Below are 71,771 nucleotides of genomic sequence, written 5' to 3'. Positions count from 1 at the left end.
CTATGTTAACACAAAAATAACTGTAGTCACTCGTCCCAAAGTCTCTCTCCACTGACACCTGTTACTTGCCCAATTTCACAAGTATAGGTAACCTTTAGATGGATATGGGCCAAACATGGCCAAATTAGACTATCGTAGTTGGAGCAGTTCCCTACTACAAGGCCTTCCATCGCTACCAGACGGGTAGTTGAGGCAGAGACTATAACAGCATTTTCAAGACATTTGGACAAGTACAGAGAGGAATGTTTTAACTGAATATCGGCCAAAGCAGGTAGATGGGATAAGTGTAGATGGGGCATCTTGCTTGGCATAAGCAAGTTGGGCTGAATGACTGGTTTCTATGCTGTATTACTCTGATTCTATGACCACTGGCTGGCGCCAACAATGACTGCCTCACCAGCAGCTGTGAGTCCTTTCACCCTTTTTGTTATTTTTAGTGTCTAAATGTATGTTTTAATGTTTCTTGGGTAGACAAAAATGCTGGAGAAACTCAGCGGGTGAGGTAGCATCTATTGAGCGAAGGAAATAGGCAATGTTTCAGGTTGAGACCTTTCTTCAGACTGATGTGAGGGTGGGGGGGGGGGGGTGAGAAGAAGAAAGGAAGAGGCGGAGACAGTGGGCTGAGGGAGAGCTGGGAAGGGGAGGAGAAAGCAGGGACTACCTGAAATTAGAGAAGTTAATGTTCATACCGCTGGGGTGTAAACTGCGCAAGCAAAATATGAGGTGCTGCCTCTTAGTATGTCTTATGTGAGGGGTGGTGGGGGGGGGGGGGGGGGGGAATAGGGTGAAACCGTTTTTCAGTCAGTTACCTGGACGGAGATGCATCTTTTCTCTGAGTTGCGTTCTTCTTCTTCTTCTTCTTCTTCTTCTTCTCTCCCCCCCCCCCCACAATAAACTATCGTGTATTGTGTTATTTTTATTGTATGGTAACTCAAATTTCACTGTACCAATTGGTGCATGTGACAATTCATTTATTTAATTCTTTATTTCGAACAGAATAAAAGAATAAAAAGCAAGTGTGAAACAGCATACAAAAAACAAAACAAGAATATTTATAAAGTGTCATAAACAATATCTATAAATAAATGAAATCGTATGTGTCCGAAATGGAGCAGGAAGAAGCCAAAGCTTATTAATTCCCACCCCTTATTCAACTGCTTATAATTATCTTATACAAATCTTAGACAATAAAGGTGAACATGAACTTGTTGAACATGAACTTGTTGAACAACTATGAGATGACAGAACAAAATGGGGCAAGAGGAGACAAGTTCACGTCATAGGAGTAGAATTAGGCCATTTGGCCCATCAAGTCCATTGCACCATTCAATCATGGCTGATTTATGCCTCCGAATCCCATTTTCCTGTCTTCTTGCTCTTGACACCCATTCTAATTAAAAAAATTATTTCTGCCCTAAAATATCCACTGACTTGACTTCCACAGCTCTCAGTGGCAATGAGTACCACGGGTTAACAACCGTCTGACTAAAGAAGTCCCTCCTCACCTAATTTCTAAACGAGCGCCCTTTAATGCTGAGGCTGTGACCTCTGGTCCTAGACTCTCCACCAGTGGATACATCCTTTCCACATGCACCCTATTCCCTTTCATTATGCTGTAAGTTCCAATGAGGTCCCCCCCTCAACCTTCTAAACTCATGCGAGTACAGTAGGTATGTTGCAAAGCCTACCTGAAGTGTCGCTGAAAATCTGCCGCTGCGGGTGTGCGCGATTTTGGTGCCGTTTAGAGGGGGGCGGGTTTAAAACGCGATTTTCTCTAGGCTGTTCAAATCGAAGATGTTCAGCCTAGTTAATTATTAACGAAAAATCGCTGAAAGACCCCGTCGCAAAAGCTATTATTAGTTTTAAAGGCCTTGTATAATAGTTATAGTAGTTTAAAAATCTATCTCTAAACCCGCGACCACCAGCAACCGCAGGGTCTCATAAAGCAAACCACAGAAGGTAAGTTGTATATTTTTACATTAAAAAGGGCTTCTAAAGATTCCTTTATACCAAGTTTAATATTGCGAGTAGCTCATTTTGGCCCCATTATATCCCGCAGTATTTTTCTCGGCATTTGGGGCACAAATCTACCGCAATGTGAACGTTCTAAACCAGCGCGTTCCACAGGGACACACTGGAAAGCTGATTTAAATGGGCATTTATTTACAGCAATTGAACACTAAATTCCTTCCATTTGGCCTATAAATTAATGTAAATGAGATTTAAAAATCATGTTTTATTGTGAATTATTTGTGAATATTATTTGGACATTTATGCTATTTAAAAATGTTAATCATTTATTAAGAAATGGATAGATGTTTAGATCTAGTAATTGAAGTCTGAAATGAGCTACAATTAGGTAACTAACTAATTATATGCTTTAATTTCAGGTCATCCAAGTAAGATTATTTTATATTTGTTTCAGAATGCTTCAATCTATGATAACTGAAAATTTCATTCAGTTCTCTTAATTTTTAAGAAAGTTATGGGCTTTTGACTGTTCACGATCACAGCTTTTTTGTTATGTCCATAGAAAATCAATAGGGAACAAGATGCTCATTTCCCAGTATGAAAATGGCTATAACTTTTTAAATACTTGAGATATGAAAGTGAATTAGGTGTCAAATTAAACTTATTTTTATGGTTTATCTGATGGGATAAATTGCAGACTTGATTTTTAAAATCTCAAAATTTTGTAACATTGCTAAGTACAGTGCTGTCAAACGCTCATCATATGATAACCCACTCATTCCTTGAATCATTCTTGCAAACATCCTTTCTATTCTATTCTATTCTATTCAAATTTATTGTCATTGTCTCAATTAGAGACAACGAAATGAATTTTCCTTACAGGCAGTATCATAAAAATAAATAAATAATAAATAATAAAACATTAAAAATAAAATTGAATTAAAAAAAGAAAAGCACAAACACAGAAAGTCCACGACACAACATAACTCAGTGGCACCAAGGTGAGGAAGGCACCATAGTCCAGCCAGCCTCCCCTCCAGAGCCAGCACTTCCTGAACCCTCAAGTCTACCACACCATTTAATATCGTCATGGATGATCTACCCTGGAACTTCTCTTCCATGCCAGTTCTCCGTTGCCGTTAATTCCTTTTTTAACTTCTTTAAGTTAAACAAAATCTCCGGCTGCTTCAAATACCCTCGCCTCCACAACCCGCTAGGGGAAGAAAGTTCCAGAGATACAACATTGCATGAAAAAATGTCATCCAGCCATTATCATTGTGCCTAATCCCGAGGAAACATATTTAAATCAATTGTGCACTTACAGTTCCTTGATGGTTCACTAAACAACTTAATTTAATTGGATGTGCAAAATGGAACCTGAAGTAAAATCAGATACCGTTAGAAATACTCAGCGGGACAGATGACGTCGAAGAAAGAGAAAGTGTCAACTTCTCGGATTGATACCATGTGCTAATTAGGGATAGATAAGTGCTGGATTTCCATTGGCTGAAATTTACAAACGTTTCTCTATTAGTCTTCTATAGAAAGCCAATCAGAAACAAAGGGGAAACTATTGACCAATGAAAAACGGCTCCATCTTCTGTCCATGACGAAGCTATAAAAGAACCTGCGACCGTTGTTTCGGAATCATTTGGTTTCTGTGGAGTAGAGCGAAGATGTCAGGAAGAGGTAAAACTGGTGGGAAAGTTCGCGCCAAAACAAAGACACGTTCTTCCCGAGCTGGTTTGCAATTCCCTGTTGGACGAATCCATCGACTGTTGCGAAAAGGTCACTATGCTGAGCGCATTGGTGCTGGCGCTCCGGTTTATTTAGCGGCGGTGCTCGAGTACCTGACAGCGGAGATTTTAGAACTGGCGGGAAACGCGGCCCGCGACAACAAGAAGTCCAGGATCATCCCCCGCCACCTGCAACTCGCCGTCCGCAACGACGAGGAGCTCAACAAGCTGTTGGGTGGGGTCACCATTGCCCAAGGTGGTGTTTTGCCCAACATCCAGGCTGTACTGCTGCCCAAGAAAACCGGCCATCAAAGCAAAGTTTATGTCTAAATGACATCAATATAACGTAACTGAACACAAAAGGCTCTTCTAAGAGCCACTAATCCTATCCCTAAAGAGTTACCCTGGTGTATTTATATTATTTTAATAGATATACCCATAATTTAGTTTATAGATGTAGCATGGAAACGGGCCTTTCGTCATACCGATTCCATGCCGACTATAGGTCAACCGTTATCCCACTCAACTCCATCTGCGCGCCGGCTGTGAGCGTTGTGCGGCCGGCCGCCGCTGCAACCTCGCTCCCTCCCTCCCTCCCTCCTGCCCTTCAACTCACGGCAGCGCCAGCGCCACCAATCCACGCTACACCGTGCCCGCCAGACAAATTGGGCGGCCGGGGGGGGAAGAGGGAAAGAAAAAAAGGGGGGGATGGAGGCAAAGAGGGACAAGGGGAGGGAATGTAGAAAGGGGATGAAGGAAGGAAAGGAGAAAGGGAGGAAAGAGGGTGGGAGGGGGGGATGGGAGGAGGGAGGGAGGAGGAAGGAAAGGTGTGTGTGCTTGTGTGTCTGTCTCCCTGTGTGTGTCTCCTTGTGTGTGTATGTGTGCCTCCCTGTGTGTGGCTCCTTGTGTGTGTCTTCCTGTGTGTGCGTCTGGGTGTGTGTGTCTGTCTCCCTCCCTGAGTGTGTGTGTGTCTTTCCGTGTGTGTGCCTGTCTCCCTCCCTGTGTGTGTGCCTGTCTCCCTCCCTGTGTGTGTGTGTCTGTCTCCCTGTGCGTGTGTGTGTGTGTCTTCCATTGTGTATGTGTCTCCCAGTGTGTCTGTTGTCACATCCTGGCCTTAGACAGGGCTGCCAACTCTCACGCTTTGAGCGTGAGTGTCATGCATTTCAGCAAATTCTCACGCTGATGACAGAATTCTCACGCTGTCTTCAGTCCCTGCACAGCTTGTCTTTTTGCGCCACATCACAGCGATCTGTGTGGTCTGTGGAAGAGCGTCAGTTGGCGGCTGTGAGTGGCGTCGCATCTCTTCTCTTCTCTTCTTTCTTGGTTGGATGTGCAGCCGCCGACAACATGAAGCAGCCGGAAATAGATCTAACCAGGTGAATTGGTTGTAAAACATGGGGGGGATCACAATGAGGCCAAACATCTAGGACAGGGTTCAGCAACCTACAGCACACGGGCCAAATCCGGCCCGTAACCAGAAAAACCATGGGGGTTTTTTTCAATTCGTTTTCGCGGGGTCGGGGCAGGCGAGCCAACCTGAGAACTGCAGCCAGTCCCTGGGACGCGAGCTGATCTGGGAACGGCAGCCAGTCCCTGGGCATGCAGAATGCCAACATATATCATTATGGACAATTTGGGCCGGCCAAGTACATGTTGTATAACTCTGACTCTATGCAGGTCTGAATGGGCTTAGAATGACCATTTAAGCAAAATTGCCCTCACTTTCCCCATTTTGATTCTTGAGATTAATATCCCTTTGCTCTGTTAATAGCGTTAAAGTACTTATGAGGTAGAGTCAGGAAAGGGAACATGTTATTTTGTTTTAGTTTGCTTTAATTAGTTAGTTGATTTTTTGTTGACTGACATAATTTCTGAAATGGTCTTAAAGTAATTTATCTGTTATAAAGCAGTAATAAGTGATTTTTGCCCAAACAATTGGAACTTGCATAAAATGTTTGCATTATTAGCAGGGCTGCCAACTCTCACGGATTGAGTGTGAGACTCACACATTTCACAAAATTCTCATGCTCTCACGCTGATCACAAAATTATATAATGCTTAACAAATAGTGTAGGAAGGAATTGCAGATGCTGTTTTAAACTGAAGATAGACACTAACAACTAGAAAAACTCAGCAGGGCAGGCAGCATCTCTGGAGAGAAAGAATGGGTGATGATTCGAGTCGAGACCTTCTGCCTGAAGAGGTTGAAAACCAGCCATAAAACATTTTTGATTGATTTATTTGTGCAGAACAGTGGTGGAAGTCCGACTTTTGCTTTGTTTCTCTGCGTTTTTCTCTATATATATATGCATAACAGCATGAAGATAATCTGATTTCCATACATGAATATAGTCATTCATGTGCTGCACCTGTTGATCAGAGCCTGACTCTATTTTGGAATGTAATTAGGAATGTAATTTAGCCTTACCATATTCATATCTAATCCAATTTAAAGCATAAATGTTGCATTCAAATGCAAGTTAAAAGACTCGCTACAGTATGCACCAGATTGCACAATTTCAAGCTGAAAAATGCAAAAGCTCCCTAACGTGGGAGGGGGGTGTTCCACCCACCCCCCTCCCACCCCCCACAGTCAAAAGCCCATAACTTTCTTAAAAATTAAGAGAACTGAATGACATTTTCAGTTATTATAGATTGAAACATTCTGAAACAAATATGAAAACAATCTTATTTGGATAACGGAAATTAAAGCATATAATTAGTTAGTTACCTAATTGTGGCTAATTACAAAATTCAATTACCAGATCTGAAGAAAAGGTTAACGTTTTTAAATAGACTAAGTGTCCAAATAACATTCACACAATAATTCACAATATAACATGATTTTTAAATTTCATTGTCATTAATTTATAGGCCAAATGGAAGGAATTGAGTGTTTAATTCCCGTAAATTAATGGGCATTTTAATCATCTTGCGAGTGAGATTTTGTGGAACGCGATCGTTTGGAGTGTAGCGGTTGTGGTGAATTTAAACCCCATATCGGCAGGAAAAACACTGCTGGTTAGTATATTTACATAATCACATTTTCGCCGATGAAATTTTGATTAAAGTAATCCTAAGAAGCAAGTTTGTATGTAACATAATCAACTTACCTTATGTTTTGTCCCCTACGTGAGATCCGTCCCGTTGACGGCGTTAGAAGTAGATTTTTATTTTACTCCAGGGATTAAATTGTCCCGCGGTTTATATTTGTTTTTCCGAGAACGGCAGTCGGAACGATTTTTCAGCATCAGGTAGTAGCCCGAGAAAATATATCTTGGACAGGCAGGAGAAAACGGCATTTAAATCCTGCCCCCCCCCCCCCCTCAAAGGCGCCAAAGTCGCGCACACGGCCAGTGACAGAACTGCAGCGCCGCTGAAGGTAAGATTTGTAACATACCTACATAGGAGGTTGAGAGGTGATTTTATGGAGCTGTACAAGATCACGGGGGAATATTCAGAATCAGAATCAGAATGCTTTATTGTCATTGCATGTGTCACATACAACGAGATTACTGTGTCTCTCCATTTAAAAGAACTTCAAACATTCACATACTCATACTTTTTACACTCCCTCCCTCCCCAAACCCACCCATGGATTCACATTTACATAAATTAACACTGTCTCCCACCCCCACTCCTTCCCCATAACCCGCTCCCGAGTCAGAGTTTAGTTCCAAGATTGCTGATGGGTAAAAGCTGTTCTTGAGTCTGGCAGTGCGTGACTTTAGCGACCTGTACCTTTTTCCTGAGGGCAGCAGTGTGAAAAGGTGGTGACAAGGATGTGTAATGTCTTTCACGATATTACAGGTCCTGCTGCGGCATCTGGACTGGTAAATGTCCTCCAGAGGGTGCTGGGGGAGTCCAATGATACCCTGGGCAGTTTTTATCACCCTCTGGAGAGCTGCTCTGTCAGCTGCTGAACAGTTCCCAAACCAGGCAGTTATGCAGTAAGTCAGTATGCTTTCTACCGATCAGCGGTAGAAATATTCCAGCAGTTTAGCAGACAGATGGGCCTTCCTCAGTGTTCTGAGGAAGTAAAGTCTCTGTTGCGCCTTTTTTACAACTACAGCAGAGTTCACAGACCATTTAAGATCCTCACTGATGTTGATCCCCAGAAATTTAAAACTAGGCACCCTCTCCACCTCCTCGCCCCCTATCTCCAGTGGCCTGAGCTCCGCTCTATGTCGCCTGAAATCAGTGATGATCTCCTTTGTCTTTTTAGTGTTCAGAGAGATTGTTGTGAGCACACCACACAGAAAGTCTGTGCACCTCCTCACTATAGGCGACCTCGTTCCCATTTGAGATGAGCCCCACCACGGTTGTATCGTCCGCAAATTTTATGATCCTATTTGCGGGGTGAAGGGTAGATGCACAGTATTTTACCCAGAATAGGACAATCAATAACCATGGGACAAATGTTTAAGGTGAGGGGGGATTGACTCAATATGTACCTGGGGGCAACTTTTTGACACAACGTAGTGGGTATTCAACTCACCAGAGAAGTAAGTAGAAGGAGATGCAAGAACAACATGATTGCAATCTGGAGCTTACTGACTGAGGTGTTGATGGAGGCAGAGATTCTCACAAAGATTATGAGACCATGATTAACAAGGAAGATATAAAAGCAGACTTCAAGTGGACAAGCTGAACAAGTGGACAGTAAGATAGCAGGTGCAGTGCAACATGGAAAAATGAGAGGAAAACACAAAACCAACTATTTTTCAATACAAACAAGGAATGCTGTTGCTAAAATGGATCTGGAAATCAAACAAAGATGTTGCAGCACACAGTTAAGATAGTCAATAGCATTGTAAGCAGTTTTAGTGCAGCAATAAAGATGTCTTCCTGCAGTGATATGGGACATTGGTGAGACCATATCTAATTATTGTATGTAAAGCTGGACTAAAAGGTTTCAAGGTCAAGGTTTCAAGGTCAGTTTATTGTGACATGTACCAATTAAGGTACAGTGAAATTTGAGCTGTACTAAGTATAAAGCAACAAGATACACAACCACATAAAAGTTAACATAAACATCCATCACAGTGGATTCCACATTCCTCACTGTGATGGAAGGCAATAAAGTTCAATTTTCTTCCTCCTGTTCTACTGCGGTCGGGGCAGTCAAACCATCCGCAGTCGGGGCGATCAAAGCCCCCGCAGCTGACGATGGAAGCCCTCGTCGTGGGCGATCGAAACCCCCACGTCGGGGCGGTTGAAACTCTCTCTGTGCCATGGAGCTCCCGAATCGGCCTCTTCTTGCCAGAGACCGCGGGCTTCACGATGTTAAAGCCCACAGGCCCTTAACATGAAACTTCTATTCCCGGCAAAAGAATCGCAAGCTCCGCGATGTTAAATTTGCACAGACTCCTGCAGCTTGGAACGCCCGTCGGTCTCCAGGAAAGGCCGCGCCATTCCACAACGTTAGGCCGCAGTGGGGACGGAGATACAATATGGAAAAAAATCACATCTCTGTCGAGGTAAGAGAATGAAAAAAAGTTACTCCCAGCCCCCCACATAAAAGAAACAAAGGAACACTAAAACATACTTTTTAACACATACTAAAAATACTCAAAAATAACTAAAAGAAGAAAGGACAGACTGTTGGCGAGGCAGCCACTGATGTTGCTATAAAGGGAGTGAAGCAAAGATTCACAAGACTGATTCCTGGGATGGGGGCGACTGCAAAATGTGGAGACTGAGTAGTCTCAGCCTCTATACAGGTTCACCACTGATTTTCTGGCAACTGATGGTCTGGAATCTTTTTTAATCCTGACAACATTATGAAAGTGCACTGTGGAGGAACGGATGTTTGTGAGACATGGCTGTGAATCACTTGTGGGATAAGAGCCAACCTGGGCTCACCAAAATCACTATTCAGTGCATCTTATGAATATGAAGTATTTCAACGAATATTAGATGATAGTGGCAGCAGACGCATGTGTCTGTGTAGAATCGAATGGTTGTTGCAGAATAATTGCACATGTTGGATAACTGACTTGCATTTCTATCATATTTTATGGTACAAAACTTGGGATAATGCAGTTTAGGTTTCACCGCCTTGCAGCTGGGTTGACCATCCATATTGCAGCTGTTAAAAGAGACTTTGGGTTATTTTTAGTCAAATCGTCAGACCCAAAGAAATTTGGGCACGCTCACTATGAATGCACCAGGCCAAATGGATGTCCTTGGGCATGGTGGTGACCCACTTGGCGTGGATGGTTCACAGGTTAGTGTCCTGTGTCACAGAGTTTGTGGTAAAAGGCAGCACAAACATCAGGGAAGCAGAGTTCTACATACAGCAAATTATCTTGCTATTGAGGGGGAGCAGCATAGGTTCACAAGGTTAATTCCCGGGATGCCGAGACTGTCATTTGTTGAGAGAATGGAGCGGCTGGGCTTGTATAGAAGGTTAAGAGGGGATCTTATTGAAACCTATAAGATTATTAAGGGTTGGGACACGCTAGAGGCAGGAAACATGTTCCCGATGTTGGTTTAGTCCAGAACCAGGGACCACAGTTTAAGAATAAGGGGTAAGCTATTTAGAACGGAGATGAGGAAACACATTTTCACACAAAGTTGTGAGTCTGTGGAATTCTCTGCCTCAGAGGGCTGTGGAGGCCAGTTCTCTGGATACTTTCAAGAGATAGATAGTTAGGGCTCTTGGGGTACTGATTGTGGATGATCAGCCATGGTCACATTGAATGTCAGTGCTGGCATGAAGGGCCTAATATCCTACTCCTGCACCTCTTGTCTATCTATGTCAATTTTCCTTCAAAATCAATTTCCATTCCAAGAACTTAAACAGACTTTGACCACTTATGAATAACTTGTTCTGTGTTTAATATCTTGAATGTACAGTGGGCTGTATGCTGATGATATTAGTAACCTGCCAAAGTGCATGCATCTGTCTCACTGATTGTCAGTTAAGTTTGGGAGACAAAATCTTTGGTTATGGAGTACAATGCGTGAAAAGGTTATGAAAGCAGATGTAATAATCATGTTCAAAATACATTGGAAAGCACGTTCATAAAATTGTACGGTTGTGGGTGGGTTGCATTATGTAAAGGTGAAACAAATATAAAAGAAAATATAAAACGTCAGATCAGACAGCTTCTCTGGAGAACATTGATTGGTGACGTTTCAGGTTCGGACCTTCTTGAAATTGATTCCAGAGATGTTCTCCAGAGTTGCTGCCTGTGGCGAGTGGTGGGGTCACGTTGGAGGTGGCGAAAATGGCGGAGGATGATTTGTTGTATTTGCCAGCTGGTGGGGTGAAAGGTGAGGACTAGGGGGACTCTGCCCTTGCTACGAGTGCGGGGATGGGGAGAGAGATCCCCGCACTCGCAACACCTCCAACGTGACCCCACCACTCGCCACATCTTCCCATCTCCCCCCATGTCTGCCTTCCGCAAAGACCGCTCCCTCCGCAACTCCCTTGTCAATTCTTCCCTTCCCTCCCGTACCACCCCCTCCCCGGGCACTTTCCGTTGCAACCGCAAGAAATGCAACACCTGTCCCTTTACCTCCCCCCTCGACTCCATTCAAGGACCCAAGCAGTCGTTCCAGGTGCGACAAAGGTTCACCTGTATCTCCTCCAACCTCATCTACTGCATCCGCTGCTCTAGATGCCAGCTGATTTACATCGGTGAGACTAAGCGGAGGTTGGGCGATCGTTTCGCCGAACACCTCCGCCCAGTCCGCAAGAACCTACCTGAACTCCCGGTGGCTCAGCACTTCAACTCCCCCTCCCATTCCCAATCCGACCTCTCTGTCCTGGGTCTCCTCCATTGCCAGAGTGAGTAACACCGGAAATTGGAGGAACAGCACCTCATATTCCGCCTGGGTAGCCTGCGGCTGGCGGGCATGAACATTGAATTCTCCCAATTTTGCTAGCCCTTGCTGTCTCCTCCCCTTCCTTAACCCTCGAGCTGTTTCCTCCCATCCCCCCGTCCTCGGGCTCCTTCTCCTCCCCTTTTTCCTTCCTTCTCCCCCCCCCCCACCCCCTATCAGTCTGAAGAAGGGTTTCGGCCCGAAACGTCACCTATTTCCTTCGCTCCATAGATGCTGCTGCACCCGCTGAGTTTCTCCAGCATTTTTGCGTACCTTCGATTTTCCAGCATCTGCAGTTCCTTCTTGAACATGATATATACCACAATGACATGCAGCAAAATTATAATACAGTATCTCAACTTTTTTTACACGTTGCAATGAATGCAATTTCCATTATTTCTTTCCACTGCCAAACAAAAATGTGGTTGGATTATTCAGCATATGATCAACCTCGGTGAGACCAAGCGCAGGCTTGGCGATCGCTTCGCACAACACCTCCACTCAGTTCGCAATAACCAACCAGATCTCCCGGTGGCTCATCACTTCAACTCCCCTTCCCATTCCGAATCTGACCTCTCTCTCCTGGGCCTCCACCATGGCCAGAGTGAGGCCCACTGCATATTGGAGGAGCAGCACCTCATATTTGCTTGGGTAGTTTACACCCCAGCGGTATGAACATTGGCTTCTCTAATTTCAGGTAGTCATTGCTTTCTCCCTCCTTCCCCTCCCATTCCCATCTCTCCCACAGCCTACTGTCTCCACCACTTCCTTTCTTATTCGTCCCCCCCCCCCTGACATCAATCTGAAGAAGGATCTCGACCCGAAACGTCGTTTATTCCTTCGCTCCATAGATGCTGCCTTACCCGCTGATTTTCTCCAGCTTTTTTGTCTACCAATGGGATCCCACCACTCGCCACATCTTCCCATCTCCCCCCATGTCTACCTTCCGCAAAGACCGTTCCCTCCATAACTCCCTTGTCAATTCTTCCCTTCCCTCCCGTACCACCCCCTCCCCGGGCACTTTCCCTTGCAACCGCAAGAAATGCAACACTTGGCCCTTTACTTCCCCCCTCAACTCCATTCAAGGACCCAAGCAGTCGTTCCAGGTGCGACAGAGGTTTTCCTGCATCTCCTCCAACCTCATCTTATGCATCCGCTGCTCTAGATGTCAGCAGATCTATATCGGTGAGACCAAGCGGAGGTTGGGCGATCGTTTCGCCGAACACCTTCGCTCGGTCCGCAATAACCAACCTGACCTCCCGGTGGCTCAGCACTTCAACTCCCCCTCCCACTCCGTATCCGACCTCTCTGTCCTGGGTCTCCTCCATGGCCAGAGCGAGCAACACCGGAAATTGGAGGAACAGCACCTCATATTCCGCTTAGGGAGTCTGCATCCTGGGGGCATGAACATTGAACTCTCACAATTTTGTTAGTCCTTGCTGTCTCCTCCCCTTCCTCAGCCCTCCTGCTGTCTCCTCCCATCACTCAGCAGTCTGGCTCCTCCTCCTTTTTCCTTTCTTCTCCCCGCCCCCACACCCCCGATCGGTCTGAAGAAGGGTTTCGGCCCGAAACGTTGCCTTTTTCCTTCGCTCCATAGATGCTGCTGCACCCGCTGAGTTTCTCCAGCTTTTTTGTGTACACACATATATTTATATAGTTTTACATTCATATATAAATATACACCGTTTGTTTTCTCGTTTATTGTTTACATAGTACTATGTCTACATATTCTGTTGTGCTGCTGCAAGTAAGGATTTCATTGTTCTAACTGGGACGTGAGAGAATAAAACACTCTTGACTTGACTTACTCCGCTAATGTGTGGGATAGAACTAGTGTAAGGATGATCGGTGATCGGCGTGGACTCGGTGGGCCGAAGGGCCTGTTTCCACGCTGTATCTTTAAATTAAACTAAAAACACTAAAACCAGAGGGAGTCTAAAGAAGGGTCTCTACCCGAAACGTCACCCAATTTCTTCTATCCAGAGTTGCTGGCTGCTCCATGGAGTTCCCCCGCACAATTAAAGCATGCAATAGTCTTCACCCTACCATAGTTACCCAACCAGACGAAACTAAATTTAAGGCACCTCTTTTTTCCCGAAGAACCCTTTTTTTGCTTAAGTTCAATTCAAGAGTCAAGAGAGTTATATATGTAAACATAATACAGAACAGGAGATAACATTTCAGTGTGTTTATATACCATAGACCATATATATATACACAATAAATAAACATATAAAATGCAATAGGCTGTTATTGTTCAGCTCTCCACCATCTCCAGTTTAAATTCCATTTAGAATATCTATGGAGGACCAGGAAACCATAAGCAAGAGTTACTCCAGGGAGTTACTCCAGCTCCAAGGTCAGGGACTGCGTTGGTTTTAAGCGGTCGCGGCGAGGCGGCGACCGGACAGCAATGGCAGCCAGATCTCCCACAATTCAAAGAGAGGGAGAAAGTGCCCAGCGCCGACCAGTTGCCGTGGCAGTGCGCATGCGCAGGGCGGCCGATAATGTGCTGGCCGTGGTTGTGCGCATGTGCAGGGGGGAGGATTTGCTGGGCGTAGCAGTGCGCATGTGCAAGACGGGCTGCCGTGCCGGCGGATGAGGAGCGAGCGGAGAGTGGAGACCCGGCGGCCCGGACACGGATACGTATGGCGGGCAGAGACGGAGATTGACAGACAGATAGAGAGGGGGCCCACCCAGAGTTGAACGGCAGGTGTCCTGCCTTGACCGGAGGTCGCCTAGATTTCGAGGCCCTAGGCTTCAGCCTATGAAGCCTAGTGGTAAATCCGGCTCTGCGAGGCCCCCCTAGATCTCGAGGCCCGAAGCTTAAGCTTGTTTAGTTTATACGTAAATCTGGCCCTGCCTGTGTGCGTGCTCCCCCCTGTCTCCCACTCGCATCTGCCCCTCTCTCGCTGTTACATCTCGCTCCCTGTTCCTTTGGGGGGGGGGGGAGGATAACAGTTGTACTCATAAATTATGAATAAAGATAAGGATTTATACAGTTTTTTTAGTTAGCGCTTTGTTGACAAATCCCATGATTCATTGCATTTTTTGGCATACAAACTCACTTATTTGGATATTAAATGACAGGATTCTTCCCCGCCACGTTCTCCTTCTCGTTCTCCTGCCAGTTGCAAAGACTGACCCACTGCCTGCTGTGATTGGGCATTTTGGTGCAACTGAACAAGGATTAATCAATTGGAATCAACGATTTCTCATCCTTCATTTGCATACTGCTGCCTCTATCAGTGAGGCGACGGGTGACACTTGCATAATATTTCATGCGGATATTATTTTGAGTTAGGCAGGCTTGAAGGCTTCTCGGCCCTTTGGCTAAGATCAAGTGTAGTATCTGTTCTTATCAGTCAGTAAAAGAGCTAAATAAAGAGCATCTGTTCTTGTTAGAACAGGGAAAGAGATCTGTTCTTATTAGAACAGTCCTGGCGGTCCTTTAAGGACAGGAGCTGCAGATTACGATTTAAAAAATCGTAGCAATGGCAGCTGCAATGGGAACTAGAGGACAGGGTATCCGCAATACCCTGAGGATTAGTGTCAAGGATCTCAGTGAGGGGATGCCCTTCAGTCGGGACACCTTTGTAAAAAAGGTATTGCTGGAAACCTGCAAGTTCGAGCCCAGGGATATCTACTGCCTCCAGGACTTCCCGGGTAACGGCTATTTCGATGTTACATTTGTGCTTCCGACAGGATGGCAAAAACTGCTAAAGGATTTCAAGGAGAAGGGGAATGAAGCTCCGCTGTCGTTGCTGAAGGTGCAGCCACTCTTCACCCTCCCAAACCAAAAGGAAAGGACGATCACGGTCCATATGTTTAACCCACATGTGCCCGTAGTGGATGTCCTCACCTTCCTTGCTCGCTACGTCGACGGAGCAGTGAACAGCGTGGACGTGAAGGATCTGCATGGGATTTGGACGAGCAAGCGGCAGGTCAAGGTAAAACTGAGGGTGGACAAGGAAGGAACTCTCCTCCACCCTCCATCAGTTTTCGCAATTGGAGGAAACCGAGGATATTTAATTTACATGGGGCAGCCCAGAGTTTGCAGAAAGTGTAATAAGCCTGGACATGTGATGGCCCAATGCAATGCAGTGGTCTGCAAAAACTGCAAAATGGAGGGCCACGAGACAAAGGACTGTCAAGCCAGCAAGAACTGTAACCTGTGTGGGGAGGGAGGCCACCTTTACAGGGCCTGCCCAAAAAGAGCATGCACATATGCACAGGCAACAAGAGGGGCGGCTTCCAGCACCCCCAGGGTAGGTGAGACACCCACTACCACTGCCAAATCCCCAGCAGAAAGGGGAAACAGGGATGAGGACAGCCCAACCACCTCAGCCACCTCAACCACCTCGAGCCCCCAAGTGCCAGGAGAACTCCAGCACCAAGCCCAGGAGGGAGAGTCGATGGAGGAGGGGGGAGAGCAAATTTGGACTACTGTAAAATCCAAAAAACACCAGAAGGGTCAGCACACGGAGCAGAGGCCAGAAAGGGATGGCAAGCCCAAAAAAACCACCAAAAAACGGTCTCTCTCCCTGACAGAAGGGAGAAACCTCTCCTCGTCGGAGGATGAGGCGAACGGGAAACCCCACAAGAAGAAAACCGGGCCGGAAAGGAGAAGGTGCAGGACGATTGTACACCTGCACCAGGAGACCGAGAGCAGTGCAGCGGTCGAGGGGCTCCAGCCCCAGGACATCGGGAGCAGTGCAGCGATCGAGGGGCTCTGGCCCCAGGACAACGGGAGCAGTGCAGCGGTCGAGGGGCTCCGGCCCCAGGACAACGGGAGCAGTGCAGCGATCGAGGAGCTCCAGCCCCAGGGCATCGGGAGCAGTGCAGCGGTCGAGGGGCTCCAGCCCCAGGGCATCGGGAGCAGTGCAGCGGTCGAGGGGCTCCAGCCCCAGGGCATCGGGAGCAGTGCAGGGGCCATTGGGCCCCAGCTCCGGGCAACCGGGAGCTTTGTAGCGGCCGATGGGCCCCAGCTCCGGGCAACCGGGAGTATCGTAGAGGCCGATGGGCCCCAGCTCCGGGCAACCGGGAGCAGTGCAGCGGCCATTGGGCCTCAGCTCCGAGTTTCCGGGAGCAGTAAGCCTGTCACTGAGCCCCAGCCACGAGAGACTGGGGAAGCGGCGCACCCAGAAGGGGGTAAAACGAGCAGCCCCCCCCCAACGACACCTCGGGTTACCACAGGGGAAACCCAACCCGTTGAGGAGGCCGGGTATCTGAGCCCAGGAAAGGTGAGGCAATTCACCGAAGCGGTGGGCATGAGGGAGCAGGAAAACGGACTCTAAAGGACAATGGAGCTCAAACTGGCATCCTTAAACGTGCGCAGTGTGAAGAGCACTGCGCGATGTGTTAATGCCTTGCAGTACCTGGCCAAGGTCAAGGCAGATGTGACTTTTCTACAGGAGTGCGGGTTGCCACACCTCCGCTGTTATCGGAGGTGGTCGCGATGGTGGCCCCACGGACTGTCTGTGTGGTCGGGGGGCAATGATTGTCGTGCTTCTGGCCTGGGGATCTTGCTGCGGGGAGGGAACTTCGCCATCACTGAGGTCAGGGAGGTGGTTGCGGGGCGTCTCCTCGTGGTGGATGTAATGTACCGTGGTTCTCCGCTCCGGCTGATTAATGTGTATGCCCCACCCGTGCGGAGCGAGCGGCAGGCCGTTCTCCAGCAGCTCCCAGTGCTGTTGGCCACGTCCCGGCAGCTCGTTCTGGCCGGTGACTTCAACTGCATCATTGATGCGGCTGGACGATCCGGCAGTGCCGACAACAGACTGGACAGCACGTCCAAGTTCCTGATGGAAACGGTAAAAGACGCAAAGCTGCACGACGCCTTCAGCGACCCTGCAGGCGGGTCCCAGCCGCGGTTCACCTGGTCGAGATCGGACGGTTTGGCCCGATCCCGGATAGACTTCGTCTTCACCACGAAGGCCGTCACGGTGAGACACACCGACCTCACGCCGGTGTTCTTCTCTGACCACTGCCTCCTTCAGGCTTCCTGTCACCTACAGGAGGACCGGAAGGCAGGCAGAGGGACGTGGAAGTTAAATGTGAAGCTGTTGACCCCAGAGAACGTTGAGGAGCTAAAGAGGGACTACGCACGTTGGAGAACGGTGAGGCCCCTCTTTGACTCCCCGACACTCTGGTGGGAAGCAACAAAGGAGAACATTAAGAGGTTCTTCATAGCCAAAGGGGTTCAGAGAGCAAGACAGAGTCAGAGGGAATTGTGCCAACTCCAGACAGAATTGCAACAACTGCTCCTTCTGCAGTCGAGGGGGGTGGATGTGAGGGAGGAACTTAGAGAGGTGAAGGACCGGCAAGCTCGGCTCTTTACCTCTGAATCCTCCAAGATCATCTTCCGATCCAGGGTCCGCCATGTGGAGCAGGATGAGACGTGCTCACGTTTCTTCTTCCATAAGGTTCACAGGGGGAGCTCTGTGATCAACAGCCTTAGGGAGGAGGACGGCTCGGTAGCATCCTCGCAGACAGACATGATGAGGGTCTGCAAATCCTTTTACTCGGAATTGTATGACCAAAAGGCCACAGACAGCACCGCCTCCCAGAACTTCCTGTCCTCTATCACGGAGGTCTTGGAGGACAGCAAGCAGGAGAGTCTGGACCAACCACTGACCCTAGAGGAGCTGACTGGCTCCATCCGCTCCTTTGACTCGAGTAAAACTCCCGGAAGCGATGGCTTACCGGCCGAGTTGTATTCGGCTCTGTGGGACTGGGTGGGCCCGGACCTGCTGGAAGTGTACAACGACATGCTTCTAGCCGGCAGCATGTCAGACTCCATGAGGAAGGGCAGCATCACCCTAATCTACAAGCAGAAGGGGGAGATGAAAGATATAAAGAATTGGAGACCCATAACATTGTTGAATGTAGACTACAAGATCCTGTCTAAGGCCATCGCCAACCGGGTCAAGTCTGCTCTGGGACGGGTGATCCACCCGGACCAAACCTGTGCTGTACCTGGCAGGAAAATCTCAGACAGCCTAGCGCTGCTGAGAGATACCATCGCCTACGTGCAGGACAGACGGGTGGATGCCTGCCTAGTCAGCTTGGACCAGGAGAAGGCCTTCGACAGGATATCGCACACGTACATGAGGGACGTGCTCTCCAAAATGGGTTTTGGGGAGGGAATCCGAAATTGGATCAAACTGCTCTACACCGACATCCATAGTGCAGTCCAAATCAATGGGTGGGAATCAGACAGTTTCCCTGTAAGGTCTGGAGTCAGGCAGGGTTGCCTTCTCTCTCCTGTCTTGTTTGTCTGCTGTATTGAACCTTTTGCCGAGTCCATCAGGAAGGATGCGAGCATAAGAGGAGTGACATTGCCAGGCAGTGGGGGCATTCAGGTCAAGACCTCCCTGTACATGGACGATGTCGCCGTCTTCTGCTCGGATCCAAGGTCGGTCCGCAGATTGATCAGCATCTGTGACCAGTTTGAGTCGGCCACGGGAGCCAGGGTGAACCGCAGGAAGAGCGAGGCCATGCTCTTTGGCAACTGGCCCGACCGATCTTCCATCCCCTTCACCATCAAGCCTGACTTCTTGAAGGTGCTGGGAATCTGGTTCGGGGGGGCTGAGTCGAGTAACAAGAATTGGCTGGAGCGGATAGCCAAGGTGGGGAGGAAGCTGGAGCTGTGGAAGCAACGCTCCCTCTCCATAACCGGGAAAAATTTGGTCATCAGGTGTGAGGTGCTCTCGGGTCTGCTGTACTTGGCACAAGTGTGGCCTGTCCCTCCCTCCTACGCCACGGGGATCACCCGGGCCGTCTTCCAGTTCATCTGGGGGTCGAGGATGGACCGGGTACGACGGGTCACCATGTACAAGTCGGCAGACAACGGGGGCAAAAGCGTGCCCAACGTCGCCCTCATCCTGATGGCCACCTTTGTGTGTGGCTGCATCAGGCAGAGTGTAGAGCCAAGGCACGTGGGCACTAAGTGCCACTACCTGCTGAGGTTCTACCTGTCCCCGGTGTTGCGAAGGATGGGCCTGGCGCAGATGCCACGCAATGTACCAGTCAGCTGGACATTGCCGCCCCATCTGACGTCTGTTGACAGGTTCTTCCGGACCAACACCTTTGACCACAAGTCCATCGGGCAGTGGTCAGCACGTAATGTCCTGCAGGCACTGCAGGGAAAGGACTCGATGGATCCGGTGGCGTGGTTCCCAGAGCAGACTGCCCAGCTTGTCTGGCAAAATGCCTCATCGCCAGAACTGACCAACAAGCACCAAGACCTGGCTTGGCTGGCGGTGAGGGGAGCCCTCTCGGTTAGATCCTTCCTGCACCGTCGGAACCTCACTACCAGCGCACGCTGCCCCCGGGACGGTTGCTATGGAGAGGAGACGGTTGCCCACCTCTTTGCAGAGTGTGGATTTGCAAAACGAGTCTGGAGAGGTATGAAAGGGTCCCTGGAACGATTTATCCCGAACAGCTCCGTCACAGAGGACTCTGTGATTTACGGACTGTTCCCAGGGACACATTCAGAGACTGACATCGAGTGCTGCTGGAGGGTCATCAACTCGGTGAAAGACGCTCTTTGGTCTGCCCGAGCGTTGCTCACCACCCAGCAGAGCGAGATGTCCGTCGGGGAATGTTGCCGACTGGCCAACTGCAGACTGCAGGAGTACGTGCTAAGGGACTCGCTGTAGCTTGGTGCAGCCAACGCCAAGGCTCGGTGGGGGAGGGCCACAGTCTAGGGTCCTTCCGCTGCTGGACATGGGGGGCACAGTATGGTGGAGACGCCCCTCAAATTAAATTAAGGGAAGGTATCCCACACCAGGGGGCCACATGAGTGGCACAGGTGGGGGACATCTCTTGTGGAACTTGAAATGTCAGATGGAAATTTTCGCACTGTGTACACATGGTATATATTTATTACTTGAACAGGGGCCACAGAGTGGCACTGGTGGGGGACTGTTTGGTGAAATTTGACAAATGTAAAAAAAAAAAATTGTACTGGGAAAAGTTTGTATAGTCTCCGAAAATGTCGGATGAATTTTGTTGGAACGGTTCAGAAATTGTATATATTTTCCAATTGAATAAAGTATATTTTGAAATAAAAAAAAATAAATAAATTAAAAAAAAGGCTTGAAGGCTTTGAAATGCACATCGCTGTTTCTATTTCCACAAGTGCTTCGGCAGCGACTTCCAAAGGCACCATTTCAAGACAGACCTCGAAGAAAACTGCCATGAACATGAGCAAGGAAGGCGACAAGAAACACAAGAAGAGCAGGAAGGAGAGTATCAGCGTCTACATCTACAAGGTGCTGAAACAGGTCCACCTTTAAGTCCTCCAAGGCCATAAGTGTCATCAACTCGTTCACCAGCGACAACTCGTTCATCGCTTCCGAAGCTACCTATAACCATATAACCATATAACAATTACAGCACGGAAACAGGCCATCTCGACCCTTCTAGTCCGTGCCGATTACATAATCTCCCCTAGTCCCATATACCTGCGCTCAGACCATAACCCTCCATTCCTTTCCCATCCATATAACTATCCAATTTATTTTTAAATGGTAAAAACGAACCTGCCTCCACCACCTTCACTGGAAGCTCATTCCACACAGCTACCACTCTCTGAGTAAAGAAGTTCCCCCTCATGTTACCCCTAAACTTCAGTCCCTTAATTCTCAAGTCATGTCCCCTTGTTTGAATCTTCCCTACTCTCAGTGGGAAAAGCTTTTCCACGTCAACTCTGTCTATCCCTCCCATCATTTTAAAAACCTCTATCAAGTCCCCCCTTAACCTTCTGCGCTCCAAAGAATAAAGCCCTAACTTGCTCAATCTTTCTCTGTAACTTAGTTGCTGAAACCCAGGCAACATTCTAGTAAATCTCCTCTGTACTCTCTCTATTTTGTTGACATCCTTCCTATAATTAGGCGACCAAAATTGTACACCATACTCCAGAATTGGCCTCACCAATGCCTTGTACAATTTTAACATTACATCCCAACTTCTATACTCAATGCTCTGATTTATAAAGGCCAGCACACCAAAAGCTTTCTTTACCACCCTATCTACATGAGATTCCACTTTCAGGGAACTGTGCACAGTTATTCCCAGATCCCTCTGTTCACCTACATTCTTCAATTCCCTACCATTTACCATGTACGTCCTATTTTGATTTGTCCTGCCAAGATGTAGCACCTCACACTTATCAGCATTAAACGCCATCTGCCATCTTTCAGCCCACTCTTCCAACTGGCATAAATCTCTCTGTAGACTTTGAAACTCTACTTCATTACCCGCAACCCCACCTATCTTAGTATCATCTGCATACTTACTAATCCAATTTACCACACCATCGTCCAGATCATTGATGTACATGACAAACAACAGTGGACCCAACACAGATCCCTGTGGCACCCCACTCGTCACTGGCCTCCAACTTGACAAACAACCATCCACCATTACTCTCTGGCATCTCCCATTCAGCCACTGTTGAATCCATCTTGCTACTCCACCATTAATACCCAACCATTGAACCTTCTTAACCAACCTTCCATGAGGAACCTTGTCAAAGGCCTTACTGAAGTCCATATACACAACATCCACTGCTTTACCCTCATCAATTTCCCGAGTAACATCTTCAAAAAATTCAAGAAGATTAGTTAAACATGACCTTCCAGGCACAAATCCATGTTGACTGTTCCTAATCAGACCCTGTTTATCCAGATGCTTATATATATTATCTCTAAGTATTCTTTCCATTAATTTGCCCACCACTGACGTCAAACTAACAGGTCTATAATTGCTAGGTTTACCCTTAGACCCCTTTTTAAACAATGGAACAACATGCGCAGTACGCCAATCCTCCGGCACTATTCCCGTTTCTACCTCTCTGGTGCATTACACCTCATGCCAGACCATCTCTTCCCGGAGATCCAGACTGTCGCCGTCCCCTGCTACCCGGGGTACTGGCGAAACACGCGGTCTCGGAAGGGACGAAACCAGTTAAAACATATACCAGTTCCAAGTGGAGGCCATCAAAAGCTGCCATTAAACGCCAAACTGTTCTTTTAAGAGCCACTCAAATGTTTTAAATTAACACTATAATTGATTAATAGCTTTGTTGGCGTCAAATTGTTGATAAATTGGCTATAATAAAAATCAAACCACTGAAAATTACAAAGCCTTGGAGACAGTCCAATCAGGCAGCATCCGAAAAGAAACAATCAACGCCAAGTCAAGACCCTTCCTCGGCTTATCAATTTGAAGTATCAAAAATACTATCAATAGAATCTAAATCTGTTTTATTGTCATATGTCCCAGATTGGACAATGAAATTCTTACTTGCTGCAGCACACCAGAATATGTGAATATGTAACCATAGTCCATAATGGGGCAAGAGAAAAAAAGAAAAAGTTTAATAAATAACTAATATAGTGCAATAATAATAGTATTTTGCAGTTCAGAACTCAGAGTTTATTTGTTGTTGTGTTTGATAGCCTGGTGACTGTAGGGAAGAAGCTGTTCCTGAACCTGGACGTTACAGTTTTCAGGCTCCTATGCCTTCTTTCTGATGGCAATGGTGAAATGAGTACATGGCCAGGATGGTGTGGGTCTTTGATGATTTTCGCTGCCTTTTTGTGGCAGCGCCTGCAATAGATCCCTTCAGCGGTGGGGAGGTCAAAGCGGTGATGGACAGGGCAGCGGTCACAACCTTTTATAGTCTTTTTCGCTCCTGGACGTTCAAGTTGCCGAACCAGACCATAATGCAACCAGTCAGAATGCTCTCCACAATGCACCTGTAGAAGTTTAGGAGAATCCTCTTTGACATGCCGAATCTCCGAGTCGCTGATGTGCCTTCTTTATAATTGCATCGGTGTTCTGGGTCCAGGAAAGATCTTCGGAAGTATGCACACCAAGGAATTTGAGATTTTTGACCCTCTCCACCATCGTCCCATTGATGTGAACAGGATTGTGGATCCTCATCCTTCCCCTACCAAAGTCCACAATCAATTCCTTGGCCTTACTGATGTTGAGAGCTAGGTTGTTGTGCTGGCACCATTTGGTCAGTCAGTCGATCTCACTTCTATACTCTGACTCGTCCCCATCTGTGATTCGTCCAACAACAGTGGTGTCGTCGGCGAACTTGATGATGAAGTTCGCACTATGTCCGACTCCGCAGTTATAGATGTAGAGTGAGTAAAGCAGGGGGCTGAGCACGCAGCCTTGAGGTGCTCCCATACTAATTGGTAAATTAGTCTTCCACAGGTTAAATAGTTGCACTTCCATTATTGAAGAAGTTCAACATTTGTTTGGTGTGAAATAATTGGGGCATAGGGCCTGTTTCCATGTTGTATGACTCTCTAACCTTAGGAGTCGCCATGGACCCAAAATGTGTCGGGGAGGGGTGAACATGCCTAAAATGGAAATCCTCATATTGGGTACGGAAGCAGTAGAGATTGAGACTAGGGCGTACCATCTTTGCAAGAGGAAGTAAGACATGTCCCCAACAACTCTCACCAACATCTACAAATGTGCCATAGAAAGCATTTTAACAGGAGAAGTGCGTGAGATGTCTTGACAAATCGAAGGTGCGCTGTTCATAGTTTTTGGTACAATTCATTTTTTTAAATTTACAATGGTCAACAATATTCATGTAAAGAAATATAACCTGTCAGAGGAGTAGCGATGGTGCATAGTTTCCTTCAAAATAAAGGTACACAAATCTAAATCTTGCTGAGGGGTGAAACAGGGTGCATTATAATCTGGTATCAGGTATTTGATCTGGTATGTTGTTGGTTTACATGCTTGATCAATGGTGTTTTATCATTAATGTCTTATTATTATTAATGTTTAGTGTTTTCTGAGTCATTCGTAACTGTCACTGTATGTCATGTTGTTACTTGTGGGCGGAGCACCAAGGCAAATTCCTTGTATGTGAATACTTGGCCAATAAACGTACTTACTTACTTGAAACTCCTCTAGTATCTTTGCTTGAAACCAGAGGGGAAATGGAATGTTCAGGGACGCGGCTTAGTGACGTTAGGAGCAGCGGATTGGGCAGCTCCACTCGGATTATGGGCGTGGCCCAATGGATTGTCTCTCCCCTGTCCGCCTTTCGTTTTTATAAACCGTGATCCTGCACAGAGCTGCCACTTCTGTAGCGGTGTCCATCAGTTGGAAGTGGAAATGGCCGAGATTGCACCCATCAAGGCGGATATTGCCGCCGCTATCCCTCCTGATCTCACCAGTGGTCCGGTTTTCTCGGCCCCTCCCGTCGCACTCGCTGCCACGAAGAAGAAGGCGGCCTATCGCCCGCAGAAGGCAGCAGCGGCCGCCGTGGCCGAGCAGATCCTGGAGGCTGTGGCCGCCACCAAGGAGCGTCAGGTTGCCAAGCTGGGCGCTGTAAAGAAAACCGTATCGGCTGCCGGCTACAGGACGGACAAGGTTGGCGCCTGGCCAAACAAGTCAGACAGCGCGTTGGCTAACAAGAGCGCTCCATCTGAGGACGGCACTGACACTTCCGCGGCCACTCTCCCGGAGCGGGTTAAGGAGCTGAGAGGGGCAGAGGGCGAACAGGGAGAAGGCAAAGGTCGGAACAAAAGGAACACCAAGAAAAAAGCGCCTGCGAGGAAAATGGGCCAGAGGAGAGCGGCACGTGTTAAGCCTATCGCCCAGGAAAAGATTAAAAAACCGGCGGCCAAGAGTCCCAGCAAGCGCACGGCGGACAAGAAAGGGTCCAAGGGACCTGCCTCCAGAGCTGGAGGGCGACAACGACGGGTTGCCAGAAAGAGGTAGACAAAACCCGAACAGCCAAACAAAGGCTCTTTTCAGAGCCACCCATACATCTTTATTAGGAGTTACTGGCAATAGGGTTATTTCTCCCAGATAAATCTTAATAGTCAGAGACATCGAGCTGTCAGACTTTGTCACGCCCCTCCTTTTTTTCAGCTTTCTCCTGAAGGCAACATCTGTCGAGCCCTTCTTCAGGCTGATCGCAATGGGTGGGAGGGGGGCTCCCACCCATTGCGATCAGTCTGAAGAAGGGCTCGACAGATGTTGCCTAACTCGCCGAATTCCTCCGGCACTGAGTTTTGCACAGAAACAGGCCCTTCATGATCAGAATCAGATTTTATTCGCCAAGTATGTTTTGCAACATAAGAGGAATTTCACTGGCCAGGTCAAGTCATACAATTAAAAGCAACAGACTCAAAGACACATTTTAACATGAATATCCACCACAGTGACTCATACACATTCCTCACTGTGATGGAAGGCGAAATAAAGTTCTTCTTACGTTCTTCCTTGGTCGGGGGCCTCGAGCCCCCGTTAACGGGATGATCTTGACTCCCGTAGCCGGTGGCGTTCGGGCCCCTCCGCGTCGAGGCGTTCAGCTCCCGCATCGGTGGGTTGTCAGCTCCCCCGCGCCGTGCGATCAAACCTCGCGTCGGGGCTGGTCGAGCATTCTGCGGCGTTGGAGCTCCCGACCAAAGATCGGGAGCCCATTTGCTCCCTACTAGCCTCTCCAGAGACTGCGAGCCCTTGATGGTAAATCCTCAGGCCGAGGTGGAAGCGATCCCAGGCAAGGGATCCGCTCCGATGTTAAATTCGCGCCCCGCGGCGGGGCTCACGACAGTCCGAGGCGGCTTCCAGCTCCAGCGATGGTAGGCCGCAAAGCCCGGAGAATGTGATCCGAAAAATTATCACATCTCCGGGAAGGCAAGAACCTGAAAACCCCTCACATAAAACAAACCGGAGTACATTAGATCAAACTTTTAACAAACACTAAAAATAACAAAAATATGAAAAAAACGAACAGACTGGCAGGGCTGGCCATCTCCCCGCCCCCCCTGGTGGTCATGGACGTTGCCCAACCACATTGCCCAACCGAGATACTCCATTTTATAGCCGGGTCCATATTCTCCACACCTTTCCAAATACCGTGCCTGTCCACATTTCTTAATTTAAATTCCATGTTGTTGATATAATAGGGGTAACACATCTATTTCATGTGTTCACGTCATTTATTCTTCAAATGAAATAGTAAGATGTTTTCTCATTTTATAATTTAGATCTAATCGGCTAACATGGATTGTGTTTGACACCATTATCAATTCATCTTTGTACCAAGTTAATTTGCCAAAGAAGGCAGTGGAGGCTGAGTCTCTGGATGCTTTCATGAGAGAGTTAGATAAAGCTCTTAAAGGTAGCGGAATCAAGGAATATGGGGAGGAGGCTGGAACGGGGTACTGATTGTGGATGATCAGCCATAATCACAGTGAATGGCGGCGCTGGCTGTGAAGGGCCGAATGCACCTATTTTTCTATGTTTCTAATATCTGCCATTAGCAGGCAGGTGGGTCCAGTGGATATGGGGCATCTTGTTTCGCATGAGCAAGTTGGGCCGAAGGGCCGGTTTCCAAGTTGTATTACTCTCTGATTCTATAACCTGTTGAAGAAGTATAGAAGGACATAACAAAATTGGAGCAGCAATAGACCACTCGGCCCTTCAATTCTGCTGCACTATTCACTAATTCTGATCTACCCTGGGCATCATTTCCTCTTCTACATCAGTTCTCTATAGCTGTTCATTCCTTGCTTTACCTCGTTAAGTTTAAGAAAAATCGACCACTTCTTTAAATACCTCGCCTGCACAACCTGCGAGGGGAGGAAGTTCCAGAGAAGGAAGGAAAGAAAGAAAAAGAAAGAAAGAAAGAGTCTGTTAGATGAGCAGTTTTTGCAGCATTTCTGGATCTTAGTACAGATGCCCGGCAACTGCAGATGTTTTGCCTGTTGATTTGCTTTTCGGTTGTATTGGTTTGTTTCACCATTACATAATACAACTACTCACGTCCGTTAAATTTTATGAACGTGTTTTACAATGTATTTCGAACATAATTATTACATCTGCTTTCATAACCTTTTCACACATCATACTCCATAACCACATATTATGGCTCCCAAACTTAATTGACAATCAGTGAGGCAGATACCTGCCCTTTGACAGGTTACTAATATTATCAGCATATAGCTCACTACACTATCAAGATATTAAACTCAGAACAGGTTATTGCATTAAATTACAATACGGATACCAATCATAGGCGGATCATGAATATTGAAAGGCCTGGATAGATTGGATGTGAAGAGGATGTTTCTACTAGTGGAGAGTCCAGGACCAGAGGCAAATGCTTCAGAATAAAAGGACGTACATTTAGGAAGGAGATGAGGAGTAATATATTTAGTTCGAGGGTGGTGAATCTGTGAAATTCATTGCCACAGAAGGCTGTGGAGTCAAGTCAATGGATGTTATAAGGCATAGATCTATAGATTCTTGATTAGTAGTGGTGTCAGGGGTTATGGGCAGGAGGCAGAAGAATGTGGTTGAGAGATAAAGACAGATCTGCAATGGCGGAGTAGCAATAGACAATAGGTGCAGGAGTAGGCCATTCTGCCTTCAAGCCAGCACCACCATTCAATGTGATCATGGCTGATCATCCACAATCAGTACCCTGTTCCTGCCTTCTCCCCATTTTTTTTTAAACCTTTGGAGTCTTTATTAAACATCAAAAGTATTGACATGTAATAGATTAAGCAAATGTTGCCATTTCAGAATTACAAATGCAAGTTTTCAAAACTAGAACATTCAAAATAGTTATGTACTTCAACCCTGTAACAACATTTTCCTTTTAAGCTCAATCCAAACTTTTGCATTGACGAGCAAAATAAAATGGCCGTCTTGTATTAGTTACAAAGATACAAGGCTAACTGATTACATTTAACATTGTTTGATAATCTGTATTAGACCGCTAACTCAAAGCTGTGAATTATAAATGACTACAAAATAAATGCTTTCTATTATATTAGATTCTATTGCAACATCTATTGCAGGATCTTTAACAGTATCTCCTTGGTCAGGACAAGTTGCCTGGGTTTTCTGGCTTGTTGTCTGGCAAAACCCGCTGTTCTTCCTCCAATTGATCTTTAGTCAATATTTTTTCGTAGCTGGTGTGTCGATTCTTGCCAGGAAGGTACTCATCAACTAGGTCATCAGTGGCATCATCAGGAAGGGGTATGTTGGTGCCATCAACCTCCGCTTCATCTTCAGATTATGTTTTAATCCCTTCATCTGCCTCGGTGCGGGTGGCCTCTTGCTTTGCCTTGTTGCCCCAAGCTCTTGCTATAAGATCTTTGGTTTTAACACGCAGTCCAAATCAAAGATACTCGAGTATCTTTGGTCCAAATGCATGTCTGACCATCTGTGGGACGCTGTGCTGTTGGAGCATCCAAACAGCCGTCATCTGCATCCTTTAATCTCATTGGTTGAAATGTGGCAAGGATACAGCTTTCTCATTGGCTGTGACTCTGCAGTTTTCAAGTATATTTCGATCCGTCTATGCAAATGAGACGTCCGGTTACTCTGCAAACGGTTTACTGGTGGCCGTTGGCTGTTTTGAAATTCAAACCTGCAAATGAAACTGTCTATTTCAGAAATGTTAATGATATTAAATGGCCTTAGAATATCCTAAAGATTGTTTATTTGGACAATTTCATTTTGAATATTTGATTGACTTTAGGAATTTTTTCTGCTATCCTGTGAGCTAAATTTAGCAATGCATTTTACAATTCTGAACACATTGCACACTCCAGAAAGTTCTTAATTCATTTTTGAATTCCTTTCTGTTACAAAATCTTGATGTGTAGCATCATTGTTCAATTTTTACTTGATTCTTATTTAAATAATTTAATTCAATACATTGAGCAAACCCTCAACAAGGTCACCAACATTTAAAATAAATGGCTCAGCCAGCAACGTTAAATTGACTACAGCTAATTATTTGCATTTAACCTCTTCTCTTCAACTGTTGATTAGCTTTGTCCATACAACAAATTAACAAATAATGTAGAACCATCTCAGTATACTGTGGAAAACCATGTGATTAGAATGTTATTTAATTTGTCAAATCAAGTTTATTGTTGGCGTACAGGTACAAATGAAATCTCGTTTGCAGAAGGATGACAAACGCACAAAAACGTAAATCATTCATAAATAGCACATGAAAAGTCTGCAAGAGAGTAACAAGAAAAATGTTAAGAAAAACCAAGGAATTGCAATATCATAAGTGGTCGAGGTCTGGTTAAGTTATTGGAATGGAAAGTGATTTTGAAGTAAAATTGGCAAGTAGATAATTTGCTGTATGTAGCACAGTGCTACCCTGATGTTTGTGCTGCCTTTATCACAACACCCTGTGACAACATATGAATAAAAACCACCAAAACTGATTTACAATGCAAGACAATAGAGGAATAAAGAACGGAGGAATCACATTTTGTAGCTGGAATATTAGGGGTGCGAATGATCCAATTAAGAGGGGCAAGATTCTGGCCCAGTTAAAATCATTAAATTCGGACATAGCTTTTCTGCAAGAAACACACATGAAACAACAAACACAGATGAGACTGAAGGCAAATTGGATAGGACAAACTTACTACTCGTCATTTACTTCTAAAGCAAGAGGTACGGCTATTATACGGAAAGGTATACCATTTAAATTAAAGAATACTATATCTGATAAAGAAGGAAGGTATACTATAGTTGCGGGAGAAATTTATTCCACACCACTGACTATGATAAATATTTATGCTCCAAATTTTGATAAACCCCAATTTTTAAAGAAAATTCTGGATATAATATCAGAGCATAATTACCAAAATGTAATATTAAGGGGGGATTTTAATTGTGTTATAGATCCATATTTAGACAAATCAATAAAACCAAGGAAGGGTAATTCCAAATCTAAGACAAGTGAATTTTTAAACACATATATAAAAAATACTAATATAACAGATGTATGGAGAATAGTTAATCCAACCGGTTATTAAAAGTTGAGGGAATGCCGGTTATAAAACCTTTTTGGAGATTCAATGTACAAATATTAAATAACCCACAAGGTCATGAGTATTTAAAACAACAAATTACATTTTTTTTAGACAAATGAGACACCAGGTATTTCATCATCTTTATTATGGGAAACTTTTAAGGCATTCATCCGAGGAGTTATAATTTCAGACCAAAGTTTTCAAAATAAAAAGAATACGACAGAACAACGGAAGTTAGAACAGGAAATTAAACTATTAGATTTAGATAATGCAAAAGATCCAACTATAGATAAACATTATAAGATTACATTACTGAAATTTAAACTTAATCGAATTTTATCGGCAAGAGTAATAAGATTATTCCAAATTACAAAACAGGTATATTTCGAATTTGGTGACAAGCCACATAAACTTTTAGCGCACAACTGAAGAACCAAGAAAAGGAAAATACTATCATTAAAATTAAATCAGAGAATGGTGAACTACTAACACTACCCAAGGATATTAATAAAAGGTTCGCTCAATTTTATCAAAATTTATACACATCTAAAACTAGAATGGAAGACAGTAAAATTAAAAAAATTCTAGATAACTAATCTGCCAAAACTGGATATCTTAGAACAAGAGGAACTAGGAGCTCAGATTACAAGTGAAGAAATAAGAGAAACAATAAAATAATTGAAAAATGGGAAGATGCCAGGTGAGGACCAGACGGTTTTAGTAATGAATTTTATAAAAGATTTCAGGAGATAACGGTCCCACGCTTACTTAAATTATATACTCATGCTTTTACCGAAAATAAACTACCAGAAACACTAGCAGAATCTACAATTATGCTTATACCCTTTGAGAATAGGGAAGATTCAAACAAGAGGACATGCCTTCAGAATTAAGGGACAGAAGTTTAGGGGTAACATGAGGGGGAACTTCTTTACTCAGAGAGTGGTAGCGGTGTGGAATGAGCTTCCAGTGGAAGTGGTGGCGGCAGGTTCGTTGGTATCATTTAAAAATAAATTGGATAGGCATATGGATGAGAAGGGAATGGAGGGTTATGGTATGAGTGCAGGCAGGTGGGACTAAGGGAAAAAAGTTGTTCGGCACGGACTTGTAGGGCCGAGATGGCCTGTTTCCGTGCTGTAATTGTTATATGGTTATACCAAAAAAAGATAAAGATCTAGAAGAACCGGGCTCATATAAAGCCATATCACTTTTAAATACAGATCAGAAAATTTTAGCAAAGACTTTAGCAAGAAGATTGAGTAAATATATTAATAAATTGATAAATCCGGACCAAACAGGGTTTATACCTAAAAGACAATCATCTAATAATCTGAGATGCCTTTTTAATATAATGTATTCACATAAAACGAAAAAGGAAGATTTACCAGTTGTCTCTCTGGATGCAGAGAAAGCATTTGATCAGGTAGAGTGGCAGTACTTATACAAAGTACTCCAAAGATTTAATATGGGAGAGAATTTTATCGGATGGGTAAAATTATTATATGATAAACTGACGGCAAGAATATTAACTAATAATATGTTATCTCCAAAATTCCAATTATCGAGGGGCAATAGGCAGGGATGTGTATTATCACCCCTGCTATTTTCACTTACGATAGAGCCTCTGGCTTAAAGGATAAGAATGCATCTGAATATTCAGGGATATAATACTGAAGACTCAAATAATAAAATTTCATGATATGCAGATGATATACTTTTTATATTACAAATTGACAAATGAGTATCCCGACCTTATTAAATTTAATAGAGGAATTCGGGTCTTTTTCAGGATATAGAATAAATTGGAATAAAAGTGAAATTATGTCATCAAAGCCTCAGAAAGCGACTCATCTATTAAAATTTCCCTTTAAAATTGCAACAGAAAAATTGAAGTATTTGGGTATTCAAATTACCAGAAGATATAAATCATTATTTAATGCTAATTTTATGCCACTAATAAATAAATTGAATGCCTTGATTAAATTCTGGAAAGCGCTCCCGCTGTCATTAATAGGCAGAATAAACGCTATAAAAATGATTTTTTTACCACAAATAATATACTTATTTCAATCCATACCAATATAAATACCAAAACATTTAAAAAATAAATTAGATTCTAAAATTACCAACTTTATTTTGGACTATAAAGCACATAGAATTCAAAGAAACCACCTGTGTAAACCCAAAGAGGTTGAGGGACTCTCACTTCCTAATTTTCTGTATTACTATTGGGCAGTGCATATTAAGAATATAATTTACTGGTTGGACAGCTCTCCTCAACAGACGGAATGGATAAGAATGGAGAAAGAGGATTGTTCTCCGTGTGATATAGGGGCGATCCTCTTCTCCCCGATAAAATTGAACAACACAATATATAAGAAGAATCCAATTATCCATAATACAATACGAATGTGGAAACAAATAAAATTAACTTTAAAATTAAGAAACCTATCAGTGCTAACACCAATAGTGAATAATCCGGTATTTCAACCATCTCTTATTGATAAAACATACAAACAATGGGAAAGACTGGGAATTAAAAAGGTAGGCGACATGTATGAAATGGGAAATCTGTTATCATTTCAACAATTAAAATGAAAATTTAAACTGAATAACAACCAATATTTTAAATATCTACAGATATGTGATTTTATGAAGAAATATATACAAAGATTTCAAATTATAATTTTAGATCCACTGGAGGAAGCAATGAATATTAAGGCTGACTCACAAAAAATAATATCATATCTAAATAACAGTATTTTAAATAGATAATTACCATCAACAGAGGCACTTAGAGAAGACTGGGAACAAGAATCAATATTACTAAAACTCTGACCTTGACCGCTTTTGGCCCACTGTGCTGCGATTTCCGACAGAACGCCGCCACCTACGGGCGTCATTTTTGGCCACCTCGCTCAGAGCCCCCCTCCGCCTTAACTAAAAGATCAACTAAGGCACTTTAAACAATAAGCTGTGGGAATATAGTGGGTTAAACAAAATCGCCATATCTAGTGGGTGGCCTTCTATCCCGCCCGGCCCTCGTGTGGTAGGGGGCTGCCTCATCACCCTTTCCTTCAGAAAAGATGGGGACTGGAGTTGGTAATGCCGCAGGAGACCCGATGGGCCTGTGGGGAGAGACCGTCGCGAGGGGAACTGGGGGTGGACCGACGCAGGGAACCCGGGTACCGATTACAACAGGGGACGCAGGGGACCGACACAGGGAGTGAGCAGTGTTGGTCACAACAGGAGGTGGAATAGCTTCAACAGGCGTCAGTTTGAACACGAACAGTGGGGCATCAGGACCCGGAGGCGCTGGACGAGGTTCCTTCACTAGAAGGAGGTGTTGACGTTTGCGTATGTAGAGGACACCATCCACTTCGACCAGGTAGGAGCGCGGTTCCTTTGAGGGGCCGTGAATGTGCCCTAGTTTGGTATGTTCTTTGTCAGTTTGTCAGTTTGTAGGCGTACCACTTGTCTTTGCACCAGTGGTTAAGCAGCTTGCTGGTCTTGTTGTAAAACCGCTTTTGCGTATCGCGTTTAAACTGCAGGATGGGGGCAGCTGTTGCTGGGAGACTTGCAGTAGTGGACGCGTCTGGCGAGACATTAGCTGCTGGGCGGGGGAGCCGAGAACGCTGTCCCCTGAAATGTTCCGCAGGTTTAGTAGGTTAAGGTAGACATTAGATTTTGCCAGGTAGGAGCACTCCATGAGTTGTTTAGCGCTCCAACCAGCGCGTTCGACAAGTCCGTTGGATTGTGCGTACTCTGGGCTGCTGGTGGCGTGTTGGAAGTTCCACCGTTTGGCAAAGTTCTTGAACTTTTGACTGGTGAATTGAGTTCCATTGTCAGTTTAAAGGCGGACGGGTACTCCATGCACGGACAAGTGGATTGATAGTTTCTGGATCACTACTTCAGAAGTGATAGTTGGGAGTAGGTCGATTTCGAACCAGCCCGACTAGGAGTCTACTTGAAGAAGGTAGTGTTTCCCGTGCCATTCAAAGATTTCGGCGGCCTGTGAAGACCACGGAAGGGAGGGAACCGGCTGGGGCAGGAGGGGCTGCTTCTGCTGATGTGTCAAGCTGTTGCAGATGGCGCACAATTCCGTCTTTTTGCGTATGTACCTTGTCATCCCGGGCCAGTAGATCATTTCCTGGGCCCATTTTAGTGGCCTCTGCCGGGGTGGCCTCCGTGCATGTCATCATAATATTCACTCCGCAGAGTAGAGGGGATGACTGCCTGGTGGCCTTTGACGATTATTCCATCTTGTAGCACCAGTTCGTCACGAACCAGGAAGTAGGGTCGTATTTCTAGCGGGGTGTTTGACTGTTTGTTGGGCCATCCGTTCCTTATGACGGTGGTCAGCAGTTGCGAAGTTTTGTCCGCGGCTGTGTGTTCGGCAAAGCAGCGTAGACGGTCGGTGGACACGAACGAGACCTTCAAGACTGAGAATTCGTCTTGTTTGATAGGGTGACGTTAGCTGGTAGTGCAATGGGCTCTGGAAAGCGTGTCTGCGATGTGCATGTCTTTACCTTTCTTGTATACGATGCGGAAGTCGAACCACTGTAGCTGCATCATCATGCGTTGTAGACGTGCCAGGGTGGCATTGATGGGCTTGTTCAGGATGGTGACCAGTGGCTGGTGGTCTGTCTAGACAGTGAAGGTTTTGTCAAAGTCTTTAAATTTGGAGCAGGCAAAGACGACAGCGAGCAGTTCCTTTTCGATTTGGGCATAGCGTTGTTCAGTGTCTGTCAGGGTGCGTGATGCATAGGAGACAGTCGGTATTTGTAGGCATGCTGCGCTTAGCCAGTACTGGGATACATCGTAGGTGACAGTGATTGGCAAGTTGAGGTTGAAATATGCCAGTGTTGGTGCGCTGGCTAACTGGAGCTTGAGCGTCTCAAAGGCTCTTTGGTGTTGGGGATACCAGGACCATGCATTGTCTTTGTGAGTCAGTTGTCGCAGAGGGGAAGAAAGTTAGCTGAGACTGGGAATAAATTTTCCCAGGTAGTTAACCATACCGAGGAACCGTTGCAAGCTGATGATGTCAGTTGGAACTGGCAGCTCGTTGATGGCTGCACTTTAGCGGATCAGGTTTTAGTCCATTGCTGATGAACACATGACCAACGTAGGTGACTTCCGGAACCCGGAACTTGCACTTGAGAGGGTTGGGTTTAAGGTTGATGTCTTTGGCACAGTTTAGTATCTTCTTTAGGTTGGCGTCATGCTTAGCTAAATCACAGCCGTAGTAGACTAGGATAAAGTCAACAATGATGGCACATGGAAATTCTGCGAAAAGTTGTTCCATAGCAGGTTGGAAGATGCTGAGTTGATGCCGAAGGGCATTCTTACAAATCTGTAGCGGCCGAATGGTGTGGCAAAAGTCGTCAGAGTAGATGATGCCCGGTCCAGTGGTATTTGCCAGAAAGGGCTTTTGGCATCGAGGACCGAGAATACCTTGCGTTTCCAATTTGCGCAGCCACGTCCTCAGTAGTTCTCATTGAGTAATGTGGCCGTTTGATTGCAGTGTTTAGAATCTAAACTTTAGATCTTTGGGGTTGATGCAAACCCGCAACTCTTCTTTGTTTTTCTTAGTGGTTACGACCATAGTGGAGACCCAGTCAGAGGGTTCCCTGACCGCGGGAATGACTCCAATGGAGACCATATGTTTCAGTTCAGTGTGTATTCTTTCCCGCATGCCATGGGGAACACGGTGGGGTGCGCGAACTGGTGTATCTGTAGGATCTACAGTGATTCTGTATGTCATGGGCAGCTTGCCAAGTTTGTCGTCGAACAGGTCTTTGTACTGGGATAGCAGCTGCTGTGTTGGCTCCTCTGTCAGGCAGAGTTTGTGGACAGCACGTCCAAAATAGACCCGTCCTAAGTCATGGCATGCACTGATGCCAAGCAGGATTTCAAAGTTAGGTTGGAATATGTAAAACATTAGGTTTTTTGTTTGCTCATTGACAGTGCATTTCAAATCAGCTTTCCCCAGTGGGGGAAGGACTTCCCCACCGTAGGCATGTAGGGTCGAGGAATCCTTTTTCATTTGCTCCGTGCTCCTGATCTTGTTGAACTCTGAGTGACATTACATTGACCTTTGCACCCGTGTCGACCTTAGCGGTCAGGGCCTTGTTGTTTATCAGTATGGTCACTGTGGGGTCCTGAGGAGCATAGGAGAGAAAGCACGGCTGAGTCGTTGTCTGTGTTATAGGAATAATTCCCGTGGGAAGCATCATCATGTTCTTGGAAGTCAGACAGTTCTTGTTGAAGCAGGTGCAGATTTGTCCTTGAAGTAGAGTTCCCACAAGATCGACATCATGTAGCAAAGTGATTAAGCTTCTTGCAGTTGTGCCAAACTTTCCCATGGGCAACGCAGAACTGGCACCCTCTGGAGTGGAAATAATTGCAGTTGGGGCATCTCGTGGCAGGCACATTAGGGATTTTGAGAGGCACATTTGAAAAATTCTGGGGAGAGTAATTAGCAAGATTTATGTTATGTTGCTGTTGTAGGCTGGCAGGGTCAAAATCTGCGAGCGGGGCCACGATCTCTGCCATGCGACACGAATGAATGGCTTGCTCTAAAGTCAGTTCAGCGTTCCAAAGCAGTTCAGCTCTCAGCTTGCGGTCGCTCATTCCCCCCACAATCTTGTCACGTACTAGCTCGTTAGTCAATTCACTGAAGCAGCACCTTGTAGCCATGTGTCGTAAATCACTGATGAAGCGTTCGACAGGTTCATCGACCTGCTACTGTCGAGCGAAGAACCGTGTTCTCTCGAGGATGCGGTTCGAGGGCAGGCCGCTATGCTCTCTAAAGTTTCTGATTAGGACTGTCGGGTTGTTGATAGATTCTGCCGGCACAAGGACCTGGCCATTAGCGTCGTTGATTGCTGGGGCGAACTCATTTGTTGTCTGCACGAATCATTGCTTCTGGACCCACTAGATTGAGCAGTAGCGATGCCTTCAGATCATCGGGGTCATTCCGGTGACTGATGCGAATGTAGTGAGCATAGTCACGTTCAAACATTCGCCAGTGCTCGGCTATGTTAGTTAAACACGAGGGGACTCGGCTTTCGACAGGAGTTGGCCATAACATTAAAAAAATAAAAATAAAAACTGATAAAGAAAATAAATTGCGGTAAACGAATGTGGGTTTGACCCAGTTATCTGACACCATGTAAGTACCTCACACAGGTAAAGGTGTAAGTATCTTTAATGTTCATTCCAGTATCACTCCAGTATCAGTATCATACATTCAGTCTGCTGCAACCACTGAATATTACTATACTACTATAAAGCATGCACTAGGCAGAGTTATTATTGCTAAGCATTCCGACTGGCTAACATGCAATAGCCAATCTACAATTATATTCCACAGTTTGGAAACAGGTGGCTCTAGAGACAGTGGTTATCATCTTCCAAAGTTTTGTAAGATTCTGAAATCACTTCGCCAAAAAGTGAACTACATTTATGAGCATTCAGTCTATTTAATTCTCTTCCTTGGTGATTTAACAGCTTGTCGGGATATTTAAACTTTGTGAGAGTCTCTGCCTCCATCACTGCTTCAGGCAGTGAGCTCCAGATTGCAATCGTGTTGTTCTAGTATCTCCTTCAACTTCCTCTTCTGGCAGCGTGTTCCATATACCCACCGTCAAAGTTACTAGAGGAGCTCCTCTAGTATCTTTGCCCACCATGCTCTGTGTTAATAAGTTTCCAGTATGATACATATTGAGTCATTCACCTCTCACCTTAAACATTTGTCCCATAGTTATTGATTGTCCTATTCTGGGTAAAATATAGTGCATCTACCATAATACTCCCCCCATGGTCTTGTACACTGACATAAAATCACCTCTCAACCTCCTGTGCTCCAAGAAATAAAGTCTGAGCCTGCCCAACCTCTCCTTATAGCTCAGACCCTTAAGGACTGGCAACGTCCATGTAAATCCTGTCTGCACTCCTTTCAACAATAATTTTTTTCATTATTTAAACGTCCTATATTCACAGAAACATATCAAATATCGTGTTAACAGGCTGCACGGTGGATTCCAGTACTGCGCTGTGGTCAAAGACACTGGTTCGATCCTGATCTCGGGTGCTGCCTGCGTGGACTTCGCACATTTTCCCTGTGACAATGTAAAATCATCGGTCCTCTGGTCTCCTCCTGCACCAGAAAGACGTGGATTTGTAAAATAATCACACTTCAAATTACCCCAATGTGTGTGGAGTTGATGACAAAGTGGGATAACGCAGGGCTGCCAACATTGGGTGAAAGTTGAGAGTGAGAAATTTGCGAGAGATCAAGCCCGAGGGAGCATTGGGGGTGGAAGGAGGGTGCCCCCTCTCATTGGTAAGGAACATTTGCATTTTTCAGCTTGAAATTGTGCAATATGGTGCATACAGTAGCGAGTCTTATAACTTACACTTGAATGCAATAAATATGCTTTAAATTGGATTGGAGCATTTTTGAAAGGGGGGAGGCTGTGCGATCATTGATCACTGGCCTTGGGGGTACTCGGTGAGGGAGTGGAGCAACCGAGTGGGGAGAAGGTGTGGAAGAAGGGTAGGAACCTTTTGAATTCATGTTTAAGTGCACTGTAGAAGTATGATTTCAATGTTTTTTGTATGAAGTATTTTTAAAAGGTAACTTTTTATGGGGTAACTTTATCCACACAAAGGGTGATGGGTGTATGGAACAAGCTGCCAGAGGAGGTAGTTGAGGCAGGAACCATCCAAACATTTAAGAAAAAGTTAGACTGATACATGGATAGGACAGGTTTGGAGGTATGGACCAAAAGCAGGTAGCGTAGCTGGGACATGTTGGCGGGTGTGAGCAAGTTGCGCCGAAGGGCCTGTTTTCACACTGTATCACTCTATGACTACATTATACCTCCACCATGCATGAATGCTTCAAAATCAAGTGATGGAGTTTTATTGCCATATACTCAAGCATAGAAACATAGAAAATAGGTGCAGGAATAGGCCATTCGGCCCTTTGAGCCAGCACTGCCATTCAATATGATCATGGCTATTCATCTAAAATCAGTACCTCTTTCCTGTTTTTTCCCCATATCCCTTGATGTCGTTAGCCCCAAGAACTAAATGTAACTCTCTCTTGAAAACATCCAGTGAATTGGCCTGCACTGCCTTCTGTGGCAGAGAATTCCACAGATTCACAACTCTACGTGAAGAAAGTTTGTCCTCATCTTTATTCTTAAACTGTGCCCCATGGTTCTGAACGCCCCCAACATCGGGAACATTTTTCCTGCAGTTACAGTAAGTGAAAATCCAGCAGGCAAGCAGGATGCTTTCTCCAACCACGCCCATTTGAAGTCCACTACCTTCCACCATTTCTACCCAGTGTTTGGTACTGGCAGCCACTGGTTGTCCTCCAGGATGCACCGAGCCGCAGCCTGATCCATGCCGGTCACCTGGGCAAATTCGACACAGAGACTCTCTCTCTCTCCCGCTCTCTCTCTCTCTCTCTCCTCTCAACCCCTCTCTCTCTCTCTCTCCTCCTCTATCTCTCCCCTCCCCCTCTCTTTCCACTCTCTCTCTCCCTCTCTGTCTCTCCTCTCATCCCCTCTCTCTCCCCTCTCCCCCTCTCACTCTCTCCCCTTCCCTCTCTTCTCTCTGCCCCCCCTCTCTCTCTCCCCCCTTGCTTGCAGTATGTGGGAGGTCAAGGACACCGCTAGTGCCTCTGGCTGCTACAAATGCGAGAAGTACATCCAGGTACAGCTCCTGAAGGGCCGTGTTGGGGAACTGGAGAAGCAAGTGGATGACCTCCGGTTCGTCCGAGAAACGGAGTCGTTCCTCGACAAGTCCTACAGTACGATTGTTACACCTAAGGTACTGGAAGAGAGAAGGTGGGAGACAGTGAGAACGGGAGGGAAGCATGGAATGCCAACGTCCCCGGGTGTTGTACCTCTTGTGAACAGGTTCACCCACTTAGAAGCTGTCGGGACAGAAGAGGTGTTTACACTGGGCGGCGGACTTGCTTGTGATGCGAATAGGGCTGTTGAGCTAAAACCAAAAAGGCCTAAGGCAGGCAACGCCATTGTAGTGGGAGACTCCATTGTGAGAGGTACGGACAGGGTTTTCTGCGGCAACAGACGGGATGCGAGGATGGTGTGCTGCCTTCCTGGTGCCAGGATCCAGGATGTCACGGACAGAGTGCAGAAAATCCTCAAGGGCGAAGGTGAACAGTGGTAGTGCATGTCGGCACAAACGATGTCGGAAAGAAGGGGATGAAATTTCTGCAGCGTGACTTTAGAGAGCTCGGAAAAATGCTGAAAAGCAGGACCTCTAGGGTTGTTATCTCCGGTTTGCTTCCAGTTCCTCGTGCTGGCGAGAGCAGGAACAGGGAGATACGGGACCTCAACATGTGGCTGAGGAACTGGTGCACGGGGCAGGGATTTAGATTCTTAGATCACTGGGATCTGTTTTGGGGTAAGGTGGAACTGTACAAAAGGGATGGATTGCATCTTAACAGGTGTGGGACCAGCATTCTGGCAGGCAGGTTTGCCACTGCTACACGGGTGGTTTTAAACTGAATAAGGGGGGTGGGGTGTCGAATGGGATAGTGGAGGATGGAGTTAAAGGGAAAGGGTTTCTTAAATGTGTGAGCGTAGAGACAGAGGGGTGTAAAATGAGGGTAGAAGCAATAGGTAGCAAGGTGAAAAGTAAAAGTGGCAGGCAGACAAAACCAGGGCAAAAATCAGAAAGGGCCACTTTTCAACATAATTGTATAAGGGGTAAGAGTGTTGTAAAAACAAGCCTGAAGGCTTTGTGTCTCAATGCAAGGAGCATTCATAATAAGGTGGATGAGTTGAATGTGCAGATAGCTATTAATGACTATGATATAGTTGGGATCACGGAGACATGGCTCCAGGGTGACCAAGGCTGGAAGCTGAACATCCAGGGATATTCAATATTCAGGAGGGATAGAGAGAAGGGAAAAGGAGGTGTGGTAACATTGCTGATTAGAGAGGAGATTAACGCAATCGAAAGGAAGGACATTAGTTTGGAGGATGTGGAATCGGTATGGGTAGAGCTGCGAAACACTAAGGGGCAGAAAATGCTGGTGGGTGTTGTGTACAGGCCACCTAACAGTAGTAGTGAAGTTGGAGATGGTATCAAACAGGAAATTGGAAATGCGTGCGACAAAGGCAAAACCGTTATAATGGGTGACTTCAATCTACATATAGATTGGGTGAATCAAATTGGCAGGGGTGCTGAGGAAGAGGATTTCTTGGAATGTATGCGGGATAGTTATCTAAATCAACATGTAGAGGAACCAACGAGAGAGCAGGCTATTTTAGACTGGGTATTGAGTAATCAGGAAGGGTTAGTTAGCAGTCTTGTTGTACGTGCCCCCTTGGGCAAGAGTGACCATAATATGGTTGAGTTCTTCATTAGGATGGAGAGTGACATTGTTAATTCAGAAACAATGGTTCTGAACTTAAAGAAAGGTAACTTTGAGGGTATGAGACGTGAATTGGCCAAGATTGACTGGCAATTAATTCAAAAAGGGTTGACGGTGGATATGCAATGGAAGACATTTAAAGACTGCATGGATGAACTACAAAAATTGTTCATCCCAATTTGGCAAAAGAATAAATCAGGGAAGGTAGTGCATCCGTGGATAACAAGGGAAATCAGGGATAGTATCAAAGCGAAGGATGATGCGTACAAATTAGCCAGAAAAAGCAGCATACCGGAGGACTGGGAGAAATTCAGAGACCAGCAGAGGAGGACAAAGGGATTAATTAGGAAAGGAAAAATAGATTATGAAAGAAAACTGGCAGGGAACATAAAAACTGACTGCAAAAGTTTTTATAGATATGTGAAAAGAAAGAGATTAGTTAAAACAAATGTAGGTCCCTTGCAGTCAGAAACAGGTGAGTTGATCATGGGGAACAAGGATATGGCGGACCAATTGAATAACTACTTTGGTTCCGTCTTCACTGAGGAAGACATAAATAATCTGCCGGAAATAGCAGGGGACCGCGGGTCAAAGGAATTGGAGGAATTGAGTGAAATCCAGGTTAGCCGGGAAGTGGTGTTGGGTAAATTGAATGGATTAAAGGCCGATAAATCCCCAGGGCCAGATAGGCTGCATCCCAGAGTACTTAAGGAAGTAGCTCCAGAAATAGTGGATGCATTAGTAATAATCTTTCAAAACTCTTTAGATTCTGGAGTAGTTCCTGAGGATTGGCGGGTAGCAAACGTAACCCCACTTTTTAAGAAGGGAGGGAGAGAGAAAACGGGGAATTACAGACCAGTTAGTCTAACATCGGTAGTGGGGAAACTGCTAGAGTCAGTTATTAAAGATGGGATAGCAGCACATTTGGAAAGTGGTGAAATCATTGGACAAAGTCAGCATGGATTTACAGAAGGTAAATCATGTCTGACGAATCTTATAGAATTTTTCGAGGATGTAACTAGTAGCGTGGATAGGGGAGAACCAGTGGATGTGGTGTATCTGGACTTCCAGAAGGCTTTCGACAAGGTCCCACATAAGAGATTAGTATACAAACTTAAAGCACACGGCATTGGGGGTTCAGTATTGATGTGGATAGAGAACTGGCTGGCAAACAGGAAGCAAAGAGTAGGAGTAAACGGGTCCTTTTCACAATGGCAGGCAGTGACTAGTGGGGTACCGCAAGGCTCAGTGCTGGGACCCCAGCTATTTACAATATATATTAATGATCTGGATGAGGGAATTGAAGGCAATATCTCCAAGTTTGCGGATGACACTAAGCTGGGGGGCAGTGTTAGCTGTGAGGAGGATGCTAGGAGACTGCAAGGTGACTTGGATAGGCTGGGTGAGTGGGCAAATGTTTGGCAGATGCAGTATAATGTGGATAAATGTGAGGTTATCCATTTTGGTGGCAAAAACAGGAAAGCAGACTATTATCTAAATGGTGGCCGACTAGGAAAAGGGGAGATGCAGCGAGACCTGGGTGTCATGGTACACCAGTCATTGAAAGTGGGCATGCAGGTGCAGCAGGCAGTGAAGAAAGCGAATGGTATGTTAGCTTTCATAGCGAAAGGATTTGAGTATAGGAGCAGGGAGGTTCTACTGCAGTTGTACAGGATCTTGGTGAGACCACACCTGGAGTATTGCGTACAGTTTTGGTCTCCAAATCTGAGGAAGGACATTATTGCCATAGAGGGAGTGCAGAGAAGGTTCACCAGACTGATTACTGGGAGGTCAGGACTGTCTTATGAAGAAAGACTGGATAGACTTGGTTTATACTCTCTAGAATTTAGGAGATTGAGAGGGGATCTTATAGAAACTTACAAAATTCTTAAGGGGTTGGACAGGCTAGATGCAGGAAGATTGCTCCCGATGTTGGGGAAGTCCAGGACAAGGGGTCACAGCTTAAGGATAAGGGGGAAATCCTTTAAAACCGAGATGAGAAGAACTTTTTTCACACAGAGAGTGGTGAATCTCTGGAACTCTCTTCCACAGAGGGTAGTCGAGGCCTCATTGGCTATATTTAAGAGGGAGTTAGATGTGGCCCTTGTGGCTAAGGGGATCAGAGGGTATGGAGAGAAGGCAGGTACGGGATACTGAGTTGGATGATCAGCCATGATCATATTGAATGGCGGTGCAGGCTCGAAGGGCCGAATGGCCTACTCCTGCACCTAATTTCTATGTTTCTATGTTTCTTCCCCCCTCTCTCACCCCCTCTCCCTCCCACCTTACTCTTCCCCCTCTCTCTTGTCCCCTCTCCTCTCTCTCCCCACCTCTCCCTCTCTTTCCCCTAACTTTCCCCTAACTCTCTCTTCCCCCTCTCTCTCTCCCTCTTCTCTCCCCCTCTCTCTCCCCCTCGCTTCCCTCCAACCTCTTTCTCCCTCCCTCTCTATCTCCCCCTCCACATACTCTCCCCTCTCTCTTTCTCCTCTCTCTCTCTGTCTCTCCTCACCTCTCTCTCTCTCTTCCCCCTCTCTCCTCCCTCACTATTCCTCTTGCCCTCTCTCCCCTCTCTTTCTCCTCTGTCTCTATCTCTTTTTCTTTGCCCCCGTCTCTCTTTCCCCCGTTTCTCTCTTTCCCCCTCTCTTTTACCACCCCTCTCTTCCCCTTCTCCCTCCCATTCTCTCCTACCCTCTCCACCCCCTCTCTCACTTCCCTCTTTCTTCCCTCACCCCTCTCTCACTCCCCCCCCCTCCCACCTCACCCTCCCCCTCTCTCTCCCCTACCTCTTTCTCCCCTCTCCCCCCCACCTCTTCTCTCTCTCCATTCACTCCCCCCCCCCCCCCCCCTCTCTCTCTCCCCACTGTCTCCGTCTCCTTCCCCTCTCTCTCTCTCCCTTCACCTGCCTTTGAGAGTCTGTCCCTTCGGCACAGAGACTCTCGCGGCAGCGGCGCAACGCTTCCGATGCCCGGGACACTCGCACGCTCCGGAGTGCTCCATGGCCAGAGCTGCAGCGAGCGACACGCCGGCCCCGGCAAACACTCGTCCGTCCCGGCTCCCCGCATATGTTCCGGCCGCTGGTCCTGCTCCCATCCATCCCGCAGCCCCTACTCTCCAACACCCGCGGACCATTGCAGTTTATCCGAGTTTTGAAATTTTCGTTGATCACTAAATTTCTCACCACTGAGCGTGAGAAATTTCTGATGAGCGTGAGAGTTTGCTTGAGGGCGTGAGTCTCACGCTCAAAGCCTGAGAGTTGGCAGCCCTGGATAACATTTGATCCAGTCGGCATGAATCACGCCTGTTTACATGCTACATCTACAAACTAAACTATAGATATATCTATTAAAAGATATCACACCAGTATAAAACTCTTTAGGGATAGGTTTAGTGGCTCTTAAAAGAGCCTTTTTATCCAGTTGGATTATGTTGATGTCATTTAGACATAAACTTTGCTCTGATGGCCGGTTTTCTTGGGCAGCAGTACAGCCTGGATGTTGGGCAAAACCCCACCCTGGGCAATGGTGACCCCACCCAACAGCTTGTTGAGCTCCTCATCGTTGCGGATGGCGAGTTGCAGGTGGCGGGGGATGATCCTGGTCTTCTTGTTGTCGCGGGCTGCGTTTCCCGCCAGTTCTAAAATCTCCGCTGTCAGGTATTCGAGCACCGCCGCTAAATAAACCGGAGCGCCAGCACCAATGCGCTCAGCATAGTGACCTTTTCGTAACAATCGATGGATTCGTCCAACAGGGAATTGCAAACCAGCTCGGGAAGAACGGGTCTTTGTTTTGGCGCGAACTTTCCCACCAGTTTTACCTCTTCCTGACATCTTCGCTCTACTCCACAGAAACCAAATGATTCCGTAACAATGGTCGCAGGTTCTTTTATAGCTTCGTCATGGACAGAAGATCGAACCGTTTTTCATTGGTCAATAGTTTCCCCTTTGTTTCTGATTGGCCTTCTATAGCAGACTAATAGAAAAACATTCCTAAATTTCAGCCAATGGAAATCGAGTGCTCTTATCTATCCCTAATTAGCATATGGTATCAATCCGAGAAATTGACACTTTCTCTTTCTTCGACGTCATCTGTCCCGCTGAGTATTTCCAGCGGTATCTGGTTTTACTTCTGGTTCCATTTTCTTGGTTCTTTGTTTCTTGGTCCTCCAAAATATTCCAAATGGAATTTAAACTGGAGGCGGTGGAGGGAGGATTTAAGCCAGAAAGGGTTATTGGGAAGAAAGAGCTACTTTAATTTGTTTGCACATCCAATTAAATTAAGTTGTTTAATGGACCATCAAGGAACTGTAAATGCACAATTGATTTAAATATGTTTCCCCGGGATTAGGTACAATGATAATGCATTGTAGTAGCATGTCAACCTATATATGTGTAGAGAATGGCCGGGTGACATTTTTTCATGCAGTATTGAATCTCTGGAACTTTCTCCCCCTAGCGGGTTGTGGAGGTGAGGGTATTTGAAGGAGCGGGAGATTTTTTAAAGTTTAAATAAGTAAATCAAGGAATTAAAGACAATGGATAACCTGCGTGGAAGAGGAGATGAGTTCCAGCGTAGATCACCCATGACAATATTAAATGGTGTGGTAGACTTGGGTCGAGTTGTAAGCACGTTTGTGGCCCATATCTGAGGAAGGATGTGCTGACTCTGGAGAGGGTCCAGAGGAGGTTTACAAGAATGTTTCCAAGAATGAGTGGGTTATCATATGATGAGCGTTTGACAACACTGGGCCTCTACTCGCTGGAGTTTGGAAGGTTGAGAGGGGGACATCATTGAAACTGACAGGATGTGGAAAGGATGTTTCTACCAAAGATTATAGATTTCTACTGGTGGAAGAGTCTAGGATCAGAGGTCACAGCCTCAGCATTAAAGGGTGCTCTTTTCGAAATGAGGTGAGGAGGAACTTCTTTAGTCAGAGGGTTTTTAACCCGTGGAACTCGTTGCCACTGAGAGCCGTGGAAGTCAAGGCAGTGAATATTTTTAAGGCAGAAATAGACACATTTGTGATTAGAATGGGTGTCAAGGGTTCTGGGGTGAAGGCAGGAAAATGGGATTCAGAGGCATAAATCAGCCATAATTGAACGGCGGAGTGGATTTGATGGGCCAAATGGCCTAATTCTACCCCTATTACGTGAACTTGTCTCCTCCTACATGACCCCACCACTCGCCACATCTTCCCATCTCCCCCCATGTCTGCCTTCCGCAAAGACCGCTCCCTCCACAACTCCCTTGTCAATTCTTCCCTTCCCTCCCGTACCACCCCCTCCCCGGGCACTTTCCGTTACAACCGCAAGAAATGCACCACCTGTCCCTTTACCTCCCCCATCGACTCCATTCAAGGACCCAAGCAGTCGTTCCAGGTGCGAAAGAGGTTCACCTGTATCTGCTCCAACCTCATCTACTGCATCCGCTGCTCTAGATGTCAGCTGATCTACATCGGTGAGACTAAGCGGAGGTTGGGCGATCCCTTCGCCGAACACCTCCACTCGGTCCGTAAGAACCTACCTGACCACCCGGTGGCTCATCACTTCAACTCCCCCTCCCATTCCCAATCTGACCTCTCTGTCCTGGGTCTCCTCCATTGCCAGAGTGAGCAACACCGGAAATTGGAGGAACAACACCTCAAAATTTGCTTGGGGAGTCTGCATCCTGCGGGCATGTACATCGAATTCTCCCAATTTTGTTAGCCCTTGCTGTCTCCTCCCCTTCCTCAGCCCTCGGGCTGTCTCCTCCCATCCTCCAGCCCTCGGGCTCCTCCTCCTTTTTCCTTCCTTCTCCCTGCCACCCCCTATCAGTCTGAAGAAGGGTTTCGGCCCGAAACTTTACCTATTTCCTTCGCTCCATAGATGCTACTGCACCCGCTGAGTTTCTCCAGCATTTTTGTGTACCCTCGTCCTACCCCCATTTTGTTCTGTCATCTCATACTTGCTCACCAGGTCATAGAATCAGAGTAATGCAGCATAGAAACCAATCATTCAGCCCAACTTGCTTTTGCCAAATAAGATGCCCCATCTACACCCATCCCATCTACCCGCTTTGGCCGATATTCCGTTAAAACATTCCTCTCTGTACCTCTCCAAATGTCGTGAAAATGCTGTTATAGTACATGCCTCAACTACCTGTCTGGCAGCGACGGAAGGCTCCAATTACGATAGTCCCATTTGGCCATGTTTGGCCATCCATCTAAAGTTTACCTATACTTGTGAAATTGGGCAAGTGACAGGTGTCAGTCGGGGGAGACACTTTGGGTCGAGTGACCATAGGTATTTTTTTATTCACATAGTTATGCAAAGGGTAGGACTGCTCCATGAGCAGATGTTACAAAGTGTAGCAAAGTGACTATTGATGGTATTAAACAGAAGCATAGAAATATTGGTTGGAGTTTGTTGTTTGAGGGAAAAGGGACGTCTAGTTGGTGAGATAGTGATCGTTCAAGATGTGCATCTTCCTGGTGGAGTATGAGGCAAGGCCAGTGGGAGTATACGATGCTGGGTGACCAAAAGTATGGAGTCTCTGGTCAGAAAAGGAGGAAGGATGAATGGTCAGGTTCAGGCAGCTAGGACCAAGTCAGTCCCTGGAGGACTGTAGGTGATGTACAGGAGGGTTTATTAGGGGTGTGGGATATCTTTGGTAGAGAATATTAAGAAGAATACAAAATAGATTTTCAAGGTATTTCAACAAAAAAAGGCAAATGAAGGAGTAAATAGGTCCCGTCAAAGTATAGTGGAGCCACAATTTTTATCAGGGCAGTAACGTGAAGACAAGGGAAGAGGGAAAGGTAATGAGAAATCTTGCAGATTTGCAACCTGCGTTACTGCATTGGAGCTATATTGTGCATACTGACCTTCCTGTCTTGGGCTTCCTCCACTGTGAGAGTGTGGCCAAATGCAAATTGGACGCACAGACCCTCATATTTTGCTGGGGTAGCTTACAACCCTGCGGTAGGAATATTGGTTTCTCTAATTTCAAATAACCCTTGCATTCCCTCTCTTTCCATCCCTCCCCTATCCTAGTCATCCGACTAGTTTCATTGTCGTCCTGATTATTTTCATTGTTTGTATCCCCTTGTTATCACATTTTCTACAGCCAGCATTGTGGGCTCCACCTTTCCGTGATCGCCGTGTTGGAAGGAACAAAGGTGGTGAGCCAGTACACCAGCTCCATGCAAAGATCTGAGAGTGCGAACAAAAGAAACTGACACACCCACATTTTCATTGAATAATCTTACTAATATTTCAACAAATAATTTTAACACAGATGTTGCTCTCAAGATTTCTGCTGCGGATTTAGAAACATAGAAACATAGAAATTAGGTGCAGGAGTAGGCCATTCGGCCCTTCGAGCCTGCACCGCCATTCAATATGATCATGGCTGATCATCCAACTCAGTATCCCGTACCTGCCTTCTCTCCATACCCTCTGATCCCCTTAGCCACAAGGGCCACATCTAACCCCCTCTTAAATATAGCCAGTGAACTGGCCTCGACTACCCTCTGTGGCAGGGAGTTCCAGAGATTCACCACTCTCTGTGTGAAAAAAGTTCTTCTCATCTCGGTTTTAAAGGATTTCCCCCTTATCCTTAAGCTGTGACCCCTTGTCCTGGACTTCCCCAACATCGGGAGCAATCTTCCTGCATCTAGCCTGTCCAACCCCTTAAGAATTTTGTAAGTTTCTGTAAGATCCCCTCTCAATCTCCTAAATTCTAGAGAGTATAAACCAAGTCTATCCAGTCTTTCTTCATAAGACAGTCCTCACATCCCAGGAATCAGTCTGGTGAACCTTCTCTGCACTCCCTCTATGGCAATAATGTCCTTCCTCAGATTTGGAGACCAAAACTGTACGCAATACTCCAGGTGTGGTCTCACCAAGACCCTGTACAACTGCAGTAGAACCTCCCTGCTCCTATACTCAAATCCTTTTGCTATGAAAGCTAACATACCATTCGCTTTCTTCACTGCCTGCTGCACCGGCATGCCCACTTTCAATGACTGGTGTACCATGACACCCAGGTCTCGCTGCATCTCCCCTTTTCCTAGTCGGCCACCATTTAGATAATAGTCTGCTTTCCTGTTTTTGCCACCAAAATGGATAACCTCACATTTATCCACATTATACTGCATCTGCCAAACATTTGCCCACTCACCCAGCCTATCCAAGTCACCTTGCAGTCTCCTAGCATCCTCCTCACAGCTAACACTGCCCCCCAGCTTAGTGTCATCCGCAAACTTGGAGATATTGCCTTCAATTCCCTCATCCAGATCATTAATATATATTGTAAATAGCTGGGGTCCCAGCACTGAGCCTTGCGGTACCCCACTAGTCACTGCCTGCCATTGTGAAAAGGACCCGTTTACTCCTACTCTTTGCTTCCTGTTTGCCAGCCAGTTCTCTATCCACATCAATACTGAACCCCCAATGCCGTGTGCTTTAAGTTTGTAAACTAATCTCTTATGTGGGACCTTGTCGAAAGCCTTCTGGAAGTCCAGATACACCACATCCACTGGTTCTCCCCTATCCACGCTACTAGTTACATCCTCGAAAAATTCTATAAGATTCGTCAGACAAGATTTACCTTTTGTAATTCCATGCTGACTTTGTCCAATGATTTCACCACTTTCCAAATGTGCTGCTATCCCATCTTTAATAACTGACTCTAGCAGTTTCCCCACTACCATTTAATCTTGGTTATTTCCACATTTAAGCATCCGCTGTCCGGAATACCTCCTGCATAGCTGAAGAATTCCTGCCACTGGAACACCACGGAAAGTATCTTTCACGGATTACAACTCTCGCTCCCCACATGACACACCCTTGATCTACTGAGAGGTCATTCCTCCATACAAAGAATGGTTTCAGTTCTGCCTCTGAATCCGGCAACTTGTTTGGCCATCCATTTGTAACATACTCCTGCACTCTTGACAAAAGTCTGTCAGTGTGACTAGCCTTTCGAATGTCCCCTGAAGTGAGAGGTAACTAATCTACATGAGAGAAACAAAACAAGTCCTCTCTGTTTGGGGTAACCTATACAAAGGTAATCTAGACATGGCATCAGCACTGCTGTGCTCTGCTGCCTTATGATACAGTACTGTATATCATACTGGTATGCAGACAATATCAATGCCCATCTTTGCATTCTGGCTGCTGCCAGAGTTGGTATATATGCTTTTGGATCACTGTCAACAGCTGGTGATCTGTCTCGATTACAAACCTTCTACCATACAAGTATTTGTGAAACCTCCTAACGCCAAAAATCAATGCAAGAGCCTCTTGCTCTATTTGCGCATAATTTCTCTCACTGGCATTAGGTTTTCTAGACGTAAATGCTATTGTCCTCTCGTCTCCCATTTTTTTTAGCACATGAGAGATCACAGCACCAACACTGTATGGTGAAGCATCCCATGTTAACTTAATTGGCTTATTTACATCATAATGAATTAGCATTGTACTCTCTGCCAACTGAGCTTTACATGACTTGAAAGCTTGGTCCCATTCATGTGTCCACTTCCATGGTACATCTTTTCTCGAGGTCGTTCAAGGGATGTAAACAGGTGGACAGCTAGGGACATAATTTACATGAGCCCTGAATGTGATACATGAATAATCGTGAGACACAAGTGAGATACAGGAATGCTGGAGGCTGTCCAGTGTTATGCTTCTGTTTAAGAAGAGCTGCAAGGAAAATCCCAGAAATTATAGAGCTGTGAGCCTTACTTCTGTGGCAGATAAATTTGTGTGAAACTTAAGTTACTGTAGCTGATTCTGAGGGATAATATACATGTATAGGCATATATGCATTTTGAGAGTCGTGGGCTAATTAGGGATAATCAGTTTGTATGTGAGAGATCATGTCTCATGAATTTGATTACATCTTCTGAAGAATTAACCAAAAGATTGATGAAGGCAAAGTTGTAGATGTTGTCCATAGGGACATAAGCAAGGCATTTGATAAGGTTCTGCATGAGGTTCTTCTGGAATATTAGATCACATAGGATCCAGGGAGAAAATACATTACATGGATACAAAATTAATCATGGAAGATTGCTTTTCGAACTAGAGGCTCGTGACGATGTATTTAAAAGTATGTATGACATCCAATAGGAGCACAATTTATTACGTTCTGGCCTTAAGACAAAAGAGGACAACGTTTATATAACATGAAAAAAAACTTCAATTAGTCAATGTCTCATGTGACTCTCCCCTGGAGTCGTGTAAGTTGTTGATAACAATTTTGAGCATCTATTAATTGAATCATTTAAACAAACAAGAGAGTTCTCACACTGTCAAAAGTTCAAATTCACCACCAAAGCAACATTACCAAATACAGTACTTTTTGGAAATTGCTGAAGAGACGCCAGCTGTTGCATTTGTCTGCATTTGTTCCAGATAAATTAAAGTAATTCTAGGGTTAAAATTAGGATTCAAGTAGAGAAATTTTTGTCATATTCGTTTCTCTCCCATAAAATTGCAATGTTTTAATATAATCTTTCATTTCCCAACAAAAGAACGATTCTGTTGTTGCAATTATTCATATAATTTTACTAATTGCAAGAAAATTGACAAATAAGCGACTATTTTTTTCCGTTGAGCAAGACCATTCTTTATTTAATTCCACTTGATTGGGAAGCAATGGGTCTGGGCCGAGGATGAGTCACGTGATACCTGCTCATACCCGCTCTTCCTTCGTCTTCTTCACCCAGGTCCGCACAGCCGGTATTAGAACGTCGAGGAACCTGTTCATTTTCACCTGTGAATCTGCGATTTGATATCATGTCAGGTAGAGGGAAAGGAGGAAAGGGACTGGGCAAGGGTGGTGCAAAGCGGCACCGTAAAGTCCTTCGTGATAACATCCAAGGCATCACCAAACCTGCCATACGTCGTTTGGCTCGCCGAGGTGGCGTCAAGCGTATTTCTGGCCTCATCTATGAGGAAGTGCGCGGCGTTTTGAAGGTTTTCCTTGAGAATGTCATCCGGGATTCAGTAACCTACACGGAGCATGCGAAACGCAAGACAGTGACAGCTATGGACGTGGTGTATGCACTGAAACGTCAGGGACGCACATTGTATGGGTTCGGGGGCTGAAAGATAAACGATACATTATTAGAAATCCAAAGGTTCTTTTTAGAACCACCACATTATTCTAAAAGACCAATAACTTGGTTCAACAGCAAATAATCTAAGCTACACCTGGTAAACCTCTGAAAACCTATTTTCAGTTGCCCGCTGGTCTCCGGGCCTGGTCACGCATTTCCTCCATTTTGCTCTATTTTCTTTATGTACAGTAATGGCAATGTTTCACAATCTTGCCAATGCTACGGGTTAAAATTACAAATCCAACAAACTGGATAATTTCAGAGGTTTATTATCAACGTAATTCCTGTAGCCTTCTCTTGCAGTGTGCTTGTTTCCCCTGATGGTTACAAGTTTCACCTTTTTTAGAATTTTAGATTTTAGACTGTCGAGGTACGCCGCGGAAACAGATCCTTCGGCCCACCGAGTCTGCGCCGATCAGTGATCACCCCTGACCAAAGATACTAGAGGAGCTCCTCTAGTATCTTTGCCCCCGACACTAATGTACACATGCAGAACGGACACCTGTACGTCTTTGGAGTGTAGGAGGAAACTGTAGCACCCGGAGACAGAGAGAACGGTCACAGGAAGAATGTAAAAACTCCGTCAACACCCGCAGTCAAGTTCAAACCCGGACCCTGAGCGCTGTAAAGCAGCAACCGTAACATAAACCAGAAGCAAGAGTTACTCCTGATCAAGGGTCAGGGAGTGATTCTGCGTTGGTTTTCAGCGCTGGCGGCGAGGCAGCAACCGGACAGCAATAGCGGCCAAATCTCCCACAATTCAAAGCGAGGGAGAAAGTGCCCAGCGCCGACCATTGCCGTTGCAGTGCGCATGCGCAGGGCGGCCGATGATGTGCTGCCGTGGTTGTGCGCATGTGCAGGGGGAGGACGTGCAGGCCGCAGCAATGCGCATGTGCAAGGCGGCCTGCGGTGCCGGCGGATGAGGAGCGGGCGGAGAGCGGAGCCCGGACACGGGTAGCGGGGGGAGTCAGAGAGAGAGAGAGATAGAGAGGAGGGCCCGCCCAGAGTTGAACGGCAGGTGTCCTGCCTTGGCCGGAGGGCCCCTAGATTTCGAGGCCCTAGGCTTCAGCCTATGAAGCCGAGTGGTGAATCCGGCTCTGCGAGACTCCCTAGATCTCGAGGCCCTAAGCTTAAGCTTGTCCATTTTATACGTAAATCCGGCCTTGACTTTCCTTTATGTTCCCCCGGGCACGTTTGGCGCGTCGTGTCAGTCATGTCTGCAAGAAAACCCTTTTCCCCTTTGATCTCTGCGCGGCTGACTCGCTCCCCAAGAACGAAATGTTTTCAGCCGCCGTCGCAATTAAACTTTTCTACGTTTCTTTTCACCGACACGTCTCTTTTTAGATGGCCACTTTTTTAGACCCCTCTTTCATAAAAATGCGTAAGAAGGAACTACAGATGCCTGTTTAAACCGAAGATAGACTATAAAAGTTGGAGTAACTAAGCGGTCAGAAAGCATCTCTGGAAAAAATGGGTTGGGGTGCTGGAGACAGCGGGATTAGACCCCGTACAGCAACAGTGATTGCGCGACCATTGCACCTAAACCTCTGTGGAGACAGAAATATAACAGGACAAGGGCAGTTCTTTCTGCTGCCGGGTCGGTGGCTCTTAAAAGAGCCGTTTGTTATCGGTGTTAGAGGCCGGGTTCAGGCGCGCTCCCCACGGATGCGGCGGGCCAGCTGGATGTCTTTGGGCATGATGGTGACCCGCTTGGCGTGGATGGCGCACAGATTGGTGTCCTCAAAGAGCCCCACAAGGTAAGCCTCGCAAGCCTCCTGCAGGGCCATGATGGCCGAGCTCTGGAAGCGCAGGTCTGTCTTGAAGTCCTGAGCGATCTCCCGCGCCAGGCGCTGGAAAGGCAATTTGCGGATGAGCAGCTCGGTGGATTTCTGGTAGCGCCGGATCTCTCTCAGAGCCACGGTGCCGGGCCGGTAGCGATGAGGCTTCTTCACTCCGCCCGTGGCTGGGGCGCTCTTCCTGGCTGCTTTGGTCGCCAGCTGTTTGCGAGGAGCTTTCCCTCCGGTCGATTTACGCGCTGTCTGCTTGGTTCGGGCCATTATCATACAACAGTGAAATATAGGGACTGATGGACGGAGCCGGATCTGGGAGCGGCTTTTAAAGCTTTGGTGAAGGGCCGGCCCACATATTGTGATTGGCTGGGGTATAGGCGGTCTATCACAGTGTCCCAGCGCTGAGATTGGCTGCAGGTCTGTCAGCTCCAGCCGGCAGTTTCAGAAGGTCTGAGGCCGGCGTGGGGAATTATCTGCGACCAAATACAGGGTTTAGTGATAGGCGGGGGGCGGGGGTTCATTTAGTTTAGTTTAGCTTAAGTTTTAGTTTTGTTTATTGTCACGTGTACCGATGTATAGCGAAAAGCCATCCCATAGTGCCATCCCTAGCGGCGACTGTGGAGAGTCCAAGGCCCCGACCACGGGAGAACAGAGGAGGAAGATTGACTGCACTTAATTGCCTTCCATTGCAGTGAGAAATGCTCAGAAATGGCAGATGTGTATGTTGAAATCAATTGTTGTGTGAAATTAAACTTGAATTAACTTATCTACGGTAGCAACTTACAGTGTAAGTCTCATTAACATTAGGACGAGGTTGACATTTTATGAATTGAAGTCCATTCAGACTTAAGTAGTATGAGATGTTTTTTCTGTAGCCTCTGCCGCTCCATTCTTCAGAGCCCCATGCACATTCACACACAAAAGTGTTTTGTGTGGACATGCACTGTAGGCACTGTGCCACATAATGAACACTATTTTGATCATTTGCTGACTTGCCATTCCATCTACCTAGACATGCGTACATGTATATTTCCCCATTGATATGTTGATAATGTCTGACAATGTAAAGCATTAAAAGATGGTGAGGGTTGGGCCGCCGGGAGGTGAGCATTGGGCCGGGCCTCCGGTGAGTGATGCGAGGAGTCGGTCTGTCAGCCGGCCGGCCGGTATTGCAGCAAGCGAGCGTGCGGTCTGACGGAACCGGCACTATCTGGGTGCTGAAGGCGGCGTGGGCGACGTGCAAGGCAGTGCTGCCCCCCTCCATCGCCACCACCAGAAGGGCATGCTGGCCGAGATGGACGCGCTGCGGGGCCACAGTACGGAGCCCACAGCCCGTCCCAAAGCGGCTCCAGCTCCAGCCTTGGGCAGCTCTGGGAGGGGGGCGAGTTAGGGTTAGGCATTTTCCTGCCTTAGCCTTCCCCCAGCCTGGCACTGCCCCAGTCCCACTATGGCCGTGACCCCCCACTCTGCACACTGGCAGTCAGTGGGGTTCAGTACATGGGGGAACCCAGAAGAACTGCCCTGACCTATTAATTAGGCTGGTTCAAGAGGACCTCTGCAGCAGTCTCATTAAAAAAAACACACAATTATATTCATTATATTATTTTTATAGAATACAATTATACATAATTATATATGATTACAATCATATTCACAAGTCATATATATAGTCATATATATATATATATGACTTGTGAATATGATTGTAATCATATATAATTATGTATAATTATATATAGATAGATAGATAGATATATATATATATATAGATATATATATAGATATATATAGATAGCATATATCGATATATATTATCTCTATATCTCTATATATAAGATTATATCGATATATATGATATAGATATATATATATAATATTATAGATAGAATATATAGATTAGATATAGATATATAATTAGTATGATATTACATATAGATCATATAGATATACATATATATATATATATATATATATATATTAGAATATATATAGATATATATATATAGATATATATATATAGATATATATAGATAGATATATATATATATTTATATATATATATAGATATATAGATATAGATATATAGATATATATATAGATATATAGATATATATATATAGATATCTATCTATCTATCTAGATATATATATAGATATATATATAGATGATATATATATATATATAGATATATATATATAGATATATATATATATAGATATCTATCTATCTATCTAGATATATATATAGATATATATATATATATAGATATATAGATATATAGATATATATATATATATAGATATATATAGATAGATATATAGATATAGATATATATATATATATAGATATAGATATATATATATATATATATATATATATATAGATATATAGATATAGATGGTATAATAAGGAGGAGGAGGAGCCATGGTATAATATTTAGGAGGAGGAGCCATCTTGGTGAACGGCTGCTAGCCAGCAGCCGTCCGTTTTAAATCCGTTTTTTTTATAGTTTTTACTGAGTCCTGTTTTTTGTTTGTAGGGGATATGGTCTTTTTAATGTGGGGGGTAGGTGTAAACCTAATTTCTAGGTCCCTACCTGGTCGGTGTGGCAGCTTCTTCTCCGGGCTGCCCGTCGATCCGTCCTCGTGGCCTACCTGCGGGCTTGGAGCGCCGTTTCCTGGCGGGAACCGCCCAGCACCTCGGCCTCGGCGGCGGCACAGCATTGGAGCGCTGGAGCGGAGCGGAGCGGGCGATGCCTTGCCTGGGTCGCCGCGCTGGAGCGACGCGCTGGAGCTCTGGCGAGCTGGACCGCCGAGAGCAACAACTCCGGGCTGCGGGCTGCGGAGAGGCGGCGCCGACTTTGTCATCTGGAGCCTGGGAGCTCCAAACCGGCGCGGCCTTGTCGGCTTCGGCAGCTGCGGGCTCCAACCAGAAAGCGGCCGTCCCAGGTGGCCCAGCCGCCGAAAGGACTCTCCCGACGCCGGGGCAAGACCACCCGGTGAGAACGGCCAGGGACATCGGGCCTCCGTAGAGGCAATTGCGGTGGCCTCAATAGGCCTGACTTTGGGGTGAACATGGGGTGGGGACTGGACATTGTGCCTTCCCCCATAGTGCTATCCACTGTGGGGGGATGATTTTTTTTTGTCTAACTGTAGTCTTGTAGGTCTGTGTCCAAGATGGCTGCCGTGAAGGGAGAGTGGACGCTGGCACGAATTGGTTGCCGCTGCTCTCTCTTCACACTGTGTTTTTGATTTTCTGTTTTTGGATTGAATTCTGTTTTTAATTTGTGTCTCTGTGATGTCTTTATTATTTGTTATATTCCGATTATATGTTATTCCGATTAAATGTCTATTATTGTTATGTCTGTATTCTTTCTTTATGTGCTGCACGGAGAGGACGCTGGCGCTGTTTGTTCGCCGCTTCTCCGTTTGCTATTGTCTGTTACTATTGTAAAGCGACTTTGAGTCTTAGAAAAGCGCTATAAAAATAAAATTTATTATTATTAATAATATAGTTTAAATAGACTGCAACATGGAAATAGGCTGCCCATGGTGTAATATGGGCATTGGACACTAGATGGCGCTTACTTTTCCGATCTCATTTTCTAATTAGTTTAATTAATTAATGTGCAACTTTTGGCACTGACGAGTTATGACTTCCTTCTCAATTATATTTCATCTAAATCTGTGCAAACTTTCATGTAGTGGGTCACGAAAATGGATTTCTAGACACATTTTTGATGCTCGGCCCACAGCCTAATTTACACATACATCCATCCACTCAAACATCCATCCACACATACATCCACACCTACATCCACACATACATACATCCACACATACATCCATCTGCAGCGGGTGTGTGAGAGGGCCAGGAATGAAGGCGAGAAGACAGGCAAATTCTGTAAAGGCTTCAATGAACACAGCACACTACTCTCCGCTTCAGTGAGAAACTGAAGACTGCTCTTGCCCTAAAAACCCTGCTCTTATCTTCGTAGCTGGGAGCCTCCCCCGGACCAGTCCATCAAGTGCCGAGGGGGATGAACCAGGGAGTAGCCTACTCCCCAGGAACTGCCATAGTCACGACGACCCCCGATGTCCAAAACGAAAGTGGAAGGGCCATACTCGAGGACCTTGAATGGTCCTTCGTACAGCCACTGAAGGGGCATCCGGTGCGCATCCCGACGCAGAAAAACAAACGGGCAGTCCTGGAGAGCGGAAGGAACATGTGGCCGTGGTGAGACGTCGGCACCGGTGCCAGCTTGCCCAACGTGTCCCGAAGCCGTTGCAGGGCGGCTGATGGCTGCTCCGCCTGGCCCTGTGCTGATGGGATAAACTCACCGGGTACTGTCAGCGGGGCCCGATACACCAACTCAGCTGAGGAGGTGGCCAAGTCCTCTTTGGGCGTGGTACGGACACCCAGCAAAACTCACGGCAATGCGTCGACCCAGTCCGGGTGCGTGAGCCTCGCCTTCAGGGCATCCTTGAGCTGCCAGTGAAAACGTTCGCCTGCGGTATGATATGCCGTGGTGCGGTGCAGGTTAACCCCGAGATGGCGGGCCATGGCTGACTGCAGTTCAGATGTGAACTGAAGCCCCCGCCGAATGTAATGTCCAGCGGGGGCTTCCTTTGAACATCGAGAACCTCCATTAGACATGGTAACAAATCATTTCAAAACAAAGTATTCATTCATTAATTTCAAGAATTACATATCCAAGTAAATGAGTGAGGCTACTCACTCCCAGGAAATATCTAAAATAGTATCAATGATTATTCAAATACAACATTTAAAAATGGTATGTTGGAAAGTTAGCCATCTTGGAAATTTTTATTTTTTTTAAAGACTAAAACCCTGTGATTTATTTTGTGTTTGTATACACCTACAGCACTGGTTCCTGGCTTTAACAGTAACCAATTAAGAATAGAACTTTGTTTTAAAATATTGCCTGTGTTTTTAAAACATATCCACTGTAAATAAAAAGTACCAAAAATAACATAGAAGAGCTAATTATGTGAAAATGATTTAAAAAAACCCCATATATTACTAACATTATCAGCATAAATAGTGACTATAATCGTAATTCAGCATTATAATGTTCTGCAATTAATGATCTTTTGGAATAGTATCTAAAATGGGTCATACCTGGTCCCTTTTCACCCACTTTTTAAAAACTGAATACATCCAAAGAAAGTCACAGGCAAATCATTCAACCCTTTGTGGAGTTCTGTCTAAGACACCTGTTGAACACAACAGACCAACACATTTCAGAATAATCTAACTCACTGATGAAGTGTAAAATTGCTCTCTAGTTCAGAATGCTGGATTCCTAAAAAGAAAAACAAAGGTTTTCCCTTCCAAACAAGGACAATCCGAAATCATTTGCTTTCAACAGATTACACCCACCTGAAGCACATTTAGTAAGTAGACACAAAGTGCTGGAGTAACTCAGCAGATCAGGCAGCATCTCTGGATAAAAAGGGTGGGTGACATTTTGGGTCGGAACCCTTCTTCAGACTGAAAGGACAGACACAAATGCACTATTTCTACACACATATTGTAAGTCAAATTTTCTGTACTTACTACTCTACACTAACTCCCAATCCTACAGCAAGTGGGCTAACATTTTTGAGATTCAATTTCATATTTAAGTTCTAATCCCTTCCAATTCAATAATTGTCTAGATTTCTGGATATATCCAGCTTCTTCATTGGTCTGATAAATCCCTTCCCAAAACCCTTTGCTTCCCTCTCTTCAAACAAGCATTTGTACAGGCCCGTACGAAGCTTTTCAAAAAGGGGGGTGGCATGACAGGATTTGCGGAACCAGGGTTGGTTTACGGGTCAACGAATGCAAGGCCAACGAATGCCCTTGCATTAGGGTTCATTTACAGGTCAACTAATGCAAGGCCAACGAATGTCCTTGCATTAGTAGAAGTAGTGGTAAATGGCAATACACATTCAGGAGCAGCTGTTCCGTTGTTTTGCACAACCCACAGGCATTGCCACTTTCATTTTACTGCACATCTTGTATGTGTATGTGACAAATAGACTTGACTTAACTTGACTTGACAATAAGTGATTTCCTGTTGTTCACAAACAAGGCACAATGTAAGCAAAATATGCCATCCACATGATTGCTATCTACAGCCAGGGGTATGCTCGAAACCAGTCAGGGTTAAATCTTCGCCAGCATCCATTCTTATAGAAGGCACAATATTTGTATGTTGGACCCAGGTTAAAATGATTCTGTATGAGGTACAGCTTCTGAGAATCTGAGAGGTTGGCAATAGCTTTAGCAGCTTCTTCAAGGTAAGTCAAGTCTATTTGTCACATACACATACACATTACCCGCTTTTGTTCCTTCTCCCCTTAGGGGATCGTAGGATCGGGGGGCCTATCCCGCGTGGCCGAACAGAGGACTCGATGGATTGAGGGCTGCAGGAGGAAGTCACCGAGCCGGCCTCCTGTTCGTTGGACGCAGCAGACCGTAATCCTGGAAGGCGGAAAGCTGCTCTGCCGGCCCCTGCTCGTCTATCAGCGACCAGAGACCGGGAGGATGGAGCCAGTGATGTCCGGGGAAGGAGCAAGGCCAGGAGGAGAGGAGAGGGAAACGAGATCTGGCTTACCGCACCATCGTGGTCAGCTGGCCAGCAAAACGACAGGCAAGGGGTCAAGGAAAGTGCCGTGGCATCCAAGGAAGGAGACAGCTGGAGTCCAGCAACAGCCAGGGACTTGTCTAGTACAGGCAGCACACATAAGAACTTGAGCATGGACTTTGAACATGGTGCCAAAACATGGTACCTCCTGCGTGAGGCTCAGTAGATTAATGTTGTTATATAAAGACAATATATAATTACAATCAACCCATTCAGTGTATAGATACATGATAAGTGAATAACATTTAGTGCAAGGTAAAGCCAGCAAAGTCTGATGAAGATAGTCTGAGGGTCCCCGATGAGGTAGATAATAGATCAGGACTGCTCTCGGTTGTGGTAGTATGGTTCAGTTGGCTGATAACAGCTGTGAAGAAACTGTCCCTGAATCGGAAGGCGTGCGTTTTCATACTTCTATGTTCTATTTGCCTGATGGGAGAGGGGAGAAGAGGAGTGGCCAGGGTGCGACTCGTCCTTGATTATGCTGCTGGCCTTGCCGAGGCAGTGTGAGGTATTAATGAAGTCAATGGAAGTGAATTTGGTCTGTGTGATGATCTGGGCTGCATCCACAATTCACTGCAATTTCTTGCGGTCTAGGATGGAGCTGTTCCTAAACTAAGCTGTGATGCACCCCGACAAAATCGCTGCTCTGGCGCATCTGTAGAAGTTGGTGGGGGTTGTTGGGGATATGCTGAACTTAGTAGGGGCATTAGTGTGCTTTCTTGATCTTTGCTTCAATATGGGTGGTCCAGCAGAAGACCATGGTTATATTTACTCTTAGGAATTTGAAGTTTTCAACCATCTCTACTTTGGCGCCGTCAATGCAAATTGGAACTATGTGTACCGCTACACGTCCTCAAGTCGATCATTATCTTCTTTGTCTTGCTAACATTGAGACAAAGGTTATTGTATTGACACCAGGACACGAGATTCTCAATCTCCTTCTTTACTCTGACTCATCATTATTTTATATCCGGCTCCCAATGGTGGTGTCATCTGCAAACTTGTAAATTGAATTCAGCACGTCCTTTTCCGTCAGTTTTTCCTCTCTGGGGGACATCTTTGTTCCACTCAAAGTTCCTTATATCAGGGCTGCCAACTCTCACGCTTTGAGCGTGAGACTGACGCCCTCAAGCAAACTCTCACGCCCTTGAGGAAGTATTATATAAATAGAACCGCTTGGATAGTTACTTTTATATAAGCAAGGTAATTTGCAAAAGAAAAACAAGGTTTTCCTGAACTGAAATAAAGTGCAAACAGACAGATACACACAGGCAAAGATGAATCAAAACATGGAGGCCTGAACCTGATCCTGCTTAGCTTAGGTTTATTGCTGAGGCACTGGAGGAAATTGTATTTGATATGACTTTGTGTTGAAGAATAGATAACTGAAAAGGGGCCTCTTCTTAGGCCAGAGGTCAGTTGTTCTTAGTTGTTCTATCCTTTGTGGACATTCTTGAGCTGTGAGATTTGGGTTGAGTGTGAGATAATAGGCCCTGTAGTTAGCCTTGGCTATGTTGAATTCGGATGGATATGAGGTTGTAAAAGACCTTGTAGAGAGATAGCAGGAAAAGGGGAGGCTGTAAGTTAAGCTGTATGAAGTATGTAAGTTAAGTGAATGAAGCTGTATCCTGGAACCAAACACTAATTAAGTAAATTGACAGATTTACGACCCATGTATCTTTGGATGGGAGATGGAAATGTGCGTTTTGAACTTAGAAACTGTAATTCAGCAAACTTATATAATTAATGTTTTAAAGACATAGGTAATGGTATTTAAAAATGTGTAAAATTATAGTAACACCAATTATGAAATGTATTGTCTTAGTAGAAAGGTACACTTTAGACTTATAGAAATTGTTTAGATTTATAGAAATATATTTTCTCTTGGTATAGAAAGTGTGTATGACTTGTGTGATCATTGTGTTATATACGTATCTTGTATTTTGAGGAGTGGTCTTTCATAAGAGCCTACTGGGGTTTTGCTGTGTTGAAATAAAATAATTCTAAAACAGTTATAAAGCACAGTTAAACGAAGGCTGTAATGAGGCCAGGGAAGGGGGATCATGTGACTGATGTTGTAAATCACCAGAAGGACTCAGATGATTGGTTACTAGCTTGTCATACTCTCTGTATCTGAAATGACTAATACCTATATAAATGCCATGAGTTTGTATCAAAGTTACTCCTCTCTGGACCCGCCCCAGAGCATCAGCTCTGTGTTGGAAGGTTCAAGAGACTAGCCTCAGCTGAATAAATAATTGATTTTAACAGCAACAAGTGTTTGAGTCAAGTTGACATTAGATTGAAAGAACTCAGTTTAACACCCTCACGCTCATCAGAAATTTCTCACGCTCAGTGGTGAGAAATTTTGTGATCAACGAAAATTTCAAAACTCGGATAAACTGCAATGATCCGCGGGTGTTGGAGAGCAGGGGCTGCGGGATGGATGGGAGCAGGACCAGCGGCCGGAACAGATGCGGGGAGCCGGGACGGACGAGTGTTTGCCAGGGCCGGCGTGTCGCTCGCTGCAGCTCTGGCCATGGAGCACTCTGGACAGTGCGAGTGTCCCGGGCGTCGGAGGCGTCGGAAGCGTTGCGCTGCTGCCGCTACCGCTGCCGCGAGATTCTCTGTGCCGAAGGGACAGACTCTCAAAGGGAGGTGGAGAGAGAGAGAGGGGAAGGAGACAGTGGGGAGAGAGCGAGGGGGGTGAGAGGAGAGAGAGGGGAGAGACAGGGGGGAGTGAATGGAGAGAGAGAAGAGGGAGAGGGGGGGGAGAGATGTAGGGGAGAGAGAGGGGGAGAGTGATGTGGGAGAGGGGGGAAAGTGAGAGAGGGGTGAGAGGGAAGAAAGAGGGAAGTGAGAGAGGAGGTGGAGAGGGTAGGAGAGAATGGGAGAGAGAGAGGGAGGGAGAAGGAGGTTGGGGGGAAGCGAGGGGGAGAGAGAAGAAAGAGAGGGGGGGAGAGAGAGAGGATAGGGGACAAGAGAGAGGGGGAAGAGTAAGGTGGGGGGGAGAGAGAAGAGAGGGAAGGGGAGAGAGTGAGCGGGAGACGGGAGAGGGGGTGAGAGGAGAGACAGAGGAGAGAAAGAGAGGGGGAGGGGAGAGATAGATGGGAAAGAGAGAGAGGGGGGTTGAGAGGAGAGAGAGCGAAAGAGAGGGGGGAGAGAGAGAGAGTCTCTGTGTCGAATTTGCCCAGGTGGCCGGCATGGATCAGGCTGCGGCTCGGTGCATCCTGGAGGACAACCAGTGGCTGCTGGAAGTAAGTACCAAACACTGGGTAGAAATGGTGGAAGGTAGTGGACTTCAAATGGGGGTGGTTGAAGAAAGCATCCTGCTTGCCTGCTAGATTTTCACTTACTGTAACTGCAGGAAAAATGTTCCCGATGTTTGGGGCGTTCAGAACCATGGGTCACAGTTTAAGAATAAAGGGGGAGGGAGGGGGGCAGTTAGGACTGAGATGAGGACAAACTTTCTTCACGTAGAGAATTGTGAATCTGTGGAATTCTCTGCCACAGAAGGCAGTGCAGGCCAATTCACTGGATGTTTTCAAGAGAGAGTTACATTTAGTTCTTGGGGCTAACGACATCAAGGGATATGGGGAAAAAACAGGAAAGAGGTACTGATTTTAGATGAATAGCCTTGATCATATTGAATGGCAGTGCTGGCTCGAAGGGCCGAATGGCCTATTCCTGCACCTATTTTCTATGTTTCTATTCTTGAGTATATGGCAATAAAACTCCATCACTTGATTTTGAAGCATTCATGCATGGTGGAGGTATAATGTGGTCATAAAGTGATACAGTGTGAAAACAGGCCCTTCGGCGCAACTTGCCCACACCCGCCAACATGTCCCAGCTACGCTACCTGCTTTTGGTCCATACCTCCAAACCTGTCCTATCCATGTATCAGTCTAACTTATTCTTAAATGTTGGGATGGTCCCTGCCTCAACTAACTCCTCTGGCAGCTTGTTCCATACACCCATCACCCTTTGTGTGGATAAAGTTACCCCATAAAAAGTTACCTTTTAAAAATACTTCATACAAAAAACATTGAAATCATACTTCTACAGTGCACTAAAACATGATTTCAAAAGGTTCCTACCCTTCTTCCACACCCTCTCCCCACTCGGTTGCTCCACTCCCTCACCGGGTACCCCCAAGGCACCCTCCTATCACCCCCCCCCCCCCCCCCCCCCCCCCCCCCCCACCGCCCCCGGTCGCGATGCTCCCTTGGGCTTGGTCTCTCGCAGATTTCTCACTCCCAACTTTCACCCAATACAAAGATACATAGAAAATAGGTGCAGGAGTAGGCCATTCGGCCCTTCGAGCCTGCACCGCCATTCAATATGATCATGGCTGATCATCCAACTCAGTATCCCGTACCTTCCTTCTCTCCATACCTTCTGATCCCTTTAGCCACAAGGGCCACATCTAACTCACTCTTGAATATAGCCAATGAACTGGCCCCAACTACCCTCTGTGGCAGAGAGTTCCAGAGATTCACCACTCTCTGTGTGAAAAATGTTTTCCTCATATCGGTCTTAAAGGATTTTCCCCTTATCCTTAAGCTGTGACCCCTTGTCCTGGACTTCCACAACATCGGGAACAATCTTCCTGCATCTAGCCCTTAAGAATTTTGTAAGTTTTTCCTAAATTCTAGCGAGTAATAATAATAATAATGCATTTTATTTGCTGGCGCCTTTCTGGACACCCAAGGACACCTTACAGGACATAAAATCACAATACATTTATCAATATTGAAATCTTCGGGCGCCTTTCAAAGTCTCAAGGACACCTTACAAAAATTAACAGAAGAGAAAAAAAAACATATAGTCGGAGAAAAATAAATAATAAGGACATCATCAATACACAAATTAAAGATAGAAATCGCTCCAAAGACACAAAATCAAAAAATCAAAAAACACAATGTGAAGAGAGAGCAGCGGCAGCTAAAGCACGCCAGCGTCCACTCTCCCTTCCGACAGCCATCTTGGACACAGACTAACATGATTAACTTACACACAGAAAAATCATCCCCCCACAATGGATACCACTGTGGGGGAAGGCACAATGTCCAGTCCCCATCCCCAGTTCACCCAAAGTCAGGCCTATTGAGGCCACCGCTATTGCCTTTACGGATGACCGATGTTCCTGGCCGTTCTGACCGGGTGGTGTTGTCCCGGCGTCGGGAGAGTCCTCACAGCAAGGCATCGCCCGCTCCGCTCCGCGATAGCGCTCCAGCGCTGTGCCGCCAACGAAGCCAAGGTGCTGGGCGGTCCCCGCCAGGAAACGGCGCTCCACGCCCGCTGGTAGGCCACGAGGACGGGTCGACGGGCAGCCCGGAGAAAAAAGCTGCCTCACCGACCAGGTAGGGACCTAGAAGTATAATTACCTCCTTCCCAAGCAGCCATGTCAGCAGCGCGTCAGTTTAATCAACTTTTTTTTATTTTTTTAGTATGTTTTAAAGTATGTGTTTAATGTGCCTTTGTGTGTTTTGTGTAGGGAGTGGTGTGGGGGGGTAAGGGGGAAACCGCTTCGGTCGCCTCCTCCATGGAGAGGCGACTTTTTCCAGGCCACCTCCCCCGTGGCCTAACATCAAGGATCGGCGCGGCCTTTCCCGGAGACGCGCCCGGGGCTTCAGCGGCGGGCGCAGCGTGGACTCTCGTTGTGGAGCGGGTGAGCCCTCGCTGGGGCTCGCCGGAGGGGAGCGCTCCGTTTCGCTGGCCCGGGGCAGCCGGCAGCCTGAAGAGGTCTGCAGAGCTCCAGCTGGTGCGGCGTCTACAGCCCGGGATCCCTCGTGGGGGACCCGGGGGACCCGGGGGAAGAAGAAGCCATCACTGCCGGCAAGCGGCCAACTTCTACCGCGGGTCCGGCATGGACTTACTATCACCCCTGGAGGGGAGCTTCGACCGCCGGCCCTGCAGTCTACGGTGCTTCTGGCTGCGGCGGAGACTTTAAATCTCGACCGCCGGCCTGCGGCCTACAACAACTTAAAGGCGCGGTCTCCGGTGAGGAAGAGCCGACCCTGGACTGACTCTGGACTCTGGACCTGTCCACGGGGGGGGGGGGGGGGGTAAATGGAGGAGGACTGGCCAAATTTTGTGCCTTCCACCAAAGTGATGAATGCTGTGGTGGATGTTTGTGTTACATTTTTATTGTGGTTGTGTTCTTTATTATTGTATCGCTGCTGACAACCCAAATTCCACCGACCCTGGTTGTGTAGTAATAAATTCTATCTAATTCTAATTCTACCCACATTAAGAAGTCCATTTCTCCAACAAACGAAGAACAAGACTCACTAAAAACTTTAAGAAAAAATGAATTAAACGGACGGCTGCAGGTTAGCAGCCGTTCCCCAAGATGGCTCCTCCTCTTTGTATAAGCCGAGTCTATCCAGTCTTTCTTCATATGAAAGTCCTGACATCCCAGGAATCAGTCTGGTGAACCTTCTCTGCATTCCCTCTATGGCAATAATGTCCTTCCTCGGATTTGGAGACCAAAACTGTACGCAATACAACTGTACGCAGTTGTACAGGGTCTCACCAAGACCCTGTACAACTGCAGTAGAACCTCCCTGCTCCTATACTCAAATCCTTTTGCTATGAAAGCTAACATACCATTTGTTTTCTTGACTGCCTGCTGCACCTGCATGCCTACTTTCAATGACTGGTGTACCATGACATCTCCCCTTTTCCTAATCGGCCACCATTTAGATAATAGTCTGCTTTCCTGTTTTTGCCACCAGAGTGGATAACCTCACATTTATCCACATTATACTGCATCTGCCAAACATTTGCCCACTCACCCAGCCTATCCAAGTCACCTTGCCAATGTTGGCAGCCCTGTTATATAATCTTTGGTTTCACTCTCCAAAAACGGAAATTAACCCGAATGCACCTTCACAGCTTCTTCTATATTTTCATCATAAACAGTAAATGGTGCTGTTTTTCATTGGTCAATTGATTCTCCTTTAATTCTGATTGGCCTTCTTGACGGAGTGAAGGGGAAACATTCCAAAATCTCAGCCAATGGAAATAGGAATCCTACCTATCCTTAATTATCATATTGTATCAATCAGAGAAGTTAACTGTTCCATTCCTTGGACACGGTCTGATCCGCTCAACAATTCCTAGGGTGTCTGTTTTTATGTCAGTTTTCATTTTGGACACCCAATTAAAGTTATTTAATTGACAATCAGGGAACTGCAAGTGCACAATGGATTTAGATAAGTTTTCTTGAGATTAGGCACAAAAGTAATGCATTGGAGCAGCAATGCCTTTTCACCACTTTTGATTTGTAAAATGTGAAGATAAATAATGCACTGGGAATTTTTTTTGCAGGCAGGATGGGATTTGTGCGGTTGCAGTAAGACACTAATCTGTCAACCAGGCCATATTCATATATACGTCAGCGGGGCAGGCAGCATCTGTGGAGAGACTGGGCAGTTGACATTTCTTCTTGTAGAGAGTGGTGGATTTCTGGAACTTTCTCCCCTGGCAGGTTGTGCAGGCGTGATATTTGAAGAAGCAGTATATTGTTTTTTTAACTTAATCAATGATTTAACGGCTATGGGAAGCTGGTGTGGAAGAGGAGATGAAGTCCATGGTAGATCAGCAATGACAATATTGAATGATGTGTTAGGCTTGTGTTGTGTCTTGGTTCTTTCTTGTGTGTATGACTGCAGAAACAACATTTCGTTTGAACCTCAATGGGGTTCAAATGACAAATAAATTGTATTGTATTGTATTGTATTGAGGGGCCGAGTGGTCTACTCCTGCTCTGATTTTGTTAATCACTGGAGTAAAATTCAATTCCCACAGAATGAAGTGCTGCCCATGTTGATGACAAAATGGAAGTAGGCTCAGTTATTCCCAGAATAACTTTTATCCTAACAGGCCAATATTAAAAGGTGTTGGTCAGCGTCATCATACAGGTAGATGTTTGTGAGATGCACAGACATGAACAGCATTATACTGAACCATGGTAGGCTGGATTCCCATGTTAGATCGCATGGGATCCAGGGAGCTAATCGAATGGATAGATAATTAGGTTCATGGAAGGAACCAGAGGGATGTGTTGGGCCCGTTGCTGTTTGTTGATAATGTATAGGATTTGGATGAGAATACAGAAGGCATGATTAGGAAGTTTGCAGATGACACAAAAGTGAGTGCTATTGTACTTAAGGATCTTGGTCATTTGGGCAAGTGGTAAATGGCGTTTAATGCGGAAAAGTGTGAGATGTTGCATTTTGGGAAGACAAACCGGTTCAGGACATTCACAGTAAATGGCGGGGCCCTGTAGAGTGTTGTACAGCAGAGGGATCTATGTGTGCAGATACATAGTTTCTTGAAAGTGGCATCACAGGTAGATAGGGGGTTAAAAATGCTTTCAGTACATTCCCCTTCATCAGTCATGGTATTGAGTATAAGGAGTGGGATGTTATGTTACAGTTGTATAGGACGTTGTTGAGGCCGCTTTTGGAGTTGTGTGTTCAGTTTTGGCCACCTGCTACAGGAGGAAGGATTTTGTTAACTTGGAAGGACTGGAGAGAATATTCATGAGGATTTTGCCAATACGTGACGGCCTGGGCTATGGAGAGAGGCTGGGTAGGCTTGGAATTTATTTCTTGGAATATAGGAGCTGTCATTATAGAGCTGGGCAAGATTAGGAGGAGAATAGATAGGGCCAATACACAAAGTCTTTTGCCCAGAGTACCGAGGGAATAAAGAACCCAAGGACATAGGTTTAAGATGAGAGGGAAAAGGTTTAATGGGAATCTGAAGGGCAACTTGTTCACACAGAAGGTGATGCGATATGGAACAAGCTGCCAAAGGACACAGTTGATTTAAAAGACATTTGGACAAGTACAATACATGGATAGGGAAGGTATAGAGGAATAAGGATCACATGCGGGCAGGTGAGACTAGTGTAGATGAGTTAACCAGATGAGCGCATCCAGGTTGGGCTGAAGGTTCTTTTTCCATGCTGCATACCTCAATTACTCTGAATATATCAAGTAGTCGAGGCAAGGAGGCATGAATTCAGATTTATGGACCACGTGGATCTCTTGTGTGCAGAGGTGGATGTGTTGCATTTGAACTGGAGTGGGACCAATATCCTGTCCGGCAGATTTGCAACGGCAGGGTTTAAGCTTAGTCAATGGGGGATGTTCGATCTTAAGCAGTAGTGATGCAGATAAGATTAGAATTTGATGCAGAAGTTAGTGATAGCAAGTTGAGTCAACAAGACAGGCATGAGCACAGCAGGGAAGGCATTTGAAATAAATTGCATTTATTTCAATGTCAGAGGCCTGACAGGCAAGTTGGATGAACTCAGGTGTGGATAGGTTCATGGAAAAACTATTACAGAAACATGGATAAAGGGGTCTCAGAACTGGCAGCTTGATGTTGCAGGGTACAGGTGCTGCAAGCGTTGAATTTGGAGGCAATAGTAGTAAAGTTGAACATCACAGTAGTGGCGCAAGTTGGAATTACAGAGGCTTTATGGATGTGGCTGAGAAATAAGAAGGCATTAATCACTTTGTTGGGAATGAGAGGAACAAAGATGCAGGGTCAACAAAATTAGTCAACAAAATAGAGAGAGTACAGAGGAGATTTACTAGAATGTTGCCTGGGTTTCAGCAACTAAGTTACAGAGAAAGGTTGAACAAGTTAGGGCTTTATTCTTTGGAGCGCAGAAGGTTAAGGGGGGACTTGATAGAGGTTTTTAAAATGATGAGAGGGATAGACAGAGTTGACGTGGAAAAGCTTTTCCCACTGAGAGTAGGAAAGATTCAAACAAGGGGACATGACTTGAGAATTAAGGGACTGAAGTTTAGGGGTAACATGAGGGGGAACTTCTTTACTCAGAGATTGGTAGCTGTGTCGAAAGAGCTTCCAGTGAAGGTGGTGGAGGCAGGTTCGTTTTTATCATTTAAAAATAAATTGGATAGTTATATGGATGGGAAAGGAATGGAGGGTTATGGTCTGAGCGCAGGTATATGGGACTAGGGGAGATTATGTGTTCGGCACGGACTAGAAGGGTCGAGATGGCCTGTTTCCGTGCTGTAAATTGTTATATGGTTATATGGTTATAGGGTGTTTGGAAAAGGATGCAGCACTATTAATCGTAGGATTATAAGGGATTTTAACTTTCAGAATTTAGGCTGGGACTGCCATAATGTGAAAGACTTGAATTAAGTGGAATTTGTGAAGTATGTTCAGGCAAGTGTCTTAAGACAATATTTAGAGGATCTTATTTGGCAGAGGCCATATCTTGACGAATTAAAGTCAGAGTCATATAGCGTGGAAGCAGGTCTTTCGGACCAATTAATTCATGCCGATCAAGATGCCCAACTATACTAGTACAATTTGGCCATGTTTATCCCATATCCCTCTAAAGTTTTCCTGTGCTTA

General features: G+C 45.8%; 4 protein-coding genes, 1 long non-coding RNA gene and 1 other non-coding gene across 6 annotated transcripts; 3 read left to right on the top strand and 3 right to left on the bottom strand.

The window, feature by feature from the left end:
- Positions 1-3,647: 3,647 nt before the first annotated feature.
- On the top strand, positions 3,648-4,037 carry LOC116989712 (histone H2A-like). Its single transcript, XM_033047309.1, has one exon. The coding sequence runs from the start codon at positions 3,648-3,650 to the stop codon at positions 4,035-4,037; it is 390 nt and encodes a 129-aa protein (XP_032903200.1).
- A 10,816-nt stretch (positions 4,038-14,853) lies between these two features.
- LOC116989766 lies at positions 14,854-15,049 on the top strand. The gene has a single exon (XR_004416315.1). It is a non-coding gene; the product is annotated as a U2 spliceosomal RNA (small nuclear RNA).
- A 2,319-nt stretch (positions 15,050-17,368) lies between these two features.
- LOC116989755 lies at positions 17,369-28,676 on the bottom strand. The gene is made up of 4 exons (XR_004416310.1): positions 28,468-28,676; positions 23,602-23,606; positions 21,754-21,761; positions 17,369-17,379 (listed from the first exon to the last, which is right to left on the bottom strand). It is a non-coding gene; the product is annotated as an uncharacterized LOC116989755 (long non-coding RNA).
- A 16,570-nt stretch (positions 28,677-45,246) lies between these two features.
- On the bottom strand, positions 45,247-45,636 carry LOC116989711 (histone H2A-like). The gene has a single exon (XM_033047308.1). The coding sequence runs from the start codon at positions 45,634-45,636 to the stop codon at positions 45,247-45,249; it is 390 nt and encodes a 129-aa protein (XP_032903199.1).
- Positions 45,637-52,590: 6,954 nt separating this feature from the next.
- Positions 52,591-52,902, top strand: LOC116989710 (histone H4-like). Its single transcript, XM_033047307.1, has one exon. It carries the CDS (start codon positions 52,591-52,593, stop codon positions 52,900-52,902), a length of 312 nt encoding a protein of 103 aa, XP_032903198.1.
- A 1,647-nt stretch (positions 52,903-54,549) lies between these two features.
- Positions 54,550-54,970, bottom strand: LOC116989752 (histone H3.1). Its single transcript, XM_033047349.1, has one exon. The coding sequence runs from the start codon at positions 54,968-54,970 to the stop codon at positions 54,560-54,562; it is 411 nt and encodes a 136-aa protein (XP_032903240.1). The 3' UTR covers positions 54,550-54,559.
- Positions 54,971-71,771: the final 16,801 nt, after the last annotated feature.

Source organism: Amblyraja radiata, chromosome 29 (assembly GCF_010909765.2).
Source record: "Amblyraja radiata isolate CabotCenter1 chromosome 29, sAmbRad1.1.pri, whole genome shotgun sequence".
In the NCBI taxonomy this organism is placed as follows: domain Eukaryota; kingdom Metazoa; phylum Chordata; class Chondrichthyes; order Rajiformes; family Rajidae; genus Amblyraja; species Amblyraja radiata.
The sequence above is the reverse complement of the archived record's forward strand: the minus strand, read 5'-3'. Positions and strand labels throughout refer to the sequence as shown.

Excerpts from the sequence above, each read along its gene's own strand:
- LOC116989712 (XM_033047309.1), top strand. The coding sequence starts at position 3,648 with ATGTCAGGAAGAGGTAAAACTGGTGGGAAAGTTCGCGCCAAAACAAAG.
- LOC116989711 (XM_033047308.1), bottom strand. The coding sequence starts at position 45,636 with ATGTCAGGAAGAGGTAAAACTGGTGGGAAAGTTCGCGCCAAAACAAAG.
- LOC116989710 (XM_033047307.1), top strand. The coding sequence starts at position 52,591 with ATGTCAGGTAGAGGGAAAGGAGGAAAGGGACTGGGCAAGGGTGGTGCA.
- LOC116989752 (XM_033047349.1), bottom strand. The coding sequence starts at position 54,970 with ATGGCCCGAACCAAGCAGACAGCGCGTAAATCGACCGGAGGGAAAGCT.